Below are 72,089 nucleotides of genomic sequence, written 5' to 3' on the forward strand. Positions count from 1 at the left end.
AAGACATGGCACTAGGTGTAGTGTGGTTTTGCATCAACCTACTCTAGTAAAAACTAAACTTCCAAAGATTGGAGAAAGGGTTGTGCTAAGACCCTTGACAACCAATCCAAAAGTTTCAGTAGAACGTACTGTCACAAAAAAGTATTATATGTGCCTAGCTGGTGATGGTTTTTCATATAATCCTCACCTAGATTAACTGGTAAAACAGTGCAGGCTTAATGCTAACTGCTGCACATCAATTTAGGAGGCTGGCTTAGTATATGGTGCACACTTATTCAATGGGGGCACCTTGCACTAATCCAGACACCCCTTATGGTGATTTTAGGGGTCTTTGATAACCATAGAAAGCTCGCAACGTAGTAGCTGTGGAGAGCAGCCTTCAGGCTTATCTTGAAGGAATGTTAAGCAGTTTGTTTTACCAGTTTAATCAATAGTGTGAGTAGTGTTTATATAACAATACTTTTATTTATTACACAACACTCACTAGCACATTGGTATATCTCCTACCCGGAAACATCAACACAATACACAAGAATCCTTTATATGCATTCAGGTAAGTAGCATTAAATTCATTGTTCTCCAGCGGGAGACCAAACCATATACTAAAAAAGTGGAATGCAAACTTCAAGGGAGAATAGGACTTGAACTAGAAGACCCATAGGAGTCAGGGACACAAGAAACCATTGAAGGTAAGTACCCAGGAACCTCATGGAGCCTGTGTGCAGAGTTGGAACACAGTAATGTGCCCAATGGAAATTAATAGAGAAGTTGCGTTGCAGTTTTGGAGAAGAAGGACCCTTCCCAGCAGATCCTGAAGAATTCCCTTGGAGGACGAAATGTTAAAGAGCCACCCCACTCGTGGAATTGCCGGGAACCAGGTTACCTACACCAGGGAAGCCAAGTGCATAGGGGTGAAGAGACGTCAGAAACATCGGTAGACAACAATGGAAGACTTAGAAGAAAATGCCTCCGGAGAAGTTTAAGAAGGAATCCAGTGGTTTCTGAAAGTGAAGAACCTGCAAGCAGAGGGGACAGAGTCTATGCCACTCAAAAGTGACCAGGAGGCACGAAGACACCAGGTCCATCAATGTAGAGAGGTTCTGAAGAGTCGATGATGACCTTGCCACTGCAGCTGTGAGGACCAGGCAATGCTGAGGAAGACATGAAGCTGTGCACAAGCTGTCTAACATTGGATGTTTGTGACTAGATTGTCAGTGTCCTGCAGGTGCACCAACAAGCCTTAGTAGCAGTAAGTGGTGTCGAAAACTAAGAAGGAGCAATGTTCGGACCAGCAAGGTCCAAGGGTCTCACCAACAGCAGGAGAGTCGGAGCCAACACACTGAAGAAGTAGAAGACCTTTAGGAGGACCCACAGGCCACAGGCACAGGAGTCGCAAGAGGATCTCGAGCACTCACCAAGGATAATGGCCCACGGTGCAGAGGATGTGGTGACGATGCTGATCCTAGAGGGAAAAGATGCTGGAGTCTGGAGCTTGTTGTAGCCTGAAGATCGCTGAAGTGCAGATCCAACAGGCCTTGGCAACAGCAAGTTGACGCAGTGCATAGTGTTCAGTCCCAGTGGTACCGACGAGTTATCAATCAATCAAGTCAACTTTATTTCGGTTTGTTAATGAACCATAAAAGTACATAACAGTTAAAAAAAAAAGAATACATTTACAACTCATCCAATGCATTGTAGATCTCAATTGGTACCGACGAGTTATACTGGTCTCAAAATTGCAGAGAGGACAGGCCAGGCCTGTAGGGAGTTGTGGAATCACCACCTGTGTTGCTGAGCCTCGGGAAGTCCATAGGATGACAGGAGCAGCACCCCAGTCAGCTTTGTTGCGGTGCCTGCAGATGCAGAGGAGTGACTCCTTCACTCCAAGGGACATTTCTTCAGGTGTCCTTGATTTCCACAAGTCTGTTGAAGGACCTGGCAGAAGCCAAGACACAGACGACGAAGAAGACTTGAAGAATAGGGTGACCAGGAGCAGCAGAAGTCTTCCTTGATGCAGTCTCGAAGTTCAACAAAGTCCAAGATGACTCAGGATTGAGTCTTGTCCAACGACAAATCTAAGAACTCATTCACAGGTGAGCCCTTAAGTACGTTAGGGAAAGGGTTGGAACAACTCGTGCATCTCTCCATTAGAAGGGGCTATCCAGTTTTGCACCAGAACGGGAGCCAAGGGCTCCCTGAACCGGCTCAAAGTGGAGTACGCAAGGAGGGCACTAAATGTGCCTTCAAAGCAGTCTGGGGATGCTGGTAAGTGCCCCCACCTCAGCCCAGTACACTAAGTCCTCCATGGGAGGTGGTCACACCTCCCTGTAACAGGAAACCTACTGTTCTACCTTCCCCTGATTGAGCTAGGCTCACCAGCAAGAGGGCAGCATCATATCTGTGGTTGGCAGCAGCACTAGCTTGCTTGCAGACTCTGAAAGGCTGTTACCAGGAGTACAGGGGGTACCCCAAAGGGAGCCCCCAGTACATAGAATCATACTACTAACACTGGAATCGGTGTTGGGGTATGATTCCAACATGTTGGATACCAAACATGACTGGGTTCGGTGCAGCCACTATATAGTTAGATATCTCATAAGGACTGATGTCCACTATGTATATTAAAATGGCTGACTGCATTTACAAAGCCTGGAGAATCGACTCCTGGGTTTGTAGGGGTGTCCTGCTCATGCAGGGGCACCCTCACACCTATAACCAAGCACTCTTCCCTCAAAAGAGCCTGCCATAAGAGGGGCTTATAGGTTTTAATTGCAGTAACCTCAGATATAAGGAAACTCATATTTGTCATGAGAGGTGCAAGCACCCACTCACACGGCTGCAATTGCCTGTAGTCACAGTTTAATTGGACTTCCCTGGGTGGCACAATACATGACGCAGCCCATTGGAGACCCCTGGTGTACCTATGTCCTGGGTACCTTAGTACTATATTCTGGGGACTTACAAGGGTACAATGTGGAGGTACAAACGTACTTACCATGTCAATTTACGGGAGAAAGCACAGTGGCTGGGGTCCTGATTAGCAGGACCCCAGTCGGACTAGGTCAAAAACACACTGACACCAAGCAAAAAGGGGCAGTAACAATGAAAGCAGATCCTACTTTCCTACAGACTTGTAGAAAGTGGTAAATTCTTGTTGTATTGCCTCTAAACGAACTACTAAGTTGTTTCATCATTGCTGAGCTCTGCAATATACTTGCTAGCCTAGGGTTTGCAAAGGAGGTCGGCCAAGGTTCTACCCCCCGATAACCCTCTACATATCGATGAGCCCGTGCCTCTTTTCCAAGATAGTGAATCTTGCGCTGTGCAGTCTCCATAAATTCATTTATCTTGCTATGCACTCGGCCCAGCATGTTCTCTGAACTATCTGCAAGGACCAAAGCTCGTGGTCATGAATTTCTCCTTCTTGACGTTTTAGCTCTCCTTGTATCGAACGCAAAATTACAGCCTGTATGGCTAAACACTCCACCGTATTACGGTTTTAAAGGCTTCCCAGATCATTGAATATGAGTCTACTGTGCCCACATTGTGTGTGAAGTATTCCACTATAGCTTCACGTATACTATGCCCAAATACCTGATCCCATAAAGCTCCCTGGGGTAATTTCCACACGTGTGCTCGAGTAGGGACATATGGAAGAAGAAACCTAAGGAAAACAGGGTAATGCTCCAAAAAGGTGTGAGGCCTCAGTATTCCAAGGGTCCACATTTTGGGTGCAACCCAATAGCCAATGTACGACCACGATGAGGTGGCGGAGATCACACAAGTATCTTCCTCCCTATCCATATGTCTACCTCTCCAGACATCCATCAGATCCGTTCAGTTCATGAAGCTTTATTCAGTACATAAAAAAATGACCATAAAAGCACATAAAACACACATAGATGAACAACGATGCAGGAATAATCAGTATAGTACACATAGATTAAAAGATCATACTCTTCCTAACACTGATTGACTTATATAAAAAAGTTGCGGTAAAAAAGCAAACATCAGGGTTTGACATATTAAAAATTAACTTCATTACATCGTTAACACAACATACTCCATATTTGATAAACAGAGGCTTAAGGTATACAATGCGCAAATTCATATAGAGATTACAAATAAAGAGAAAGTGCAGTGTGCTTTGCTTGGATAGACCATCACATGGGCTAGGGCCTGCCGGTGCTAGTTAGGTTGTGGGAAGGCCACCAGATGGTGTACCATCCCAAGCCTGAGCCTTGTAAGAACAAATCTGTGTGAAGGTCTGGTCACATGAATTAGATATAATTGGAAACCCTCCTTATCTATATATTTGTTATAGAACAAACAGGTGGACAGTGAACCGTTGATGTACATCCTTTTCCTGGCTCTATAAGAGAAGAAGGTTAGCTTCAACTCATTTTTAGGGATGTTGGCAGCAGCGCAGGGATCGGCCAGGATATTTAAATCAAAGATTTCCTGAAAACTATGTACAAGGCATTTTAACCAAGGAATCCGGAGATGATTGTCCAGTGAGAGACAGTCCTCGGTTACAAGTCTGTTAAAGGCTGTCTCCTCATTTAGCCAAATAGATCGCCAGATCAAAGGGGCCTTAGGGATATCAGATCTGACAAATAGTTAATCCCTAATTCCCTGTGTATTAAATCTGTGGGGGCAGAGGTTGGCAAACAAAGTAATTTGTTGAGGAAGGTATTTTCCTCGGTTTGCAAACAGCTGCCAGAACTATAACCCCAAACCCCCGCCCCGTATAAGTGGATGGACACACATCTTGATTGATAAATCTGCATCATGTCACTGATGTGTCTGTCACTTAGCTTGGCCGCAAATCTAAAAACACCATGTGCGCTTTTGGCCATCTTAGCGCGAACGTTGGTCAGTTCTTGCGACCAAGATTTATCCCTGGCGAAGGTGATTCCTAAGTAGTAAAATGTATCAACTTGAGACACTCTCTCCCCATCTATAAAAAAAGTATGGGACCTCTTGCGTGCCTGCCCACAAATCATGGTGTGTTTTTTTTTCTTGTTGATAAGCAATTTCCTATCCTTGATAAAGGCAGAAAATCGGTCAATTAAACGTTGGAGGCCAATAGGGGTCCTAGATAGTAACACGGCATCGTCCGCATAGAGCAATACCGGTACCTCCAACCCCTTCACCAATTTTCATAAAGCCGGGCTAAGAAGAAGATTATACCTTCTGAGCCCCAAGCTCTAACAGCGTTGCCCTTAGGGTGGGATGGTCCACCAAATCGAAGGCGCTACTTACGTCTGCAAAGCATAGATATAAAGAGCCCTGTTTGGCCTGGATATATTTCCCAATTAGTAATTCTAGATTTATGCATTGATCAAGTGTTCCATGCCCCCTTCTAAAACCATATTGGGTGCTGGCCAGGATCCCATTTCCCTCCGCCCATTCCTCTAACCTTACTAACATTATCCTGCTCATGATTTTGACCGAAGAGTCTAATAGGGAGATGGGACTGTAATTTTTAGCATCCGATCTATCTCCCTTCTTGTGAATCGGGATAAAAGTGGATTCTCCCCAAGTCGGTGGGACTCTACTACTCACGGCTGCATTAAATACGATTGTTAGTAGAGGGCTCCACAATAACGGAAATGCTTTATAAACATCTATGGGGACCCAGTCAGGCCCCTGGGCCTTCCCTCCCTTCCTATCATTAATCCCTGGTTCTACTTCTGCTACGGTAATATCTAGGGGCACGATAGGCCAAGAACTAAGGTCGGCTGCGTAGGTATAATCGGTTTTAAATATGGCGGAGAAATGGGAAACCCAGGCCTCACTAGAAACATTGGATGTGAGCACAGGGTTCGATTCATCTTTAAGGAAGGGGGAATTCACCACAGCTCAAAAAAGGGCACAGTTAGACATTTCCGCGGCCTGTGTCAGTTTTTCCCAGGCCTCCTGTTGCATCTCTCCCTTCCTACGCTTAAGTGCTATTTTGTAACCTGATCTCAGCTGGGTTACCACTTTCTGATCCCTTGGTCTAGATGCTAATGCCTGCTTCAGCTCAATATGCATAGCAGTGCAGGTATGATCAAACCAGCCTTTGTTATAACTGGTTGACCCATTGCCAAATCTAGTAAAAATTCCATTAATAGATCTATTGATATCACTAAAATTTTCTAAAATACACTCTGGGTCACTCTCATTGTTAAGAATAACATTGATTTCCCGGAAGCTCTTTTTAACAATAGTTGATAGAACGGCTTGAGATTTTTCACCTCTCCATCTCAGTCTCGTCCCATTAGGTCTGTGTGGTTCAGTGTTTTCCAAAGTTCTCATAATGGGTAGAGGCCTACCCTCCCAGATGACTGTTTCTAAAATATTACAATTGTGATCATTCAGTGTGGTCTCTTCGATCCTTGGGGCCATACAATAAGGTAGAATGTTAGATGATACTGCAACATGGTCAATGATGGAGTTTGAATTCCTGGCCGTAAAAGTAGGGATAACATGACCGTGATCTTCATTTACATATTACAGGAGTTCAAGATCGTGGTCCGCCATAAGTTTATTAAGTGTCTCCCCGTACAGATTGTGAGGGAAGTGTAGGTCGTCCACTCCTAAGTTGCTTTGAACCCCACAAACCTTTTGGGTGGATATAACACAAGTTGAAATATTAAAATCTCCTACCCAAATTATATCAAACATAACATTAACCTCAGTAATCAAATCCTCTATTGCGACCTGAAGATCCTTCACCACCTGGTGCCGGGTGTTATCAAATATATTGTTATAGAAATTAATTAAAAGAACATTTCGGGCATGCCTCTCGTGCAACCAAAGAATCTGACTATGGGCCCCCACATTCAAATACCTCTCCACTGTTAAAGAATGGTTTATGGAAACCAGAGTCAGAAGACCCCCCATTGCTCTTCCTGATACAGAGCCCAACACTAATAGATTGTAGGACACAAAACTATCACAACTGACCAAATCCGTACACCAGGTTTCTTGGAAACAGATAATATCATGTGATTTAATAAAATCAATCCAGCCAAGTGTCTCTCCTTTAGAAGTCAGGCCAGCAATGTTCCAGCTAACAATGGATAGCCCTTTTTTAGGTCGAACAGACCTACCCTCAATGCGTGAGCATTGATGGTGTCTGCTTCAGACCTAATGTGGCCCGTATTTGGGAATGTGGACACGAGAGGGTGCACAAGCGCAGATTTGCTCAGATTTGACCTCGTGAGCGCGCACGTCACCGTGCCCCTCTCGTGCCTTACATTCCTGTGCTCACACAGCCAGCCCCCACACCCCTGCACACGTACACGCAGGCACACACACAGGTACAACACACGCAGGCACATACAAGCGCACCCCCTCCAACCCCCGCCCGCCCACCCGCCGCCCCCGCCTACATACACACACACACACACTCCCAACCCCGCTCACCGGGCACACGCATGGGTTCCATCATTGGGGGGGGGGCACCGTCAATGTGCTCCGAGGCCCCCCCTCACCGGGTCTGCTATACTCTTCCCCGTCCCACAGCCTCACAGCACTCCAAGACTGCAGGCGCCGCCACTGTCACGAGCCGCAGGGAACGCCGACGTGCACGCTCACGGCGTCACGCTCCTGCCCTCTCGCGTCTCTTCTGCGCACGTGCATTTAGTTTGGCCAGCTACTAACGCGGCCTCGCAGCAGTTTCTGTGGCGCTCTCTTTCTTATCAACCACCTTCTTCCAAAGACGTTACGCCCCCGTTCCGTACAAAATACGGTGACTCTTTCAAGCCTGAGTGTTTGGGACTCTGACCGACAGATCGGTGCCTTGCAGTGCTTTCCCAGCGCACGCTTTGAGATCGGTGAGTTTAACAAGCATGGCTGTCTCATGTGGACATTGTCACCATACCATGCGCCCCTGCTAGTTTTTTTTAACTCTCCCACTTTGCTCTCCTGAAATGTTGGCATGTATGGAAACCGGACACATCCGCTGAAATGCCACCCATCCCCTGCCAGGAACAGATAATCTGGGCCCGGCTTGGAAGGACGTAGCGCGACTGAGCGTCAGATCAGCCTTTAATCGAGAACCGCACCAGAGGCAGCTACGGCTGCAGGGGGCGTTTGATTGCTCGTGTTTTCAGTCTTCCCTTCACATTTCTCGCTGTGTAAGCAAAATGCTGTCACTGTGTTATACAACACCTCCTTTCATCCTCGGGCTGGGGCACAGCAGAAACCTGCCCTGCGCTTAAGCGTGATTTGCAGGTTCAGTCTTTCAGTGAATTTGTAGTGACTTAAGTAACGCGCACTTAACCACATTAGTTTATCCGCCTCGCCCCCAAAGCCTAGCAAATGGTATGTGTCATTTACGAGTTACTTCTGTTTCTCCGTGGTTGGTTCTCGGCTGTGTGCACATGGGCTCCGAGCTGGACGTGCATACGTTTGCGTGGACCCATTTTCCAGTCCTCCCTTTATATGTGTGTGCATGGAAGTATGGACCTGGTATTTGTATCACCAGACCTACCAAGAAGGCAGCGTGGCTCTGTACTCTACCCAGGCCAGAGATCTAGTCATCAAGAGATTGGATGGAAGCTGGGGTCCTGTGCAGAGCAGGTCTCAGCACTGCCTTTATATTGAAAGTCGGGTAGTTTTATGACACACCTGTGGCACAGGTCAGCTATGTGGGATTTCTAACCAGACCGTTACACAATCAAGGGTGTCTATTGTTCCTCCAACTCTTCCTTTGATCATTGGAACCCTTTTCAGCAGATATTCGGTTCCCAACAGATATCGGTACATTCAGGAAATAAACACACAGCTGCTGGGCAGGTAAAATCCTTCATGATGCCATATTGTTGACCCTTACTAACGTGCACACTTTGATGCCTGATATGATGACAGCGATCCACTCCTTTTCCCAGGTCTTTTGGTATAAAATCAATAAGTACAAATGTGACGCAGTACCCATGACCGGTGCCACTGAGATGGATAGTCTGTGCGGCTATCGTATGTGGTGAATTTCCAGGGCTCTGAAATCCTAGGGTGTCTCATTGAATAGAGGATTGGCGGTGTGGTTAAGAGAGGGCTCGAGTCGGGGTACCACGCGGGTGGACGGCGTCCCCCCACTTATTTTACCGGGGGGATGCCATCCTCCATGCCAAACAGCTGGACTTAACTCTTTGGCCTCTCTGGGACGAGGAGCTCGGTGTAGTAGCGCGCACTAGTGTACGCACGTCACGTAAGCCACTTGACGTGCCGCGCCCGCGCAGGGCTACGCGGCTGCGTAGTAGGTTGGCGCGGAAGACCGTTAGATCAGTTGAGGCGCGGCGCTCTTCAGAGATAGACGTGTTCAAATAAAGACTGTTAACTATACCTGATTGCAGCGTCATCATTGCTGGGTACAACACGACATTACAATGGCGACGAGGGTGGGATCAGCTATCCCTACCCCGCAGTGAACCGACGACAACCAAGCAACCACCCTGGAGAGCGCGGCAGGGCCGAACAACTACAACCTCCTCCAGAGCCCAGAACCGGGGAACGAGGAAGACACGTGCAGCAGCTAGCCACGAGGTATCGTCCATCAATCAAGGAACGAGCTGGATACCTTGGTAAAGATCGAGGGGGCTGACACAGGTGGTCCCCAGAACCACGCGTACAAAGCAGAATGTGATAGTGCCCCGGGAAGCCCCAAAGGACAAACAAGCCATCAGCCCACGATCAAGAGTGAAAGAATGAGCATCCAAACTGGATACGCGATGGCGCCGGTGCAATTCCTGCCCAGGCCAGGAGAGCCGCTAATGAAGTGGGACGACTGGAGGGAGTACATCGACAACTTCATTGGCGTGCTAGAGGACGAGAGCGAAGAGACGTTCAAACCAGCAAGGAAAAAACGTATCCTGCTGTTGAACCTAGGGCCGGAAGGATTGAGGGTGTACAAAAGTCTGGTGCCGAAGCAAAGGGACGACACGGATGACGATGTATACGCCCAGGCAATTGAGGACCTAAATGAACATTTCAAACCGGCGGTGTGTGTATCGGTGGACAGGTTCAACTTTCAGCAACGAAAACAGCGGCCAGGAGAGACGGTAGAGGAGTACGTGGCGGCGCTGAAACGGCTGGCAGCCGCATGCAAGTACAACAACTGGGAGGAGGAATTCATAAAGGACCAAGTGATTATGCACACCACGTGCGTTTCCGTGCAGGACAAGTTGTGGGCCAGCGGAGAAACCACCCTGAAGGATGTAATGGTCATTGTCAAAAGAGCGGAGCTGGCGAGGAGATGTGCGGATGCAACTAAGAAAGAGACGGCAACCAGTACTATGGTGAACAAGATTGACGAAGACACGACCCGTAAGGACCAATCGACAAAAAAGTCCACGGAAAGGAATGGCGCCAAATGGAACAGCAATGGCGGGCCTTCAGCAAGGCACGTGGGCGCCAACCGGAAACCATGCTACAGGTGCGGTAACTGGACGCACGAGGCGCATGATAGGAAATGTCCGGCGTTCCGGGCCAAGTGCATGTACTGTGGTATAATTGGACACTTCGAGAAGGTGTGCAGAAAGAAAGCCTCCAAGAACACGGTGAGACTCGTCGGCCAGGATAGTGACACGCAGGAAGACACACCGGAAGAGGAAGTAACCACGGTACTGGGCATATACGATCAGGTACTGGGAGCAGATGTGCAAATCATGAGTGTGGATGGGAAAAGGTCTATGAAGCCGGTGCTGGAGATGGCTATAGGAGGAGTCACGATCAGTGTAATAGCGGACACCGGTTCGCCGTATACCATCGTCCAGAGGGCTGTGTGGGAGGAGCAATTTGCCCCACGACTAGGCCCGGAACTGGAGAAGCTAGATATACGCCCGGTCACGTACAACGGGGACCGCATACCCATGGTGGGGTTCCGACCACTGAAGTTCGAATTCCGAGGCCGATCGGCCCACTGCAAGCTCTACATAGCGGAAAAGGGACCATCGGTGTTGGGATGTCTGGACCAGGGTGACCTGGGCATCAAGTTGGATCCAGGGGGAGTGGAACAGATCTTATTAACGGAACATGAAGAGTGGCCTGAACAAGACAGGTGGAGGAAGACATTCCCCAAAGTGTTCGGAGGCACAGTGGGGAAGCTGGAGAAGTTCGCACATAGGATCATCTTGAAGGACAGGGCAGTACCTGTGGCCCACCGAGTCAGAAACATCCCCATAGCAGTACGCGAGGCTGTGCGAGAGGAGCTCCAAGAGCTGGAGAGGAAGGGGATCATTCAACCCATCACATGTGCGGAATGGCTATCGCCATTGGTGGTGGTCAAGAAGCCCAACGGGAAGGTCCGGCTGTGCGTGGACCTCAGGGAGCTGAACAAGAATATAGTTGTGGAAAGATTCCCCCTGCCAAGGATAGAAGAGATGCTGGCCAACACCCGAGGCATCAAATGGTATTCCACCATCGACCTGACTTCCGCCTACCACCAAATAGCTCTGCATCCAGAAAGCCGCCGGCTCACGTCCTTTACCACCCCATTAGGGTGTTACCAGTTTCTCCGCATGCCATTCGGTCTGGCGCCTGCAGCGGCAGTGTTCCAAAAACTGATGCACCAGCTATTCCATAAGAGCACCGACGTCCAGTACTTTCAAGACGACATCTTGATAATGGGCCGAGACAAGCTGGATCATGATGCAAAACTAGGGAACGTGCTGCGGATTTTGGAAGGAAAGGGTCTCACTGCGGAATGGTCAAAGTGCCGCATCGGAATGTCGTCAGTGACATATCTGGGACATGAAATAGGCGTGGATGGAGTGACCCCCAAGACGGAAAATGTCAAGGCGATCCACGAAGCACCTTCTCCAATCAGCAAGGAGAAATAAGATCATTTCTCGGCATGGCCGAGTACTATGGAAAATTTGTGCAACATTTCGCCTCCAGAACCCATCACATGAGGCAACTCACGAAGGAAAACACTGAGTTCCGGTGGTCAGCAGAGACACAAAGGGAGTTCGATGACATCAAGAAAGCGATCACAGAAGCAGTTTCCCTTCAAGGGTATGACCCCCAAGGCAGAACGGTCCTAACTATGGATGCCAGTGATAAGGGCTTGGGAGCAGTCCTGATGCAGGACAGAGGGCAAGGACAGATGGAAACTATAAGCTTTGCCTCGCGCACGCTGTCGGACACAGAGAAACGATACAGCGTAATAGAGAAAGAGATGCTGGCAGTAGTGTGGGCCACCGCGAGGTTCCAGCAATTTCTGTGGGGCATACGGTTCCTATTGAGAACAGACCATAAACCTCTGCTCAAGGTGCTGACGTCAATTGGGCACGCTGAAGCCACACCAAGAATATCAAAAATGTCATTGAAACTACTAGAGTTCCGGTACGACGTGGAACATGTACCCGGGAACCGGAATCGTGTAGCAGACTACCTAAGCAGAGCTGCTGCGATGGAATCCAGTGATGGAGATACGGCAGGATTAGAGGAATGGGTGGCACTCACCGAGGACCAAGAAAATTCTATCGGCCTCACAGCATGGAGAAAGGCATACGACGAGGACGCGGTGCTGCGGGAAGTGAAGCAGTTTGTGACACAAGGCTGGCCTGAGAAGAGAGCGCTGGTGAGGGAACTCAGACCCTACTATGAAGTTAGGGAGGAACTATCGATAGGAGACAAAGGAACATTTGTGCACAAGGGGGAGAGAGTGATACCACCCGCCGACCTCATAGACCGGTTACTGGACACACTTCACGAGGGACACCTTGGGATCTGCAAATTGAGGCTGAGGACCAGGCAAAATTACTGGTGGCCGGGAATGGACTTGAAAGCAGAAAGGCATGTCAGGAACTGCACCAGGTGTCAAGGAGCAGATAAAACCTTGAAACTTCTCCGACCTGAGATGGGGAAGTTTGAAATACCAAAGAACCCTTGGGAAGAACTGAGCGTGGACATACTGGGCCCGGTGCTGGACATACAAGGAGTACAAAAGTACGTGTGTGTCATGGTGGACAGGTATTCGAAATGGCCTGAGATTATGATAAGAGAGACCATGGACACAGATGCAATTATCAAGTTCCTAGCAGACACGTTTGTGAGAGAAGGCATCCCCAAGGTGGTACTTAGTGACAATGGGCCCCAGTTTAAACCTGAGAAGTGGAACAGATTCATGGAAAGGAATGGCATAGGTGCCAGGCACACGGCTATTTACCACCCAGCCGGCAACGGTTTGGTGGAATGCTTTAACAGAGTGGTGATGGGGTCAATCCAAGCTGCCATAGCCGATGACAAAGACTGGGAGGCGAAGATTTGGCACATGATCTGGGCGTACAGGATAACACCTACCAGTACGGGATACTGCCCGTTCCAAATACTCCGAGTCAGAGAACCCTTCACACAGGACAATCGAGTGTGGAAAGAAAAGACAATCACCAGTGAATGGTCGCCCGCGGTGGTGCGAGCCAATCTTGAGAAAGCCCAAGCAACTTACACTGAACACTATGATCGCAGACGGAATGTACGAGACACTGGATTAGAGAAAGGAGAGTGGGTGCGAGTGAGGTTGGCTAATGTGCAGAGGAAGGGAGCGAGTAAATACAGCAAGCCTATGCAAGTGAGAGAAGTAAGAGGCAGAGCAGCCCTACTGAGTGATGGCAACGTCTGGTCACAAGACCGCATGGCAAGATGTAACAAGGTTTTGAACTGGAATCAGAGAACCACGGACTGGGAGGATGAAGGAACAGAGTTGGCAGAGCAGGAGGCTCCGGAAGGAGTGCTTGAGGAGGAAGGAGTAGACGCACAGGATCTAGAGACAAGAGAGCACGAGTTGGAGTGGATGGCCCGAGGAAGTAGCAGAGAGGGAGAAGCAGGCGCGGCCGCGCAAGAGTCAGAAGGAAGAAACGAATGTGAGAACACCAGCACCCCGGTAAGACTGACCCGAAGTGGAAGGGTGGTGGTTAAACCTGCAAGATACAAAGACTATGAGTTGAACAGTGGACAAAGAGGAACTATCTCCATGTTGGGAAAAAGGGGGAGATATGTATTAGCGCGCACTAGTGTACGCATGTCACGTAAGCCACGTGACGTGCCGCGCCCGCGCAGGGCTACGCGGCTGCATAGTAGGTTGGCGCGGAAGACCGTTAGATCAGTTGAGGCGCGGCGCTCTTCAGAGGTAGACGTGTTCAAATAAAGACTGTTAACTATACCTGATTGCAGCGTCATCAGTGCTGGGTACAACACGACATTACACTCGGCACCTTTCGTGACGTCACTTCCTGTCGTGACGTCACTTCCGGTGACAGTGTCCCCCCACTTCTTTTTTCAGGACTTGTGCCCTGGGTTAAGATGACCTCAACCCACTGATATCCTGTACGTGCCACGATTTCTCCTACTGGCCTCATCTTTGCTTTTCCTTATGGGTTCGGGTTCTAATGATTAAGATGCCAGGGTTGCCACTTTTCACTTATCTGTTGTTCGGGATGTTCCTCCTGCTCACTCACAAACAACTCGACGCAGATAGGCAACAGTATTAAATGATTTGTCTGAGGAGGCTCCGACCTGAGGTTAGGTCCGCCACACCACCTATGGATCACTGCAGCTGCCTCATATGTGCGGTTATTACCTGGCTAAGTATCCGCCGCAAGTGGTGTATTTTCTTCCAAGACCTGTCTCGGTGTCATTTTGCGGGGCACGCATACATAGGGACACTCCTCTTGTCTAACTCAATACCGAGAACCATTCCTATTCAGTGGAACTGTGCGCACAAGCTACTGGGAGTCAGCCTGCTAATATCATGTGGCACGACAGTATGGTGTAATGCAGACACATGCATAGGAGGAGGCTGTATAATCCTTTGAAAGTGCTGCGGCAAGAACGCTATTTTGTGTCTGGAACAACTGTTTTAGAATGTCGGACCTAAGGCCTTTCATGACCCTGCATGAAGTTCGGGTGGCTGCGCCTGAACAGATAGGCAACTAGCACCTTAGGCCCTGACTCAGTTTCGTTGCCTGGATCACCAATTAAAGAATGCTTCTTTAAACGGGGGTCCTTTGAAGGTGTGTTGCCAGGTATGTACAGCGTATTGATAGGTTACGTCCTCCAAACAGACAGAACAAGCCTTCAGATTCTCATTTTAAAGTTTTACCTAACTGGTCCACCTTGAAACTCCATAAAGGTGGGCTACTTCCCTGTTGTGGCTGCTGGCGGCGTACACAGCTGGACTGTGATGCATATACTCTGGCAGTGCCCCAACCCCCTTCAGTGAGTGACAATTAATGTAAGAGTGGTGGCCTGCTTAAGAACAGCAAACCACCATCCTTGCTTTTTCTCGCCCAATTAATGCTACTTTACCTGACCTTGCCCCGCTGCTCAGTACATGGAGATCCTATACTAGGGTCCCACACCCAGAGGACTCGCCTGAATTCTAGCACTCATGTCCAACATATGTCACTACATTTTACTGTATTTAGCACTGTTTGCCAGCCCCTATCTGGACTCTAGAATAGGTAATCTATATCTCACTTGGTGGTGACAGGACAAATAGAGAGCCCACACTGGCAATTACCGCAGTTGGAGGAAGGCCACGTCTCGTCTCAATGAGTCATTTATAAGGAGTAGCCTCGTGGCTAGACCTTTCTCGGTGATGTTTTCCAAATTCATCCCTGAACTGCAAATATAGCTGTAGTCGAGTGAAGGATACAGAAACCCGAGACAGTGCCCAGAAATATGGGGTCGCAGCCCGGAGTTACTTGTGATGTTCCTGATGGGGGTAAACATTTTTTTCCTTCGGGCACATTTCCCCATTAGATCAGGAAAAAAACAGTTTCTGGTCACAAAGTATGGTGTGGTATGGAGAATGATCATACTCAGGAGCCCTAATGCTACTCTTGGTTTGGCCTATGCAAGAGGTCAGTGAACACTGAAATTCACAACATTGTCAAAGCCAAGAGGTTTCACATATAGGAGATCTATTGGCTTTCTCATTATTTCCTTTTTTTATTTACACAACCAATCAACGCTTCTCCTAGGGACGATGAAGCTGAACCATACAGACTATGTGCGAGCTGTGCAAAACTCAAACCTACATAATGCTATACAAAAATAGTATTCATTAAAATATCACTGCATACCTCTCATAACATGAATAAGCATAGCATACACAATATAAAGAAAAGAAAAAATATTACAATTTTAGTTGAATTGAATACAATAAAATTAACGAGCATTAAAGCTAATTTCTTGCCACGTTTTGGTTTGAAATAACAGAGAAAAAGATATATTCAACACCATATGACGTGATTAAACAAGCCCGACATTTAGATGTACATTTTTAGGTCTCGCACCTGGCGACACAGTGCAAAAGCGCTGTCGCCAGCGAGACCTATAGCTGTCGACTCTGCTTTCAAGGGCCTTGAAAGGGAGACGGGAGATGGGCGTGTGTAGGCTGCAGGCCGGACTGGGGCATGCGAGCGTTCACCATGTACAGTTACGTGCTGTGCCCATCTCCTGTCTCCCTTGCAAACCTATGCACTTCTCGCATGCAGTAACTGCCAACACACACACACACAGCCACACCCCCCCTGCTTTCGCTTCACATTACACACGAGCGCACACACGAGCGCACACACACACACACAAGCGCACTCATACAGAGACACACGCGCGTGCGCGCACAGACACACAGACACACACACACACAAACACCCCCCCACACACACACACACACCCCCCCCCCTGCCGCCGCCACCGTCACCCCCAGTACCAACACATATTGCATTATAAATGCTATAGTTGTCACATTTACGAAAGAAAAAACTATTGGCATTGTAAATGACAAAGCTATTAATTTCGCTATTTTCAAAACCAACTCATAAATAAAAAAATTGTCATTTACAATACCAATAGCTCAAACTTTCCTAATGCGAGACCTATTGCATTGCAAATGCTTGTTACCATTAGTGACAGTGTTCGCACCTATACGATCTCCTATTGGAATATCCACCGCCCTTAACTCCAATGAGTCACCACCCCTAGGGTTAATATAGTTGCGTGGAGTGTCCACATTCGCGATCCCCCGATCACTTAGTTTTGCCCACCCTGTTTCATCAGTACCGACGGACACTGGCATTTCCATAGTTAAGCGGTCCAGTGTATGTCAATCTTTGGAATCTAGGGTACTCAAAACTTGAAATCGATTTAAAGTAGGTACCTCAAAAATTGGGCGTAAATCAGGGGGTCCAGCGGGGGAAAAAGGGCCTCTATTTACTCCTTTATGTGGGTGGCTCATTATATGGCTATAGAAAAAACCTAAAGGGCGTAATGAAATACCGTGTTCGGTTTGGGGTAACGATGTTGCTCTTATCAGGGAGGTGGTAGCAAAATGGGGGTTTTTTAAATTAATAATAATGCTGTCACCCTTGAAGCTTTTATTGGAATTTCTGATCCAATTGACCCTCCTAGTAGTAAGGATCTGATCGGAATAGATTACAGGAAACCCACATTGGCGGTTAAGCCAGGATATTGTTTTGTTTTTAAGAGATTCATGGGTCTCCATCTGATTAATATTTATGTTGAGGTTCAAAGGTGGGACATTCGTTAGAACTGCAACGTACGGAGCACAGGCGGGCGGTAAATTAATAGTGCTACTACGTGTTACTTCGGGGATTATCTTACCACTACTGGGTTCCACTATAATTAGATTTTTATGTCCACTGGTGGTTTGAGTATTAGCTGCCACTGTGGGTGTCTTCCCCCCCTATTGCATTGGTCCTCTGGTTTGGATGTTACTGCGATAGTGTTAGTAGGCCTACATTCTTCCGTGGCTATCATAGATTTTTTAGCTGATTCACTTTGGGCAGATATCTTTCCACCCAACCTTGTGACTTCTCTAGCCAGGGTATCTAATTTTTCTGCCACAGGTTTAATATAACTTTCAATTTTGGCAGCAAACAAGTTAAATAGTTGCTCCATCTGACCATCATTAGGAGCCACAGTACTAATTTTACCCGCTTGCTCATGGTAACTTGAAGGATGGGTAGGTAATACTTTGGCCCCCTTTTTAGTACTAGTTTGATCGCATTTGGGTTGTGTATTCCTGCAGCCCCTTTTACTTTGACGAACTGGTGACCTGTGGGTAGATGTATTAGGGGTGTCACCCGGCGTTGTTGGTGTTGGGGCCCATGCTATCGAAGGCCCCACGCCAGGGCTACTGGACTCCCCACAAGCAACAGGGTTTTCTGCCACAGGTATTAAGGGCATAGTTAAGGAACTACCTATATCCAGCGAAAGTCACCTTTCCATTCTAACAATTTCATTATTAATAACATTAACAGTTCTAACAAGATAATTGTCTAAAGTTACGCTAGCATGTTCCACAGGGGTTTTATTCCCCTTCCGCCTTGACATTATTAGTGTTTATGAAGCCGCAGTTGGATTAAAAACGAATAAAGCAATAGGCAAATACCACAGAACTGAATTGTTAAAAAGGAAATAATAATAAGGGCCACAAAATGTAAATGTTCTGGTTCACAGTGGATAGTTCAATTGGTCCTTACCCAAGAAAAACACTTGATAGTCTCTTTGGGGGGTATGCTGGAACCCAGGTCCAATCTACTTAATGAGTACAACCAAGAGCTGTGGCCCAGCCCAGCCTCTTCAGTCCCGGACGGGCCTGGCCCGGCTTGTCCCGCGACGCGGAGGGCTGCTGGTGGCTATATGCACCTCCTGGCGCTGCAGCCTGCGTCGTTGTAGCGCGCTGCGCCGCTAAGGCTGTCGGGAATTGTAGTCCCGGGGCGGCGGCGGCGCTGTTGTTGGCGTGCTGGGACTCGTGGCGGCAGCAAAGGTAAGCCCCCCGCGGTTTATCCGGTGCAAGGATGACTCTTGGCGGTGTCGGCAGGATGAAACAGGCTCCCTCCTGCTTTTTTGGCTCCCACCTACTCACTCCTTGCCACTCCCTTACTACTCCACGTAATAGTGAGGAAAATGCTCATAAAAAAATGCCTCTATCATTTATACAGTTTCTTCCAATGAAGCATGAAGCTCAAAAAGAAAAGAAAAGAAGAAAAAAAAAAGGGCCTCCACACACAGCTTTCTCCCAGGGTGCAGCGTGATGTTGAGCCCAGCATGAATCCGGTGAGTTACAGACGACGAAGTTTCCTATTGCTGGATAAACTGGCTTGCAGGATACAGAGGTGTTTATTACTGTTAACAGTCAGCAGGGGCTCATTGTTTTCCTCTTTTTTCCCACGCAGATAACTTAACTTGAAGCCGCCGTGTTGCAATTGAGAAGGTGTGGAGGGGGAGGCACCTTGCGAGGAAAAGGGACAAGAGCCAGAATCTATCCTGTGACCTGTTGCCGGTTATGGCAGGGCAAACTGGATGGAAAGGTAAGTTAGCCTAAGCTCAGACCTCGGCATTGCACAGCTGAAGTTAGAAGGAAAGCAGCACTCGAACATCCAAGCGGTCGCTGCTCTGGCCTCTCATGCCTCCCTCTCCTTACCTCCAGCAGGCCCCGTCCGCACCTGGCGGGGAAAGCATAACACTGATGTCAATCGACCACTTCTGACTGGCAGACCAGGGGCGGCCTTAGGCATGTGCAAGCTGTGCACCTGCACAGGGCCACCAAACCCCAGGGGCCACCACGCCAATATATATCTTTAATATAATAATCCTCTGAAGATGGATACATATTTGCGTGGCGGCCCCTGGCAGGGATTTGGCGGACTACGGCTCTGTACCACTTCCAAACACCCTGACCCCCCCTCTTCACTGGCCTCCGCGCCTGCGTTCCTCCTGGTTCCTGATTGGCTTCTTTTTTTTCCCTACCCACTGCTGGCTGGCTGATACCTTCCTGAGCTCCGGGGGGCTCCGCCCCGCCCGGACCCCCTCTTCTGGGGCCTCCTACCTACGATCCCTGCCCAGGGCCACCATGAGCCTAGAGCCACCCCTGCGCAGACGAGTCTCAGACGGGAAACAAATACCGCCACGTGACTAAATCATGCTCCGCTTTGCTTACTATTCGGACCCAGGCTCAGCCGCGAAACCGCAAACTTTTCAGCAGGGTCAAAGGAGCGAGGAAGCCAGCCTCCCGTTCACACACCAGGCACAATCCACCATTGCTGGGGGCGGGGCTCAGTTCTCTCACTTCTGTCTTTGCCGGTTCTCATTAGATCATTATCCATTATTATTGTCTGCAACTGTGCAGCCACCCGAGGGTGGAGGCAGCGCGACTCACCAGATCTGTCCCGCAGTGGGTCAAGGAACCAAATTCAAAATTTGATGTACTGTCTTTAAGGCTCTCTACGGCCTGGGCCCTAACTACCTATCTGAAAAACTTGTTAGGTACTTACCTCCTAGGTTCATATGGTCAGATTCCAAATCACTTCCCTGCATCCCATAGGTAAAAAAATCTTGCATGGGTGGTAAAGCCTTTTCTCACCTGGCCCCTCTCTTTTGGAATCAACATCCCATGTCCTTACGTCAATGTTCAGAATACTTACAATTCAGAAAGCTGCTAAAGACCTATCTATTCTGAGATGTGCTTGTCTGGCTGTAGCTCGCATTCCTAGCGTGGATATACCCCTGACGGGGTGATTTGGGCGTTATATAAATTATCAAATATCAAATATCAAATAAACCCCTCCAGAAATGTGTAAATGTAACCAAGTGTAGAGCACTATCACCTACCAGATCTAGGCATTTCCATGATGATCAGTGCCCACCCCTGGAAAAACCTGCTGTAATTGTGCTGAGAACGAAGCTAAAAACATACCAGACAACTTGCATATACCGAAGTGAAGGTGAGTGGGCTGTTTGACAGACTGCTTGTTCTGAAAGGCTGAACTTGGCCTACTGGTGAATCGCTACACTATCTGAATTGCCCTGGTGTGGTGGCAGGAGCGCATACTGCACTTTCGGGCAAGAGATATGAACCTCAGGCAGCTTCTTCATCTACCTGCTGAATGTTGTGTGTTACAGAAAGTGAGCATAGTCTAGCTATATAACCAGCACTTTGGGTGAATTTCCATAGAGTGTTAATTGAGACTCCCTGAGGAAAAGTGGCCTTTTCTTTTTTTTTATGTTTCTTTTTATTAAACAAAATGTCAGCAACCATCACAGTACAGAGATAATGTCTTAATACCGATATCACATCAGGGGGTAAAAGAAAAATACATAAACACAGGATTAAGGATATCATGGGGAAGACGGCAACTCGAACTCAACAGTGCTGGGTGGCACACATATATCTCCTCTGTGACGATTCCACCCCGTACCAATGACCATTTCCGAGGGCGTCCCCTCGCTAGGTAGACAGTTTTTTCCCTAAACATACACCAGTCTAAGTTGTTTACCCATACTTCCAAGGTGGGAGGCTGTGTGCCTCCCCACAGCTGGGCAATGTTCCTTTTTGCGATCATGTAGCCCAGTGTAGCCCACTGCGTTTGTGCAGAGTTTAGGTCTGTTGGCTCCCATATATTCAGGAGGCACCTCCTTGCCTCCGGCATCAACGAGACCCCCAACACCCTACGCATGGTGTCATGAATTTTGCGCCAATATTCGGCGATGTGCGTACATTCCCAAATGATGTGGAGAAAGGAACCAGTCAGACCACACTGACCCCTACACAGAACTGAATCCAACAGACCCATATGCACCAGCCGGGGCCCCGTAACATAGACCCTATGCAGTGCCTTTAGTTGAACCAGCCTCAGCCACGCCGGAACACCTACCTCTTTTGGGGAGGACACTGCCATCTGCCGATCCTCATCGTCTAATTCTATCCCGTCTTGGACCCACTTAGCCCTCAGCACTCTAAGGGGATCAGCTTTATGAATAATTAGCGTCTTATATATTAGGGAAATCGTTTTTTCAGGGAGGTGGCCATCGAGGATCCTATCTTCAAGCGGTGAAGCCTCCGGGGGCTCAACGTCTCTGGGCAAAGCAGCCTGATGCGAATGCCGGACTTGTGCATAACGAAAATATTCAGAATTTGTCAATTTATATTCCACCTGCATTTCTACGAACGATTTGATCTTCCCTTTACCCCAGACATCCCAAATGGTAGAGATCCCTATTAGATCCCATTTGTCGAATCCTTTTGTCCTCCAAAGCTTGCCCAGCTTCGCCGAGTCAAAGAGTGGGGTGGCCAAAGTCAGTTTATCTCTCCACCCTAAGGAACTGGTGGCATCATGCCAGATCCGAACAGCATGCTTGGTTGGCTCCGTCAAGTCCAGCTTCATCGTCTTCGAGTACAGCGCCCTGCTATACCCCCCCAGGGAGAAGCCATTTATCCATGGCATAGGCCGGATCCCCCACTGGACCGTAAGTGCAGTGGTTAATGGCTGCCAGCTGGGAAGCCCAATAGTACCTTCTGATATCCGGGAGGGCAATGCCTCCATCATACCAGGGAAGAGTAAACCTAGTTAACGCTATATGAGGTCTGCCCTCCCATAGTAGACTACGCTGTAGCCCCTCGACCGTGCGAAAATAGCTAGCCGGCACGACATCAACGGTGTTCTGAAGGGCATAGAGGAAGCGAGGCAGAGCCATCATTTTGAAGGGGCCGCCCGACCCAAAAGGGAGAGAGGGAGTCTCTTCCAGTTAGCAATATTGCTCCTAAGCCTCTGCAAAGGGGGAAGAAGGTTTCGGGCATACCTTGCCGCGGGGTCAAGAGAGATGACATTTCCCAAATATTTGAACCCATACGTGTTAATTTGTATGGGACAGTTCCGAGGGGGGACCGGAGGGTCACCCTTCAACACAAACAGTAGGGACTTCCCCCAAATAATGGAGAGTCCCGAATTCCTGCCAAAAGATGCCAAGACATCAAAAACAACAATAAGGGACTTCCGGGGCGAGGCCAGATAAAGCAGAATATCATCTGCGTATAAGGATATTCGATCCTCCCATTTCGAGGACCATCTCAAACCCCGAATAGATGGTTCCCAACACAGCCAGGCCGCTAAAGGTTCCAGGGCCAGCGTAAAAAGGAGGGGGGACAGGGGGCATCCCTGCCGCGTGCCCTGACCGCATAAAAATGGCGCCGAAATCCTGTTGTTTACAACAATTTGGGCCATCGGCTTAAAATACACCAGACGCACCCAGCTAAAAAATTCGGGGCCGAACCCAAACTTAGTCAGAACCGCCAAAAATAGGACCATTCAATGGTATCGAAGGCCATGGTTGCATCAAGTGAAGCAATTACGGCAGGCTCACTCAATGTATGGGCTCTAGCGATTACCCCGTGTAGCCTCCGCAAATTTAGGGCCATATTTCTGTGGGGCATAAAGCCCAACTAATCAGAGTGAATCAAGCCGCTCACCACTTTCACCGGTCTGTTCGACAAAAGCTTGGCCAAATCTTCGGTTTGGCATTGAGTAAGGAAATAGGCCTGTATGAGGAACAATTATTCTTGACCTTACCCTCTTTATAAATAACCACCACCGACGCCATCCTTTGGTCCCCAGGCAAGAACCCTCTATGCCGTGATTCAACATACATGTCTTTCAAGTAGGGAGCTAGCTAATCTGGCCTGAGCTTGTAGAGTTCAATTGGGAGCCCGTTTGGGCCCTGCGCCTTCCCAGAATGTAGGGAACGAATTGCTTGTACGATCTCGTCTGTGGTAAGAGCACTATCCATGAGATCCGGATCTACCGAGGAGAGACACGGGAGCTGAATATCCCAGAGTAACAGATGAGAATCATCCTCCGACTGAGCAGAGACCGCAGAATAAACTGTCTGAAAATGGGCTGCGAACCTGTCAACTATAGCCTGTGGGTCTTTAAGCAAAGTTCCCTCTTCCGTGAGGAGTTCAGGGACAAGGTGGCTGGCCCAGTCCTTTTCGTCTAACCACGCGATGAGTTGCCCCGCTTTATCACCCAGGTCATAAAGCCTGCCCCGCTGTTCCCTGCTTAGAGTCTTGGCCCTATCCGTTTTCAGCGATTTGTAGTTGTGCTGCTTAAGGCTCAGGAGGTGCAGTTTGGCCTGCGTCACTCCTAGTCCCAAATCCCCTTCAAGCAAACTGATCTCAGTCTCCAGATCTACCAACTCTCTGTTCCTTTCTTTCTTTGAGCCTGCTAGGAGTGAGAGGGCCTGACCCTTGATAACTGTCTTGAAGGCCTCCCACAGGGAAACCAAGGAGGAGACCGACCCCTCCTTTATGTGGAAATAGTCGTCCAATGCTTTAATGAGGTCCTTACGAATTTTGGGGTTGCGCAAGTACCAAGGATTAATGGGGGCTACTTTGCCGGCCGTTCCCGAGTAATAGTCATGTTGCCCCACAGCGGAGAGTGATCCGAAATGCCCCTGGCTAGGTGTGTGACCTCAGTTATGTAAGATGCTTGTGAGGCGGGGACTAGACAATAATCAAGTCTGGAAAGGCTATTGTGTGCCCCCGAGTGAAATGTGTATTGCTTTTGATCAGGGTGAAGTAGTCTCCAGCTATCGACCAGTCCCAATGCCTCCACAAAATCCGGCAACCACCGCATAGCCCCCCCCCCATGTCCCGCGGGGGATGTCTATCAAGCACTCCAGAGAAGACTACATTAAAATCGCCCCCCAGTATCAAGTGGCCCTCCGGGAGATTAAGCAAAAGCCTCCCCAAGTCTGCAAATGTGGTGCCCTGCAGCCCCGCTGGAACATAGACTGACTGGAGGGTACTGTTATAATCTTCCCATGTGCCCGTGACACCAACATATCTGCCCCTGTCATCCTCCCACACGGAATCGATCACCAATGGGAACGCCCTGCGCATCAATATGCCCACTCCTCTGGAGCCTGACGTGAAACCTGAATGTGCCACTAGCTTATACCCCATTCTATGTAGGGTTTTGCATGAGTTCCCAACAAGATGCGTTTCCCGGAGCAGAGCCACGTCTGGCGGTGCCTCTTGAGGTATTGAAGGACCACCCCACGCTTAATCTTGTCCCCCAACCCATTCACGTTCTAACTCAGAAGCTTAATTTTCCTACCCCCATCATTTACATAGAAAATTCGACAATACTATGTACACTGCATAACAATCAAGCACAATGCGCTGACAAGGCTAACAAACCACCCTACAGGTAATGTGTTGATGCCATTAACAAACCACCCAACATGTGAAACTAACTGTCTTCCCCAACTCCCCCCAACCCCGCTGCCCTGCCCACTAGGCTTAGAACTGCCATTTGAAAACTGCAGAGTGCCTGTCGCCCTAAACATTCAAAAGAAAGAACAAAATGTACTTAGGGGGATAGAGTCCAGGAGCCCCGGCCAGCACCCAAACGTACATAGTGTTTAGTCCGAAGAAACAACAATTATGCAGTTACCAAATCCCCCACAACCCACCAGTCATACTCCCTTCTCCCCACACACCTACCCCCACCTCCCCTTGCATTATCAACATCTTAACTGGCCGCTTATTCAGGAAGCATGAGCGTCCGCACCACCATCCTCTCCCCTGTCCGCCGGGGCCTGAGAACCCCGATTTTCAAGCCAATCCATCACCGCCTCTGGCCGATCAAAAAACTATGCTCGGCCCTCCGCCTCAACTCTAAGATGGGCAGGGAACAGCATCGAGTACTTCATGCCTCTCTCCCGTAGGTCTCGCTTTACTGAAATAAATGATTTCCTCTGCTTTTGTACTCTTTGCGTGAAGTCAGGGAAGAAAGAGATGGCCGCGTTCTCGTACCTGAGGGGGGCACTGGCCCTCGAGCTCTGAAGTATAGCATCTCTGTCAGGATAATTAAGGACTCGGGCCAACATGGGCGCGGGGTAGCGCCCCGTCTGGGACGGCCACCCGGGACCCTATGCGCCCGTTCAATGACAAAAACTTACTAAGGCCCTTCGGTTTCAGATGCTTGAGGATAAGATCCTCCACAAAGAGGTCGGGGGCTTGACCCTCTGTCTTCTCAGGCACACCCAAAATGCGTAGATTTTTGCGGCAAACGCGGCCCTCATAATCATCCAGTTTGAGGTCGAAGGCCACAAAGGAGTCACGCAGCTCCCTAACTTCCGCTTGCAACTGAGAGACATCTTCCACCAAACTGGAAGCTGTGAGCTCAACCTGCTTCACCTTTTCATTTAGTTTACCCATGTCTGCACGGATCAAGTTTATGTCTATGGCCATGGAGTCCATCTTGTGTTCCAGCGAGGTTTTAACTCTGGTGATAGCATCCAAAACATCTTTCAGAGAGAGCTCAGGTTCCTCCCCAGGCAGCACCCCTTTCGTAGAGTCTTCAGAAAGCCTTCCCTTTTGTGTGTCCCTAGTGACTGTGAATCTATCCAATTTATTGGCTTGGACTGATTTCGGACCCCTGGCCACGGTGCCTTTCACACGCTCCATTTCACAAACAGCAATAGTTTGTTGGGGACCAGCAGCAAGTGACAACTGATAAAGACGTGGAACACCTAAATTCGAATCACAGGCCCCCTGCACCCTACTGCACCAAGGGCAAACACCTCAGTCCGTCAAAGATTCAGTCCTCCAAAAGGCACAATCCAGGCAACCCACATCAGGGATCTAGCAGCCCGCCGCAATTCTCCCCTTCGGGGGTCAACACATATGTAGCCCCAACCGCCACCAGAGACTGCACTTCTGCATCTGCGCACCCTCTCCCTGCTCCCATGCCTGGACCCACCAGCTCCCGCAGCCAGAGAAGCACCAGCGCACTCCAGTTGAACGTAACACCTGCTCGCTGTGCCTGCCTCCAGGACTGGAGAATGGAACGTTGTAAGGCTGGAGGACCCCCCTCCCGGCCTCTGCAAAGAAACACGCAAAGTGGTATAGTCTTAGGGTCTCCAATGGACCAACCCTCGAGTGTGCCATTCACTTCAACCCGAGGAGGCCTCCCCCACACTGTGCAGGCAACAGCACTCACCTCCACCTTCCACAGACGACCTGTACTTTAGCTGGCAAGACTCACTCTCAAAGTCTATATGAATCGCCGAGGGCCCAGCTGGGAGGGGCGAAAACACCACCAATACCGCTGGCAGAGGCTCTCTGGGCCAGTGTTATACCTTGTGTCCCCATGGCAGACAAGACATTACTCGCAACACAGAGCGGGACCTGCACTGTGGGGTCCGCAGGCACTCCTGACTGGAGGGAACAGCTGAGGCTCTGCAAAGTCACCAGGTAGAGTCCCCAGGGGACAGGCTGTCCACCCTGCGCTCACACGGACGGGCGAGCCTCCGCCTCTGAATCTCTATACGCCCACAAACGCTAAGCAGCTCTCTCCTGGGGCCTGTTGGGGGGGACAGGGGGGAAGGTAGGACACAGTTTGTCCCTGGGGGTACCTGACGCCCTCCGGGCCCGGCAGCTGTTCAATCGCGCTGTGTCCGCTGCAGCTGCAACCGCCGCAGCAACACCGCAGCCCCTTTCACAGCCGGGACCCTTGTCACCTCGGAGCAATGCACCCCGCAGCAGATCGGCTCCATCCGCGGTCGCGGCTCCTCCCTCCAGCTGACCGGAAGTCGCTGGTCGCTGGCCGACACGGACACTGTGGGCCGCGGCTTCTAGGCCTAGGTGCGGCCCTCCTCACGCCGCGGCCAGACCTCCGTGATGTCTTCCCCAAAGACTCTGGGGCCCGCGGTGCAGGCTCCGCAGCTCCAAAGATTTTTTTAGTGATTTTGACTGCACTTTGTTCCTGCTAACCAGGTCCCCAGTGCCAGATCTCTTTCACAAAACTATGCAAGTGCACCCCAATTGGCAAATATCTTTAGCACTCCCTGTAAGTCCTTAGTAAGTGGCTTCCCTGATACCTAGGTCAAGGAAGCTAAAGAGGGTCCTTAAGGGCTGCAGCACGAATTGTGCTACCCTAAAGACCACTCACAGATCACATACACACTGGCACAACAAGCTGTGTGTGTTGGTGCAGACAAAATCAAAAACACAACATAGCCCAATGTGCCATGGCCACAGACACTGCACGCAGTCTAGGTAAGTCACCCCTGCGCAGACCTTACAGCCCTAAAGCAGGGTGCACTATACTATATGAGAGGACCTATCTGCATGAGCAGATATGCCTCTGTGCTGATTAGCTCTACTGAAAAGGGAAGCCAGCTTGAGTACATGTGCTGGACACTGGTGAAAACAAGGCCCCTAGCTACATGATGGCTTCACTGATAATAGGGATGTTTGGCATCAAACATCTCATATTAATAAACCCTCACTGATGCTTGATGATGATTTATTGATACCGGCACACAAATGGCATGTTAGAGGTGCCCCTTCGAAAACCTACAAGTTACTGGTGTGCTGACTAACTGGTTTTCACAAGCCTTCCACCAGAGGCAAGTTTCTGACCCCCAAGAGGGAGGGTGTCAGGGTCATAACTTGCAACTACTTAAACAGCACAGGAGCAGAATGACGCTAAATCCCAATGCCCTCCTCAGAACACTTCCTGTTAGGTCTCAATGTTCCGTCACAGGTAAGTTCTAAGGGGGGAAAGGGGTTGGGACAGAGAAGAGACTGCTCCAAAATCTGCCTGTTCTGATTCGTCTAATTCTTCTCCATCTTCTTATAGGACTGCCAACAGTTACATTATCATTAGAATTAACTGTAACTTATAACTTACTGTTCTTTCTTCAATTTAAATATAGATTGCGTATCTTACCAGAATGTCTTTGGAAGCTTGCTTCTCTTCTTACTTCTCATATTTGATCAGCAATGTAGATATGAAAAGCCTTCACTCTACTCTCTTTTTTTACTTTAGGTTCGCTCTGCACTGGATTTTTCCTGAATTCTTTACACAAGCGAAGATAAGGTAAGTGTGTGTGTGTCTTTATTCCTTCTATTGGTGTTGTCTGGCTTCCTTTCCTCACTATAAATTACTGTGAAGAGATGAGAGTGAGATATTATACCGGGGGTTCTGGCTCTGCCTAGATACTAGCCTTTGTCTCCTTATTTAATTTGATGAACGTAGAGAACTATGGGAAGTTTCTAATTAATGCCTTTTCGAAGTTTCTGCCCCTAATTGTCTGTAACCTCTCTTCTTTTGGAAGCGGAAATGTTTTTCCACGTTAGAAGTTTTTGAAATAATATGATTAGGGACCTTGAATGCCTTTTAGACGCGGCATGTAAAAAGGTCCAGTTGCATGTAATTGACTCTGAGGCTACTGGCTTTATCGTGTTGCTTTATTTAAATGCGTGGCCTCTGGAGAACATTGCCCGCGTCAAACCTTTTATCATTTTAGTCAAGTGGAATGCTTTTAAAAGACGCAACGAGAGAAAAGGTCACGGCCACATATAATGAATTTTGAAGCCGCTGACAAATATTAAGTTGCTCGTTATAACGTGCGGCAATGTAGGAATAATTCCTGCATTAGACTCGTTTCATTTACTCGTGAAAGTTTCAGAGAAGTATTTATATTGTTTGAGGCAGACGCAACGCTTGAGTTAATGCAATATGTGCATGTTGGCAGCCATCTTGGAGTTCCATCGGTGCCAACATGCACTCCAGTTTAAGGGATTAACTAACTTTTGAAAATTTTGTAGGGAGGAGATGGTAGCTAGCGTTGCGTTAAAAGGAGGAAACCTCCCGTGAGTCCTGACGGACGGCCTCTGTTTTCATGAGGCCAGAAATCAAGCTTGTTAGGGCCAAGGATGCTTACACCACTGCCCACAGGATGGCCTATAGATTAGCATTTCGAGGCATGGGAGCTTCAGAGAGCCCACCACCTTTGGTATGCGAATCTGGCTTCTCTCACAGGAGAAGAAACCAACCCCCTTTGTCCAGGGCTCTTTGGCACATGGACAGATGGGAAAATTAGCCAGTCAGATAGACGTGTCCGCCCTCAGGCCCGTACCACCCCGAAGGTGGGCTACCTGAAGTGGAGGCAACTTTTCGGAGTTACCCATTTTGATGATGGCAAACTTAGGATCTCTGGGACAGGGTTATGCCCACTTCCCACAGGAAGTGGTCATATATAATGGACATAGTGACCCCAGGGGTAAGTAGCCCATTGGTTACTACCCCACACTCCCCTAAGACCCCTAAATTCGATATTCAGGGGAGCCCCTGGCACCAGGAATTCAAATCATGATGACCTACGAAGAAGAAGGACACTGAAGAGCAGTAAAAGCAGAAGACTGAAGAAAAGCAACTGACTTAGCATCAGCCCTGCCCGCCTGTCTGCTGTACCTTATTGGACCTGCACCAAAGACATTTCACCCTGCAGCTGTAGTGCCTCAATGGCCTGGGGGGGGCGACCTGCCTTTAATAAAAACTCAACAACTCTTGTGGAGCAGTGGAACTGCTCCCCTGCATCCTGCAGGCACTCCAATAAGAACCGCTAAACCCGACGCTGGCAGGCACCACTGAACCCGAGCCCCCCAGCCTGTGTCGAAGTGGTCCAACCATGTCAGCGTGGTCCCCAAACCCTCAAGAGACAGAGTTTACTTTGGATTCACTCCTAGTGAACTCCCAGACGTTGCGTACAGTCTCTGCTTGCAGGCCCCCTCAACAGCGAGTGCTCCCAGGCGAAGAAACCCAACATCTCAAAGACCCTCTGCACCTGGCCGCCCCTGCCTGAAGAGAAGAGGCTCACTGGTGTCCCCACGTCCCCTAGCATCACAGGACTTGAACCCTCCTGTTGGTGCAGCCTGCCTGCCAAACTAATCACAACCTGCAGCTTATTCCACACGGACCGATCCCCATTGACTAATATTGGGCACCCAACACTGTATTGCATTCAGACGCCCTAGAGCCACTGGAGGTGAGCTGCTGGTGCTGCTTGGATCTTGCCCAAAAGTCTACTTAAGTCCCAGAGAGTGGTCTCATAAGTCACTGTATTCTACCTGAATGCTGTATTTGTTTTCCCTCACATAGGGTAACATTGCAGCTTCTGTAAAATACAATGTGTGGACCTTTTAAACGTAAAAGTATTTCTCAGGAAAAACATACTTACCTAATCGTATTGATTTTGGAGCTTAAACATATATAAAGATATGCGTTATTTTTAGAAGTTGGTGTGGATCTCCTTATGGAGTTGTGTGCATTATTTATTGCCTATTGTGTGTATTAACGGATGTGCAACACTCCTTTCTGATAAGCCCAAGGCTGCTCAATCAACTGCCCCGTAGAAGAGCACCTTGGGATTGCCAGAGCAAGTCCCTGTTCATTCATAAGGGAACCCCTGGACTCTTTGCACGACATTCCTTATTCTGGTATATCATATATAAAAGCCAGCTTCTTACATCTCAATCCAAGATGAATCAGATTGCTTTTCTGTGATGTCAGTTCCTATTAATACCATATAAAGGGGGGCATTTCTAAGTGCTGGATCCATCGTAATAAGTAGTTCCTTTATTGTTTATTGTGTTCTCTGCATCTTTCTACTATTTATGTCCCTGATTTTGTTTGTAGCTGTTTGACCTTCTTCGGCCCTGCTCACAATAAAACATACAACACATGCAGCAGTAGTGCAAACTGCCTGTGCAGACTGAACTAGACAGCAAGCATCAATTTGAGTGTAACTGTGTACATATTTGTTTATGTGTGAGGGTGTGATGGTGCGTGTAATAATGTACTAGTGTGTACAATCCTGAGAGGGTGTGATGGCGAGTGTGTGTCAGAGTATGTCTGTCCATGTAATAGATGTTGGTGTGGTGCTGCGTGCGATGCTGTGTGAAAATGTAAGTATGTGTGTGTTTTGGTTTGAAGTTATGTAAGCATATGATGGGCATATGCAGCTATGTGGACCATTCGTTGGTAGCTAATGCATCAAAAAGTTTTGTTCTCTGATGTCCCTAGTAGTAGGTTTATACTTCTAATTACCCTCAAGTGATTAGCTAAAAATTGTGACTACTGAATATGTATGAAAGACATCCATTGTCGTTTACAAAGCCATTTTCAAAGCGTACATGAAAATGTCATTCTCCACTTTTGCTTTGAAGGTAGGTGCATAGAGGAACCTTCACAGCTTATGATTGTGATTTGGTAGCAGTTTGATGCTGCAGGAGAGGCCTGTGTAAAACTGACAGTGCCAATGGGAACATTTCTTTTCATCTTAGCTGTCGTAATGAAGAAAGAGGAACAGTGATTACACTTAAAACTTATCTTACATCACTCGATGAAGCCAGAGCTTTTTCTTTTAAATACAAACTCGCACATCACCTGAGCGTGGTTATTCCAAAGTTTAACGAGCAAAAACTCAGTCAAGATCAAACAAAACAATGGCTTTTATTAACCCTGACAAAAACGTCTGCACGCTCGGGGCTGCTTCAAAAAGGTCCAAGACAATCACAGATGGGAACCAATGTATGTAGCATTGATGCTGACTCTCGCTGTTCCTGAAAGAAGGTCAACGTTGTATTGCAGAAGGACTTAACATTCGTGGCTGTAATAAGACGTTTCAGCAGCCTTGGTCTCTGGCTGTAAATTGCCTATACTGGTAAAACATGAGTCTTGATCTCTGGCTGCATATTGCCTATGCATATATTTTCTATTTTGAGTATCACCTTTTTTTATTTAAACATGCTCATTTATTTAGTTATATGTTTAGATATAAATAAAGTTATAAGTGTTGAGGCGTTCAACTCTTTGTAACGGAATCATTTAGCTTGCTTGAATATATTCCGGTTCTATTTCACACGGTTTGAAATGCTTTTCAAGTTCTTTTTTGAATAATCTGTAAGAAATGGGTCTCTTGATTTCACAGTTACTGTTTTTAAACAGTAAGCAATGTTTCACAGAATATAAGAAGGTGATTTTGTATATTTTTTCAATATGTTAAACAATACTCATAGTATTAGAGTATGTCTGTCCATGTAATAGATGTTGGTGTGGTGCTGTGTGAAAATGTAAGTATGCGTGTGTTTTGATTTGAAGTTATGTAAGCATGTGATGGGTATATGCAGCTATGTGGACCATTCGTTGGTAGCTAATGCATCAAAAAGTTTTGTTCTCTGATGTCCCTAGTGGTAGGTTTATACTTCTAATTACCCTCAAGTGATTAGCTAAAAATTGTGACTACTGAATATGTATGAAAGGCATCCATTGTCGTTTACACAGTCATATTCAAAGCGTACATGAAAATGTCATTCTCCATTTTTGCTGTGAAGGTAGGTGCAAAGAGGAACCAAGCATTATTAGACAGAAAGGAACTTTGAGCCAGAGCTTTTAGGCTGCATTTTCTTGCTGGAGGCTCCAGAAAAGGCACATTGAGTCCTCCAACAAACGTTGAACACTGCTTCTGCTGGTCAGAAAAACTGTGCAGGTGTTCAGCCTTTATGAGACTTGAATAGGCCCATGTTGGTGTTAAATCAGCTTAGTTAAGCAAGGGAAGGACTGGGCGGGGCTATTAATGTAATGAAACCCTAAAATAACATCATAATGTTACAATATTTTCTGCTATTCTGCCTTTTGACAAATATCGTTGCCACTATCTTGTTCATATTAGATGCTATTCATATCGTGAGCACTAGGATAGAATGTTAATTTTATTAAAGCTTTGCAATATATTCCTAGCCTCCTAGTGTTCTTGAGAACGTCTATTAATGATCAAAATGGGTTCCGTTTCCTCTAACTAGTCCTGTGAATCCTACAGGACTGATTGTTACTTTATACGCAACTTACTCAAGTAATACTCTCTGTGTTACAAGAGGTTGCAACCCACAGAAATTTCTGTCTGGCATTGGTACACTGAATACATCCTTAGTACCAGGGGGTCTATAAAACCTGTGCCAGAGGTGTGTTCTGGAGAAGAGGTCAATGTATCAATACATTTGTCTACCATACTAATTAAGATAATAAAATACACTTCAAAGAGGAGGTACTGGTATTAGTAGTACTGGGACTTTATCTAGAAAGAGAAGCAAGAGAGAGACCCAGAATCATTTTTCACCACAACACAAATTTCTCTGCAGAGCAAATGTAATTATAAAACACACCGGGCTAAGCGACCATTGGGAAAATGAGCAGGAGTTGCTTGCAAGTTCACTGTGTTCAAGTCCTGCAAGTGAGCAAAAAAACCAAAATGTGCACATCTGGCTGAAAGGTTGTGTACAGTGAATAATATCCACCATATTTCAATTTACGCTGTAAAGTCTTTTAGTGTGGACATGGAACACTTGACTCTTACTGAACATCAGATTGATTTGCAATTTTGAAATGTCCACTGAGAGAGTCTTAGTCAAGACAACCTAAGAGCAGTAGAAAACACTGTGATGGAATGACTCAAAACATCAGAAAAATGCCTGCTGAAATGAAAATAAAAGAACATTATTATTTTATGTATCCAGAGAACGTATAAAAAAGAACTGAATTTATGATGGAGGAGGAGGTGGAATAATACACCAAACAGCCAATAGCATGCGTCGAGAAAGAGATAATCCACGGGGGAGGAGCCAAACCCCACTCTATGTATATACTAAAGAATTAGTAACAACAGGTCACTGAAACAGTTGTGCTGTCAAGTCAGATCTAAAAATGTATAAAATAGGTGCAAAAGCACATTTTCAGTAAGGAGGGACCCATAGCAATGGGGAAGCAATTGATAAGTAGGAGGTCGGAGAGCCACATCCTGAGCGCAAGGGTGTGGCTAAGAAGAGGGATTCAGCTCACAGTAGAGAGGAGGATATGTCAAGAAAACACACAAACTCCCATTGAAAACTAAACGTGTTTTAAAAAAGTATTTCCCTGAATGTAAGCAGTGGAAGGATACAAGTCATCCAACCAAATGGATGGGATAGAAGCTATGCGTTATGAGAGGACGAACACAATAAGAGGAAAGAAAGCCATCCATTAAGAAACAAGCAAAAGAGATTGACAAGAAAGCCAACTAATAGTAACAATGGGCTGACTGAGAGTCTGCAAAGTTTTGGTACAGTCCACAATAGGTGTTTTCAATATCAGTCAGCTACAAGCTGCCTGTAGGCGAGACTTAAAAAGTGGTATGTCCAGAGGATGCAGCTGAAGCCGCGGAACATTAACCATAAGCGTTACTGAACTGGTGCCTATTACAGTCTGGGCTCAGAGGACCAGGACAGCAGTGAAAAGGAAGGAGCCTTGTGGTAGCAGATTGACAGTCGGGTGGATAGCCGCGGTCTGCGCAGGTAACAGCGGTGCGGCGGCGGGGCCATGTAAGGGGGTATTTCGAGGGACGATGCAGAGGGAAAATTAATTATTTATTTAATTTTACCTCAGCATAGTCCCTCGAAATCCCCCTTAAGAGGCCCCACCGCTGTTACCTGCATGGACCGCAGCTGCGGGTGGAAGGATTTATTGCCATATATTCTCCAGAGATACGGAGGATTCTTACTCAACAGCACTTCAAACTACTTCAGAAAAAGAAAAAAAGACTCAAAGTATGATGACAACATAGAAGAACCTTAAGTACTGAGCAATAAAGTACGCTCAGCGGTGGAGGTGACCCACTGAGGTGAATGGCATTTAGTAAGGAGGAATAATGCCTTTTCAGATTCCCAGAAGCAAAGAGTTGGTGAGGGTCCCCCATATCGTGGAAATAAAACAACAAGAGGTATAGTGGCCCCAACAAGTGAATCCTCTTATGTCAACAGGGGATAAATAACCAAGTTGTTGTCCTTTATTCAGCAGGGGGCAAATAAAATAAAAGTTAAGGGAAAGTTATAGAGGAGAATGTGTTTCACCCAGAGAACCTGGTACGAATCACTCATAACTTGCGGTTCGTGAAAGAAAAGGGTTGCCTAAATCTAGAAATATGAATGAGATAAAGAACCATCATTGAGGCCACTGGTTTTACCAGAATACCCAGCACCTAAGTACGATGCCGCGGTCAGAGGAAGGATGTCTTTTAAAAGAGAAATTCTATAGAGGTTAAGTGAAGGAAATGACTTTCTGTAACTTTGAGCAACACAAAGAGGAATGAAAAATTAGAAACATGGAAGAAGAGTCAGAAACAGGGATGAAGAAATGTCCAGAAGAAAATCCAGGGCGCTGCTGTGTACTGAAGTGAGATCCGGACTCGAAAATTTAGAAGGTATAACGGAGGACAGGACATGGTAGCGACGACCTGAAGAGGTTTGTTAAAAACTGTGGCTAGAATATTGTGTTTCTTCTTGATTTGATAGAGAGACAGTTTACAGCATTGTGATGAAGCACATCTTCGTACTGTCTTTTGTCCATCTCCCGTCAATTTCTGCCACGTGAGAAAAAAGCACTGAGACAAAAGCGTAGAAAAATAGTTAAAATAAATTTAAAAAATCAGGTATTAAATCCCAGATCATTTTTGAGTGGGGAGACAGAGGAATACTTACCTGCTTGACGCTGCCACGCCGCCACCGCCAGGAATCATTTTGGGGCACACAGGCTCCTGGTAGTAAGCCGCCACCGCCGAGAGTCATCTTCCATCAGGACTACACGCGCCGCCGCTCCGGGACTTCAATTCCCGGCAGCCTACGCGGCGGCGCGCTTCCCAACGACGCGAGGGCACCAGGAGGCGCACAAAAGCGCCTCAGATACCGGCGGAGCGGGGGAGACAGAGGAATACTTACCTGCTTGACGCTGCCACGCCGCCACCGCCAGGAATCATTTTGGGGCACACAGGCTCCTGGTAGTAAGCCGCCACCGCCGAGAGTCATCTTCCATCAGGTCTACACGCGCCGCCGCTCCGGGACTTCAATTCCCGGCAGCCTACGCGGCGGCGCGCTTCCCAACGACGCGAGGGCGCCAGGAGGCGCACAAAAGCGCCTCAGAAACCGGCGGAGCGGGGGAGACAGAGGAATACTTACCTGCTTGACGCTGCCACGCCGCCACCGCCAGGAATCATTTTGGGGCACACAGGCTCCTGGTAGTAAGCCGCCACCGCCGAGAGTCATCTTCCATCAGGACTACACGCGCCGCCGCTCCGGGACTTCAATTCCCGGCAGCCTACGCGGCGGCGCGCTTCCCAACGACGCGAGGGCGCCAGGAGGTGCACAAAAGCGCCTCAGATACCCGCTTCGCGGGACGCCCGGGGCGAAGCCCGGGCAAAGGGGGGGCCCTCTACGGCCCTCATCGGCACGAAGAGACAGGGACAGGGCCGGAAACCCTGCACGAAGCTCGTGAGGCATCATACTATCCAAGTAAGACTGTGTTGTGTATGATTCATATCTCTCTGTGTGACTGAGGAGTTTTTTGATCTTCGTTATTATTATCAGGATGTCTAAAAAAGGGTTTGCACCACCTGCAAACACAATGGAAAATTATATGGTGCAAACAGTGAAAAAAATTAACCTACAGAGGAGAGAATCCCTGGGACTAAGTCAATCACCTGACCTACGCTGTTTGCCCTCTACTCTATCCCCCTCACCTGATGACCTAGATCCCCTGCAGACTCTTCCTGAAGCCTGTTCTAATTGCCCCATCACGCAGGATTCAGGCACCCTAAATGATATTACGCTGTCCGGACCTGAGGTTCTCATTGTGGATCATGTAAATAACTTAGATGGTGATGTGGACCATGAAAATCGTGTTGATCCCTCAGAAGAAGACATGTCCATCTCTGAACAAACATCCCGGACAGACATTGTAAAAGCCAAAACCCAGCCGAAACGGGGAGGACTAAGATCGGGGACAAGGAGGAAAAGGGTAAACACCCCAAAGGTTAACTTGAAGGAAGATGGAGAGGGAAGAGTTAAGCCTAATGTTATCATTGATGATGATTTGCTGGATAGAATTGCCGATTTAATAGAAAGTAAAATCAAAACCATTGTGAAACCTCTACTTACCAAAATAGACAAATTACAATCTGAGGTTAAAAAGTTAGGTGGGCAGCTGAATAAAATTACAGAGGGTGTTGATAACGTTACGATGTTGGTAACAAACTTGGACAATAACATTGGGGAACTTGATGATCAGGAGGGGGAGAACACAGATGAAGTATTACATAATAATCCTTCAACTCAGATACCAGTCTTAAAAGCTAATGGAACAACCAATAATAGTAGAGGGGACGGTTCTTTAACAGTTGAGATACCCCCTGCACAAGCTCAGCTAACTGACCCGCTACAATTTATAGTCGAAGCCTCACCTGTTGTTCTAGTATTGGCTAATGTGCCGCCCTTAGAAGCTGGTATTGAAGAATCCCCTTCCTCTCTGTCTAATAAGGCACTGCAGTGGCTTACAAATAATATGAGGCTAGCCCCAGGGGGGGGGGGGGGCAACAGCTGGCCCAAGAGATTAAGACTGCTAAAAGGGTTTCATGGTTAGGAAATTGCCCTAAAAAATTTAAGGGGGATTGTGTGGCAGTAAGTTTTTCACACTCTGGTGTGTTGCCAAACATCCTCATTAATTTACTCCCACCCCAACGTAGGCAGGGTTCTGTTGTACCATTAACATTGAAGTTCTTTTATGGAGAACAGCAGAACGTCACCTACCCTAAGACACCAGCCTTTGGTTGGGACAATAACTGGGATGTAAATAATAGATGGGGCCGTGAACAACACCGGAATATTGTAAGCCATCCCACTCCTTTAGCATACCAGAATCCATTTGCTCAACCCCTTCTATTGTCCAACCGATTTGCCCCTCTATCCTTTTTGGATCAGAATGACTGACTTTTGTCAGAACATTCTAATCAAGCAGAGAATATTGTGCCAGTACTCAGTATGCTTACTTGGAACATAGCGGGTATTAGGGCTAAAGTAGGTAACGCAAAATGGACAGATTTTACAACTCAGTATGACATTATTGCATTGCAGGAAACCTGGGATACAAATAACAGTTTCACTCTAGATGGCTACAGTCATTTTTGTATTCCCGCTGTGGCTAGCGCAGCGGGAAGAGCTAAGGGAGGATTGCTAAGCCTCTTTTAATTAGACATTAAAGGTAGCCTAAAGAAATGTGACTCAGGATCAGAGCAATGTCTCATTGTTGAACTGTCGCATGTGGAATCTCCCAATATTTTGTTTATTAATTTTTACAATTCCAACGCATTAGACTGTACTTCATATAGTCTAGGTAGATTGGATTATTTCTTGTCAGTCTATAGTGAAGATGTTAATGCCTTTGAAATCATTTTTTTGGGTGACTTTAACATACACCCTTGTTCACTTATGTGTGTTGGCGATGACTCAGAATCCCCTCCTAATTGTGCGCTTGTCCATCTTGAACATAACAAACAGGGGGATTGTTTAGAGAACTTTCTAGCAAGATGGAACTTATACGAATCCAGTTGTGGGGAGGGGGGGGGATAGGGCCCCTACTTTTAAGGGAACAGACAATGGCTCTATTATTGATTACATTTTTATTTCTGCATGTTTTTTACCTAAGGTTTTAATGTATAGAACTGTGGTCTCCGCCTTCAGTGATCATAACCCAGTCTCCCTTGACCTAGTAGCTTCTGAGCTCATAGGGCGTAATTATGGCCCTTGTTATGATAAACGAGCGCTCAAAGTCAAGGACCAGGGTCGTAGACTGAAATGGGATAGTATAATCCCAGAACCCTTCATACAAGAGGTACTTTTTGAGGCTGAGGAGGAGGTCGGAGTGTGTTTATCCAGTGTGTCCAATGATAGGGAGGTGATTCTTGCATTTACTAGCATATGTAGTAAGATAAACTGTAGGCTTTCTGTGACTAGCAAACCTAAGCTGAAGCCCATCAAGAGATGGTTTGATCACAGTTGCTCAAAAGCACATTCTGCATTGCTCAATGCTTTAAAAACCGTACCGAAAAACCGTGATCTTATCACTACTAGTAGAGCCCTATATAAAAAGGCTATCGCAGAAAGAAAAAAACAGCTTAAAGACGAAGCCTGGACACAACTCACTGATCCAGCAATATTAAAAAATAGTGGAGAATTCTGGAGGATTGTCAACCAACCCTTACTTACTGGGGAGGATAATTCCCCCCTCGAAACTAACATCCCTGATGAGGGTTGGATCAAACATTTTAGTGACATCTATTCAGATCACAGTAAAGGTGGATCTAGGGAGCAGGAGGTGAATATTATCTCCACCGGGAACCATTTGCACTTTGAAGTTAAAGAAGTATTATCTGCTATAGACTGTACCCTGAAAAAAAGGCACCGGGACCAGATGGTGTTCCTGCAGATGCCTTTAAATGCTTCCCTAACTTTTGGTCAAGACTACTTTGCAGGGTCTTCAATGCCTTAAACCATGATAACATTCCTAAGTCATGGAAAACATCTATAATTATTCCTGTTTTCAAAAAAGGAAATAGGCAGGATCCTGCATGTTATAGACCAATCTCACTGATAGATTCTTCAGTTAAGATTTTAGGGAGAGTCATATTAGCCAAACTGAACGAATGGGCTACAGAGAATAGTATCTTGACTAATGTGCAATATGGGTATAGACCTAAAAGAAGCACCCTGGATCAATGCCTTAATCTCCACTTGCTGATCGAGAAATATACCAGGGCCAAGGAGGGGTCCATGTACCTAGGTTTCATGGACCTCTCCTCTGCGTTTGATATGGTCAACAGAACAAAGCTCTGGATAAAATTACTTGACATGGGCCTGGATAGGACCATAGTTAATTTATTGGCCGACCTGCACTCTGACCTTACTGCAAAGATTAGAGTTTCCTCGAGTGGAAGGTGTACAGATGTTTTTGCCTCTGAAAAAGGAGTCAGACAGGGATGCATACTGGCACCACTGTTGTTCACGTTATATGTGAACGCTTTGGAGCCTGCTCTTAGGGGCGTGACTAGCGACATCCCGCGTGCAGGGGATCAGGGGATCCCTGTTCTCCTTTACGCTGATGACGCGGTTCTTCTTGCACGCACAGGGGTGGGGCTTCAACGACTCCTGGACGCCTTTGAATCCTTCATGGGCTCACTTGACCTGAAAATAAACGCTAAAAAATCTCAGGTTATGCTTATGGGCAGGGCTTCTAGGAGACCTTTTCACAAAATTTTTTTGGGTGGGCAGGAAAAGCTTGCTCGTGTGTCCTCCTTTCCCTACTTGGGGATCACCTTTGATGAGAAAGGTAGCTGGGGTCCCCATGTTAATAGTAGAGCAATCATGTTGGCTAGGACATCTGCAGCCCTTCATGGGTTCTCTAAAAAACTTGGGGGTAGGCCAATTGCAGCTGTTAGTAAAATCTATAAGGCCAAATGTATCTCAGTTGCTTCATATGGTGGCTCATTGTGGGGATATAGGGGAGTGGAACCCATACAGATAGTGGAAAACAAATTCTTTAGATCTGTTCTTGGCGTCCCCCAGTCAACACCGTCCTATACCGTCCATATGGAATTAGGGGAAGGCTACATCTCAGACCTGATAAAAATAGCAACTTTAGTTGCCTGGCTGAGGATGTGGCTTAACACAGAAATTCCTCTAAACCACATAATAATGAGAGACTGTTTGTCCCTAGACAAAGTGCATAACATCAGGTGGTTGACGTATATTAAGGAAACCTTTTTGAGGTTGGGGAGGCCTGAGCTCTATACTGTTATTGACTCTATAACATCTAAAGATATTGTTTACACTAAACATGCAATGAAGGAGCTCCTATCCCTGGAGAGGGAAGAAATCGAGCTGAAAAACCTAGTGTCAGGGTCAGTTTATTATTGTCTATACCTAACGGTCCTGATAGCTATCTTAACGTGGTGACTCATCCCTACAACAGGTTTATTTTAACTCGTTTTCGTCTTAATTTGATACATTTTAATTTGGGCTTTTACCCTGTATGGAGCACCCCATAAAAGGCGCCACCCTGTTCCTGCGACCATTTCTCTGAGCAAAATACCATGCACTTTACAATGTTTTGTAGTCACTACATTGAAGCTCGGAGACTGTTCCTTGTACCTATACTTAAGGAAGCTGGATTCATTTTAGTTAAACCTGCTCTTATTTATTTACAACTGTTACAAACTCCCAGGATTATGTTTCACGTGGCTAGTTTCCTGGTGAGAGCTATTAGAAGCAGGAATATTAGATTAAAAAATGTGTCTACCTCCCTCTGTAGCACAGACTCTGCACTTTAGTTAGTCTGTTTGTAACCTTCCGGGGACAGTAATTATAGAAAGCATTGTAACAGGGTCATCAGATGCTAGTAATGAATATTTCGCTGGGGACCTCCTTAGTAGTTTTAAGTCTTTTTAAAGTCTCTTTGCACATTAGCACTTTGTATATTAGCACTTTGCACTTTATATTTCTCTTGTTGATATAAATTGTAACATGATGTACGATGATTTTTAACTTGTTATATTCTAATTATTTTTAATTGTTCTTAAATTTATGTATTGCTTGTATTGTTATTAATGTAACATATATTTGCCATTGTCTTTGTATGATGTTAAGTTATCGCAATAAAGTATTTTGACTGACTGACTGACTGAGTGCCTAGTAAGGAAATCTTTTCTGTTAAATTTTTTTATGTGCAATCTTAGAATTTTTGCTACCAACCATTTTAATGATCATCCAAGGAAACCCCAAAGGTTGTCAACCCAACTCCACACACAGAGAAATTTGGGCCATTCTGATTGTGGCAAGTCTTATTTATAGTATCAGAATTTCAACATATTTTTTGCATTGGGCAGGCTGAACCCACATGTCTTGAATGTAGAACGGGGTACAGAAATGGTTTTGCCGCAACCTGGAACGTAAATATTACACAGCACTTAGTTTCAACATGGGCATGGAAAAGGACAATGCTCAGCACAGAATTTAGACATTCTCTTCAAGCACATATCACCCACAGGAGGACAGTCAGAATGGAGTTTTGTACTGGTCTACTCCTTATAAAAGACTGCTGTTGATCTTAAGAATATGAGCTCTGGTGAAAAGGATTGGAGTATTTGACATCTGTAAAAGGGGCAGCTACTTGTCACTGTGGCCACAAAATGTGGGCACGTTTATCCTCGAAATATGCAATATATGCATTTATTATTATACTACATATGAAACGATCACAATAAGGTAATTTATGATGGAGAAAATTCAAAAACAAAATACTTTAAGAAGAAGAGTTAATCTATAACTTATTTTTGGAAAGATTGCAAATAAACACGAAAAATGTCTGGCAAGGTGGCCGACAGGACTGACTCACACCTTCTGCTCAGGGAACCCAAGAGCTTGCTCTATGTCCATTACTTATTCTGGCGTTAGTCAAGACCTTAGAATATGTATCCAAGTATAGGGTCTTCTATCCACCTCTCGTCATCCATTGGCCTCACGTTTTGTCATTCAAGTTTTGCTCTCCCCCAATACAGCATATAGCAAGCCTACTTATGCCACTGGCTAACTTTAATCTGAGTGACTGCATTTTGCTCTCTCACAAGGAGCACAACCACACACAAGGTCAGATGTTTTGTTTTTACTTTATAATTACTTTAGTGTTGCCTTTCTGTTTAGAGACTGATGGGATCGCATGATGCTTCTGAATGCACATTCCATCTTTATCAGATCAAATTTTCTGCCACTGCGGTTGTAAATTCCATTTTTTCTGCCAATGCCAGACCTATTGGCGTTGTCAATCCTTGTTTTTTTTAGAATGGAACAGAATGTTTGCAGTCTCTGGCTCCATACTGCAGAAAAAAATAATCATAAGAACTTCAACATCATTCCTTCGGGTACAGGGGCCAGGTGCAGCTCCTAGATGTTCAAGAGAGGGATTCATTAAATGCAGCTAACAGGCTACACAGCACTTTGCAGTTCATTACACAAGCCTGTACAGGTCAATCAGTGATCTTATAAAGCACAACTACTCAATCATGAGAGGGTCTCAAGGCTCCGAGTGGGGGGGGTAGGCGTCTGCGGTTCAGTCGAAGAGCTAGGTTTCGAGGTCCTTCCTGAATTGTGGCAGCAATGGTGATTGCCTGAGGTAAAGAGGCAGGAAGTTCCAGGTCTTTGCAGTGAGGTAGGGGAAGGGATCTTCCTCAAGCCATGGTCTTACGGATCCGTGAGATGGTGGCCAGGGCTAGTAGGTTGGAGCAGAGCTGTCTGGTGGGAGTGCACCAGTAGAGGTGGTGGTTGGGGTATGCAGGTCCGGCATTGTGTAGGGCTTTGTAGGTGATGGAGCGGACTTTCAGATTTATTTCTAAAAAGTTTGTGGCAAATGAAACTCTCGTGATTTTTATTTTTACTAATGTGTGTTGCACGATATGTATGTTACTTATTCAACCTAGATTAAAACGCACCATCATGAACATATGGGTATAACCATTTGTGCTCTAGTTATGTTTATCGTGTTGCTCTTATTAATACATTCACTTTGTCTTTTGTTTGTCATTTATTAACTGCAGCCGTTTTTGAAATAATAGCATGTGCATTCTTTAAATGTGCTTTTGTTTATGTATTGTCGTTTCACGTGTATGTGTTTATTTGTTTGTAACGCAAATTTAGGTAACCTAGCTAATGGGTTAAATTTAGTGGGAAAAGGGTGGGTAACAGAATAATTATCATTTCTTAAATTAATTATTGTTTTGTGTTTCTTTGCATACTAGACACCCTCATTGCATTGCATTCCTTGTGAAAAGGCTTGAGGCCTACTTCTAAAAAGGACATCTGAAGCCTGACCAGAGTGAGCCTTGCACAGCTACGCAGAAAATGAAAAATATATTTCTACATTTATTCTTGGAGAGTGGTTTGCAAACAAAGGCTGTGTGGAAGCTAAGACATTTGGTTCAATTTGTTCCTTGGTCAAGGCCGTTCTTGTCGTTCGGCAGCGGAAAGGCAGAGAACTATGAGCGGACGAAGGAAGCGTATGCTCTTGCTAAATGTTGCTTTCATCGGAAGCTGCCGGTGTCATACTTTCGAACAATAGTACTCTTGAAAAGTGACTCTGGCTATGTGAGCCACGGATGATGACCGCATCGTATGACACTCGGTAGCCAATGAGATTCTGTGCTGCTCGAATATTTGTATTCTTTTAGTTAGTTTTAGATAGGAAAATACTATAAAAATTGCCCCCTTGCTAAGAGCACTGTTCGATCGATCCTGTGCTCCAGAGACGCTGCCAGTTTTCCCTTTCACGTAAGAAACCTTTATGTTGTTTACTTACAGGTCTCTTCCTTAGCTAAGTTAGGGTAATAGGCTATGAAGAAATAAATAACTGTTTGAGTTTTCCTCATGCTGATGTTGGTTTATTGAGAATATATGACCTTTTGTGCCTAATAATTAATGTTTGAAAAATAAGATTGCTAATAAAAGTTTGAGCTTTTGTTATGAAATATAATTTAATAAAATAGATTTTGAAATGACAAGCTGGTCTTGATCGTTTCTTTGTGTTACCATCAGTTAATCCATTGTCTTATATGTGAACTAATTAATGAATGCGTATGATTAAAATAATTAGGTCATATGATTCAGTAGGTCAAATACAGTTATCCGCTAAATTTGGGCCTAGTGATAGTTTTGTAAAATAATGGTGAGTATCTTGGTGTAGAAATCATATATGACTCTGAATTTCGTTAGACCCGCTGGATCATAGGCATGCGTAAGAAGCTTGAAGGTGAATATTTTGTTGCCAGATAGCCAGTGAAAGTCTCTGAAGTGGCCAGTGATGTGGTACGGTGTGGGATGTTCAGGATGAGTCTGGATGGTGTGCAGTTTTTTGGGGAGTTTCTGGGTAGTGCCGGCGTAGTGTGTTGCCGTAGTCAAATTTACTGCTGACGAGCGCATGGGTGACTGTTTTCCTTTACACTCTGGGGATTCACTTGAAGATCTTATGAAAGAGGCGGAGTGTGCGGAAGCAGGTGGATAAAACAGCATCGATTTGGCGGCTCATTGAGAGAGAGGAGACCAGGATAATGCTGAGGTTTTGTGTATGGTCCGTGGGTGTGGCGGGATCCTGAGCTCCGCGGGCTACTAAGAGTCGTCCCAGGCAGAGGATGAGGAGTCTAGGGTAAGGACTTCAGTCTTGTCTGAGTCAAGCTTGAGGCAGCTGTCCTTCATCCAGGGATCGACTGCCTTTGTGCACTCGTGGAAGTTGAACTTGGCGACTGTGGGTTAGTCTATAAGAGAGAGAATCAGCTAGGTGTCATCAGTAGGGGACGATGTTTAGTTTGTGGCTTCTGACGATGAATGTAAGCGAGGCCATTTAGATGTTGAAGTGGGTGGGGAGCAGGGAGGGTCCCTGAGGTACTCCGCGTCTTATCTCCGTGGGATTTCAGCTGAACAGTGAAAGTCTCACTATACGTTTGGCTGGTGAGGACAGAGCAGTTCCATTCTAGGGCTTTGCCATGGATGGTGGCATTGGGGAGTCTTGCACAGAGGGTGTGGTGAGAGATGGCATCCAGGAGGATGAGGGAAGCAGTCTCGCCAAGCTTGAGGAGGGTGCAAATGTCATCTGTAGCAGCGCGGAGAGCTTTCTTGGCGCTGTGGTTGCTTCTAAAACCCGATTGGAAGCGGTCCAGGATGTTGTTCATTTCAATGAACTTAGAAAATTGGGCATTGATTGCTTTCTCGATTACTTTGGCTGGAAAGATGAGCAGAGAGATAGGTATGTAGTTCTTGAGGTCCGTTGGGTCGGTAGAAGATTTCTATAGCAGGGGGTTGATCTTTGCATCCTTCCAATCTTCTGGAAGGTTGCAGACTCGATGGAGCAGTTGATGGTGCAGCAAAGTTCGGGTGCTATGGAGGTGTTGAAAATGTGTTGAAGGCAGAGATCCGAGAGGGCCCCGGAGTGGATGCTCTTCATGATCCTGAGGGTGTCATCAGAGGTGAGGGTAGTTCAGTTGGGCAAGGTCTGCTGGAGGCTAGAGCCATTGGGTGCAATGGTTGCAGGCGGAGTGGTTGAGTCTTGGGTTGCGAAGCTGTCGTAGATCTCATTGATCTTGCGGTGGAAGAATGTTGCGAAATTGTCACTGAGGTCTTGAGACAGGGGATGTCTGCTGACTCTGTGCTGGGTTTAGCAAATTCCTTGACCACAGCAAAGAGTTCTTTGTTGTTGTATGCTTTAGCGTTGATACGTTCCTTGATGGCTGCTTTCTTTGTTGCGATGAGGGGGTGGTGTGCGGGAATGTGGATTTGAAGACTGCGTAGTCCGCCATGATCTTGCTGCTCCTATGTTAGAAATGGGGGTCTCTAGTTGGCAGTGGCTGGCCACAGTCCAAGTAGGGACCCTTCTTCCTAAGCCAGAGTAAGGGGGCTACACCCTTTGATAATCCCTGCTCAACCCTTTGGTAACGTAGCACGAGCAGCTAGGCTTATCTCAGAGGCAGTGTGTAAAGTATTTTTGATCATACACAGTAACACAGTGAAGGACACTACAAAGGGATGCCACACAAGTAGTTATACAAAATAAGTATCTTTATATATAGACTTAACACAAGAGCAATAACGGTAAAAAGCCACAATACTGAAAAGTGGGGGTACTCTTGAAAAGCTGGAAAAAGAGTTCAAAGTGTTCAAATAGGGGTTCAGTTCAAAGCAGGGGTCTCTGCGACCCTTTTACTTACAAAGTACCTGGATTTTGTAGCAAAATGACGCTAACGAGCTATAGCGTTGATTTTCCCCATGCTAGGCCAACGATGCGTTGAATCCTTGCCGCAAGGGAAGATGATGCGCTGGTCTGCGGGTGCGTGCGGGACGAAGCAACAGACTTCTTCATGCTTGGCCAGTGATGCTTTGAATCCTTGCCGCAAGGGTGTATGATGCCCTGATCCTGTTGCGTGTGTGATCTTGTTGCGATGAAAATGTTGCCGCGCGAGGGAGCGATGATCCGGGTGCAATGCGAGGAAAGTGGCGGATGCATGGCGCCCTCTTTGCGATGATCTCGATAAGATGATCCGGGGTTAGCGAGCCTTCGACAAGCCCGCAAATGTGCGATGCAATAATCTCTGGTTAGCGAGCACTTTGGAGCCCGCAAGCGTGCGATGTGATGATCTTCGGTTTGCGAGCGCTCGGCGGCAGCAGCGCGATGATTTTTCTTATGCTCTTCAGCTGCGGCGGCTCGCAAACGGCGTTACCGTTGATTTTCAGCACTCTCTTCTCTATAGTAGAACTAGGGGCCCTGGAACTCATAGGGGCCTCACCTGCAGATAGAAATCCCCGCTGGGAGGAATCAGGAAGCTGGTGGGGGAGTCAGATGTGCCTGTGACTCCTGCAGGAGGCTAGCTCTCTTCTAGCCCTTGGTTGATCACTTAGCAAAAATAAAAGTCTCTCAAAAGTCCTTTTCCCTCTTCCAAGTCCAAAGGGAATTACTGCAGGCCACTCCAAGAACAGCACACAAGCACAAGGACAGTCCTCTCCTGGAGATTCCTTCAGTAACACGGACACAGGTTCCTCTTGACACCCAGGAGCAATACCAAAATCAGGGGTTTGGGCACAGATATTTATACCCCAAAAGTCTTTGTTCTCAACAGTTTCTGGTCACAGAACTCAGCCAAAACCAGTTCTGCTCAGGCCTGGAGCACTTTGTTTACCAGGCTGCATCCTTCCTTTCAGAAAGAGGGGGTCTGCCATCAGACGCACAGTAGGAGATGGAGCCAGCATTCACCTTGCCAGGCACAGCCCTATTCAGGCCAAGGAGTTACCCCTCCCCAGTACTTAATGCAGATCTCTCTATTCAACCCAGGTCTGACTCAGTCTGCCTTTCCCCTCTAAACCCAGACAGCCAATACACATAACAGCAGAGCCCACTGGAGTCTTAGGCAAGAAAATACCTACTTTCTAACAGTGGCATTTTCAAACACAGAATGTTAAAACCAACTTCACTAAAATATGTATTTTATCATTCTGAGTTCAGGCATACTAAACTCGAATTTCTACCATGTTCCCTGAGTCAGATAGGACTATAAGATGTAATAGCCAGTCTGCCCATTCTAGGCTATGGAGAACAGGTAGCCAGTGGCGTGACGATAATTGAGGGGGCCCCCCTGCCAGGTACGTGGAGGGGCCCCCTCTGGACTCTTTTAGGAGCTCTCGGGCCGAAGTACAGTGCTGAGGGGGCCCCCTTGAGCTTGAGGGCCCCCCACACTGTGGGGGATGCATGGGCCTGTGTTAAGCCCCTGCAGGTAGCCTTGCAGCAGTGAAATCAAAATGCAGGGTGATTCACTACCAGGACATGCTACACATATCAAGCCATGTCCTACCTTACATACACAATGCATCTACCATAAGGGTGACTGACATGATGCTAAGGTAAGGTTCAGGAGCGGGGAAGTGTGGGCACTTCACAGCCAAGATGGCAATACAGGACTGCACGCAGACACTGCCGTGGCAGGTCTGAGGAACACTTTACAAGCTGCTTCTATGGGTGGCGCAAACCAGTGCTGCAGGCCCACCAGCAGCATTTGGGTTACCAGACCTGAGCACACACAGGCCACACTATTAGGGACTAACAGGTAAACCAAATAAGCCAATCAGGGATATACCAATTCACAGTCATATTTACACAGGGAGCGTTTGCGCTGTGGAAATGAATGGCAGTGGCACAGCGCCCAGAGCATCTAATACCTGTAAAAACAGAGGAGACAACAGCGAAAAATGGAAGGGTGACCCACGCCAATGGTGCCAGGTCTAACACATGTCCCCCCAGCTGAAATTTGGGGAGAACTACCCATCTCCTTAAGGGTTCTCTTCACTAAGGCAGAAAAATCTGGACACACCATCAGCATTGTCGTGTTCTGTACCAGGGCGGTGTTCCACAGTGAAATCAATACCTCGTAGGGAAATGGACCACCTTAACAACTTGGGATTCTCACCCCTCATCTGTATCAGCCATCTGAGGGGCCAGTGGTCTGTCTGAACCTGGAAGCGCGTCCCAAACAGGTATGGTCTAAGCTTCTTCAGTGCCCAGACCACAGCAAATGCCTCACGCTCAATTGTAACCGGGGAAGTAACCTCCTACTGATCAAGGCTACAGGTTGTCTAGTCCCTCCTCATTGATCTGTGACAGAACAGCCCCCACCCCATGCTCTGAAGCGTCTGTCTGGACAAGAAATTCCTTAGCAAAATCGGGCGTCTGGAGGACAGGTGCTGTACACATGGAAGTCTTGAGGGCATCAAAAGCTTTCTGACAGGTCAGTCCAATCCACAATCTTTTGCTGCTTCTTGGAAGTCAGTTTCGTCTAGGGGTCAACAATGTTGCCATCCCCCTTGACAAACCTCCTGTAATAACCTGTGAGACCTAGGAAGGCTCTCACCTGGGTCTGGGTCCTGGGGGGCTCCCACGCCAGGATGGTTTCAATCTTAGGCTGCAGGGGTGCCACCTGGCCACTCTCAACCTGGTGTCCCAAATACACCACAGTACCCTGCCCAATCTGGTACTTAGTGGCCTTGATTGTGAGGCCTGCTCTGCGCAGAGCCATCAACACTTCCCAGAGGTGGCGCAAGTGGTCCTCCCAGGAGGAACTAAACACTGCAATGTCATCCAGGTAGGCGGCACTGAAATCCTACAGCCCAGCCAACACCTGGTTGACCAACCTCTGAAAGGTGGCAGGGGCATTCTTCATTCCAAAGGGCATCATACGGATCTGGTAATGCCCATCTGGTGTGGAGAATGCTGACCTCTGCTTGGCCCCATCAGTTAAGGCGATCTGCCAATACCCAGACGTTAGATCAAACGTGCTGAGGTACCAGGCAGCCCCCAACCGATCTATGAGCTCATCAGCTCTGTGGATGGGGTGCGCGTCTGTCTTCGTGACCGAATTGAGCCCTCTGTAGTCCACACAGAATCTGAATTAAGGGGTCGCACCAGGCGCATCAGCTTTTGGTACCAAGACCACGGGGCTGGACCATGGGCTGCTAGAGGACTCAATCACCCCTAGGGCAAACATTTTGGAGACCTCTTCCGTAATGTAGGCCCTGACCAGGTCAGTCACTCGGTAATCCTTTTGCTTGACAGGAGGACTGTCTCCTGTGTCCACATCATGGATGCACTACTCAGTGACACCAGGCACAACAAATCAGAAAATTGCCCCAACAGCTGGTGACAATCGCTCTGCTGCTCAGTGGTCAGTGTGGTGGAGAGGACCACACCCTCCACTGACCCATCCATCTCTCTTGCACACAGGAGGTCAGGAAAAGACTAACTCTCCTCCTCCATCCCAGCATCTGTGGCAAGAAGCATGACGACTTCGGACCTCGCAAAGTGGGGCTATAGGCGAGTCACATAGAGGACCCGCAAGGGGTTCCTTGGAGACTGAAAGTCCACCGAGTAGGTAACTGGACTTTTGCGCTCCACCATCTCAAAGGGACCTATCCACTTATCTTGGAGCGCACCAGGCTCCACTGGGGCTAGTACCCAAACCTTCTGACCAGGTTGAAACTCGACCAGAGTGGTGTTCTGGTCGTGCCAGCATTTCATTTCCTCCTGGCTGGCTTCCAGATTTGCCTCAGCAATTTTTCTGAAATGCCGAGTCTGGTTCCTGAAGGCCAAGATGTAGTTGAATACATCTTGGGTAGGTTTCCTGGGAGATTGCTCCCAGGCCTCCTTGACCAGACTCAGAGCCCTCTTACCGGATGGCCATAGAGCAGTTCAAAGGGACTGAACCCTAAGGATTTCTGTGGCACCTCACAGTAGGCAAATAACAAGCATGGCAAGAGGACGTCCCACTTACGCCTCAGGGGCTCCTCTAGACCCTTCAAGGTCCAGTTGAACCTTTCAACCAGACCATTTCCTTGGGGGTGGTAAGGAGTGATGAACTTATAAGTTATCCCACACTCCTTCCACAGAGACTTCATGTACTGGGAGTGGAAATTGGTCCCCCTGTCAGACACCACCTCTCTGGGGAACCTCACGTGGGAGAAAATCCCCATCAGTGCACGTCTCGCCACGGGGGCTGTCGCCGTCCTGAGTGGGGTGGCTTCAGGGTACTAGGTGGCATAGTCCACCAGGATAAACCTGTTGCCCATGGCTGTCCTGGGATCCAGAGGCCCTACAATGTCTATGCCCACTCGCTCGAATGGGGTACTAACAACTGGAAAGGGCTGCAGTTGGGCCTTGATCTTCCCCCCCACTCTTCCTACTTGCCTGGCAAGTCTCACATGTCATGCAATGTAAGTCTGAACTCTTGCACATCTGGGGCCAATAAAAGTGGTTGACCAGCCTTTTAAAGGTCTTGGTCTGCCCCAGATGTCCTATCAATGGAATGTCATGAGCCAACCCCAGTAGGATGGCTCTGAAGCATGCGGGCACCACCTGCACACGGGCTGACCCCAGCTCAGCATCCTTAGGCTCGCTATACAGGAGACCGTTCTCCCAATATATCAGATGTGAACCAGACTGGTCACCTTCTGCCTGGGCTGAAGCCTGTTGCGGCATACCCTCAAGAGAAGGGTAAACTCTTTGTTGCTCACAAAACTCCCCCCCGGTGGGTCCTCCTTCCTGTTGCCAATGGGTCAGCTCAGGCAGGTCCCCCAGGTTGGCACTCTGCTCCCCGGTAGGCTCCAGGGCATTCCCCTCGGGCTCAGCTCCTTCCTGGGCCGTGGGGACCAAGGGGGCCGCCTTTTCACGCCCCCTGCCCCTTCTCTCTAAGGCAGGGATCTAGGACATACTCTCAGGTCCCAGATCCTTCTCAACGCCCTCCTTGGCTGCCATGGACCTAGTGGTAGCACACGCCCACTCAGGCAGACCCAACATTTGCAAGTGAGCTCTCCTCTCCACTGCAGCCCACGGGGAGTTCTTTAAATAATTGCCCAACAGACAGTTTACAGGCATGGCGGGCCTCACAGCTACCTGAAGAGTTCCTGAGACCCCCCCAATCAAAGGGAACCTGAGCCACCTCACATTGGCTCTCTGAGTTGTCTGCAGACACTACAGGGTAGAATGCATGATGGACAACCTGCTCTTAGAACACCAACCGGGAGCTGACAGCAGTTACACTGGCTCCTGTGTCCCTCAGAGCCTCCCCTCTATGGCCATTGATGGTCACCCACCGCTTGTACTTCTTAGTGTTTTCAGGCAGTGCAGGTTTAGGGACCATCTCAAAGTCTCCTAATGAAACAAGGGTCAATTCTACAGGGTCCCACCCCTCTGGGGGACCCATCTCTTCCTCCCCCACGGCTACACTAGCAAGCTGGCAGGGTGGGGCACGGGTTGGTGCAGGGTGATCCCTCAGGGGACACTGGGGATCAAAATACCGGTGGCCCGCTTGGCCACACTTATAGCAAGTAAGGGGCCCCCTCTGATCAGGCCAACCTGTCGGGGGCATTGACCTCTGTTCTTGGGGAGGCTGGGACACCACTGCTTGGTTCCCTTGGGAATTACTTTGGGACCCTCTTGGAAACTCCCTTAGTTGACCTTTGTCCCCCCCACTTCTCTGCTGGGGACCCTGCCCACCCTTGGCAAAGTCTCCCATCGGACCCTTGCGAACCCGGGTGCGAACCCGGGTACTCGCCCAGCGGTCTTCCTCCTCAGCAAGCTTCCTAGGGTTAGTTAGCTTGCAATCAATCAAGTGCTGGCGTAGCTCAGGAAAACAGTTACTATATAAATGCTCCCATTCAATCAAATCCAACAGTTACTCAAAAGTTTCTACTTTGCTATCTTTTACCTAGCTCTCCTTTGCTCTGCAAAAAAAAGACACATATTCAACCTACTTGGTACCCTCTAACCTCTTGCAGGTCCTAAACTTCTGCCTATACATCTCGGGGCTTAAACCATAGTGGGTCATCAAAGCTTCCTTGATGTGGGCATAAACCATTCTACTTTCCTGGGGCAGGTCCAACAAGGTATCCCTCCTCTCACTAACAAAACGCCCCCACAACCCAGCTCCCCAATCCTTCTCAGGGACCCGTGGGATACCATGGCTAATTCATATGTTGCAAACCACTGTCCAATATCTTCACTTTTGTGGAAATCCTTAATAACTTCTTTGGGTATTTACACTCTACTCTCAGTATGCACTACAGGTATGCTGCCACCAGAGGGGGAGATTTCTACTCTCTTTGCCTTAATCTCCAACTCCCGCAATACTCTCTCATGTTCAAATTTCATCTTCATTATCTCAACCTCTAACTTCTTGTTCTCTAGGTCCCTCTGACCCTCCATCTTGAGCTTAGCCATCTCCATGTTATGCCGCCTATCTCTCTTCCTGTCCTCTATCTCTCCTGGAGACAGGCCCTTTGAAAACACACTAGTGCCCGGGCTAGAAAGCGCTTTACTACCTACCAAATCTACTACTTCCACCTGCTGCTCTCCTGTATTCTCTCCCCCCTCTCCAGGCTCGCCCACATTCTTAGGGTCGTCCCTGGCTTCTAGCCAGGCCTTCAGGGCTTTGTCAAACTCCTCCCTCCTAGTGAGGGCTGTGTTAGGGACTGTGAATCTTTTGCAAAAATACTTGAGCTGCTTGGCATTGTAGGTATCTAGTCTCTCTTCTTCCCAGGAGAGATCCTCCGAGGCATTGGATCTCGGCTTGCCCATTGTAGCAATAACTAGCGATATCAATCAAAAATAGAATAAAAAAATCTCAAAAATATATGTGGTTGTGTTATGGTCTGCACTCACTGGTAGTGTACACTATAACTACTGTATGCGATCACAAATTCAGGATCCTCACCGCTGACCACCAATGTTAGAAATGGGAGTCTCTAGTTGGCAGTGGCTGGCCACAGTTCAAGTAGGGTCACTTCTTCCTAAGTCAGAGTAAGGGGGCTACACCCTTTGATAACCCCTGCTCAACCCTGTGGTAACGTAGCACGAGCAACTAGGCTTATCTCAGAGGCAGTGTGTAAAGCATTTATGATCATACACAGTAACACAGTGAAGGACACTACAAAGGGACACCACACAAGTAGGTATAACAAATAAGTAACTTTATATATAGACTTAACACAAGACCAATAACGGTAAAAAGCCACAATACTGAAAAGTGGGGGTACTCTTACAAAGCTGGAAAAAGAGCTCAAAGTGTTCAAATAGAGGTTCAGTTCAAATCAGGGGTATCTGCGACCCCTTTACTTACAAAGGACCTGGATTTCATAGTAAAACAAGCAAAATGTCGCAAACGAGCTGTAGCGATGATTTTCCCCACGTTAGACTGGTGATGCGTTGAATCCTTGCCGCAAGGGAGGATGATGCGCCGGTCTGCGGGTGCATGCGGGACGAAGCGACAGACTTCTTCATGCTAGGCCAGCGATGCGTTGAATCCTTGCCGCAAGGGAGGAGAATGCGCTGATCCTGTTGCATTTGCGATCTTGTTGAGACAAAAGAAAATGGCGCCCCGCAAACGAGCGACGATCCAGGTGCGATGCGAGGAAAATGGCGGACGCACTGCGCCCGCTCCGGGATGATCTCAATGCGATGATCCGGGGTTAGCGAGCCTTCAACAAGCCTGCAAACGTGCAATGCGATAATCTCTGGGGTTAGTGAGCACTTTGGGGTCTGCAAGCGTGCGATGCGAGGATCTTCGGTTTGCGAGCGCTCTGCGGCAGCAGCACGATGATTTTTCTTATGCTCTTCAGCTGCGGCGGCTCGCAAACGGCGTTAGCGACGATTTTCAGCACTCTCTTCTCTGTAGTAGAACTAGGGGCCCTGGAACTCACAGGGGCCTCACCTGCAGATGTAAATCCCCTCTGGGAGGAATCAGGAGGCTGGTGGGGGAGTCAGATGTGCCTGTGACACCAGCAGGAGGCTAGCTCTCTTCTAGCCCTTGGGGGATTGCTTAGCAAAAATAAAAGTCTCTCAAAAGTCCTTTTCCCTCTTCCGAATCCAAGGGAAATTACTGCTGGCCAATCCAAGAACAGCACACAAGCACAAGGACAGTCCTCTCCTGCACGTTCCTTCAGTAACACGGACACAGGTTCCTCTTGACACCCAGGAGCAATACCAAAATCAGGGGTTTGGGCACAGATATTTATACCCCAAAAGTCTTTGTTCTTAACAGTCTCTAGTCACTGAACCCAGCCACAACCTCTGCTCGGGCCTGGAGCACTTTTTTTTACCAGGTTGCATCCTTCCTTTCAGCAAGAGGGGGTCTGCCATCAGACGCACAGTAGGAGGTGGAGCCAGCATTCACCTTGCCAGGCACAGCCCTATTCAAGTCAAGGAGCTACCCCTCCCCAGTACTCAATGCAGATCTCTCTATTCAACCCAGGTCTGACTCAGCCTGCCTTGCCCCTCTAAACCCAGACAGCCAATACACATAACAGCAGAGCACACTGGAGGCTTAGGCAAAAAAATACCTACTTTCTAAAAGTGGTATTTTCAAACACAGAATGTTAAAACCAACTTCACTAAAATATGTATTTTATCATTCTGAGTTCAGGCATACTAAATTCGAATTTCTACCATGTTCCCTGAGTCAGATAGGACTATAAGATGTAATAGCCAGTCTGCCCATTCTAAGCTATGGAGAACAGGTAGCCTTGCAGCAGTGAAAACAAAATGGAGGGTGATTCACTACCAGAACATGCTACACATATCAAGACATGTCCTACCTTACACACACAATGCATCTACCATAGGGGTGACTGACATGATGCTAAGAGAAGGTTCAGGGGCGGGGAAGTGTGGGCACTTCACAGCCAAGATGGCAATACAGGACTGCACGCAGACACTGCCGTGGCAGGTCTGAGGAACACTTTACAAGCTGCTTCTATGGGTGGCGCAAACCAGTGCTGCAGGCCCACCAGCAGCATTTGGGTTACCAGACCTGAGCACACACAGGCCACACTATTAGGGACTAACAGGTAAACCAAATAAGCCAATCAGGGATATACCAATTCACAGTCATATTTACACAGGGAGCATTTGCGCTGTGGAAATGAATGGCAGTGGCACAGCGCCCAGAGCATCTAATACCTGCAAAAACAGAGGAGACAACAGCGAAAAATGGAAGGGAGACCCACGCCAATGGTGCCAGGTCTAACATCCTCCTTCTTTTCTCAAGCTGTCTGTAAGTGCGCCTGTGCCCTTGGAGGTGGGGGGAAGAACCTGCTGGCTTTCTTGGAGGGCTGCTTGCCTGAGGGTATCCTGAAGGGGGCCAGTGTTTTGGCGCAGTTGGAAATCTAGCAGTGAAGGTTGCATGCTGAGGTGTTGGCGTCCATGGATATCTGTGGTGGTATCTTGCTGAGGGAGGTGGTGAGCTGGTCTTTTGTGACCTTGTTCCCGCTTCTGCAAGGATTGAAGTGGGCATGAGGGTATACAATGGGATTGGTGAAGGAGAAGTGGATGTAGTGGTGGTCGGTCCAGTGTGGCTAGGAGGTGTGGCTGATAGAGATGTTGTTGCTAGCAGAGAAGTTGGGGTTGAGTGTGTGTCCTGCTGAGTGGGTTGGCATTGCAACCAGTTGTTTGAGTCTGATGTTGGCAAAGTTCTCCATTAGGGATGAGGTGTTGTGGTTTTCAAAGTTGTCCAGGTGAAAATTGAGGTCACAGATGAGGATGTAGTCCGTTGAGGCAAGAGGTGGTGAGCGATGAAGTTGGTTATGGCTTCGTTGAAGGGGGTGTGTGGCCCGGGATGTCTGTAGACAAGGGTGCCATGGAGGGTGGCATTCAGGTTGGTCTGGATCCGGAAGTGGAGGTGCTCCATGCTGGGTGAGTGGTCGTCAAAGCTGGTTGTGAGTTTAAAGGTGTCTTACTGTACGATGGCAATGCCTTCTCCCGCTCGGTTGACGGGGTCCTTGTGGATGATTTTGTATCCATCAGGGATGCCAGTTGTGATGTCTGGGGCTGAGCTGGAGTTCATTAAGGTTTTTGTGAAGAACGACATTTGGGGAGATTGAGTCGAGCAGGTCCCAGATCTCTACAGTGTGTCTGTTGAGGGCGTGGGTGTCAAGTAGGATGTGTCTAAGGTGGTTGGGTCCAGTTCTTAAATGTCTTGCAGTCGGTGGGTCTGGTGTGCGGAGGTCGGTGAAGGTGCAGTTGCAAGTAGAATGGGCCTTGTGTGTTTTTTAGTGACGTGTGGTGGCAGGCGGAGTGGCTTACGATGTTACAGGCGTGGAGAGTCCTGGCATCGTAGTGGTTTTATGGGCAGAGGACCAGGGTCCTTGGCATTGGGCGCGGACAGGTTCAGGTGGGCTTTCTTTTGGCGCACCTTTGGTGCGGCTGTGCAACAGCCGTTAAGTAGTATGGGCAGAGATGGACAGCTGGGAGGCGGGAAAGCGGGAAGCAGGAAAGTGGAGCTAGAGAGGGGCAGAAATGAGCATTGGCAGAGACACAGAGAGGAAAAAGGTGCAAAAAATGAAAAAGTGCCAAAAGTGAAAGAAAATGACAAAAAACAGAAAAGATGAAAAGAAGGTAAATGATAGATCAGAGGAGAAAAATGCAGAAAGCAGAGAAACAGAGGGCAGAGCAGAGATACTCCCCACTGGACCACCAGGGATGAGGTGCAGGCGGTTGCCTCTGGGTGGAGGAGGGCCAGGAACTCACAGACCTGCAAGGGTCAGAGGCAGCAGCTACCAGGCGGGGCTGTGAGGGAAGGGAAGCAGTTCACCGACATGTGTCTGTCTACAAACATGATGCCCTGGCAACTTCGCCACATCAATATGCTTTGAACACAGTTAAAATAAACACACATCTCTTTTGATCTTAATGCTTATTTTGCAGTTACATTGTGATTATTTCTTAATTGACGATGTTATGTCAATTTTTTGTTTAGCTTTAAAAGTATATTAAAAACTGTCACTTCTAAATGGCTGTTTAAGTCTGCCTATTACCGAAAGAACTTCTCGACCTCTCTGAATATAAAGTATGTTGCCAACAAATCCTAGACTTTCGTATTGCAAAATGGACAAATCATAGTTTCAAAATGTTAATGTCCTTCATTTAGCTAGTCTTCAACTAAAGAGTTTTCTTTTGTCATCGCTTCTTCTGCCATGGTAGAAAAAGTCGTTCAAAAATTAGTCATCATTTTCCTGCTCCCCATAGATGTTTAGAAACTAGCACCCCACCAACGACTCTGGAGTTACACCATTCTGCAGCATGAGTCCATCACAAGGTCTTTTTTCAGGACCGTCTGAAACAAGCTGTCATCAACCCAGAGTAGAGAAATGTGCCCTCTATCCCAAAGACTGTGCCAAGCCCTTCTGGCAGATACAGTGCTTCATTGGTTAAGGAATACGTGCTGGACCAGGGCTTCTTGTGTAAAGAAAAAAAAGAAGTGCCAGGACCCAAAAGTGTGCTTAGAAGTTCACATCTGAAGTTACTGAATGTCAGAGTGCACATACCAAGGCTGTCTAGTCTTCATGCCTCTTTTACAGCGGCGGCTGGCACCGATCGGGGGTGGTGAGTCATCGGATGGGATAAGTTGAGGGGTGGGGTTAGATAGAAAAAACAATTTAATTTACTTGCTTGCGCATCTTCCTTGCCACTCTCCTCCTCCTGCCCACAGGAATAGGAAGCAGCCTGGAAGCACCCAGACTCCCCATAGCCAATCACAGCGCTGCAATGCAGCATTGTGATTGGTCTGCGCACTGTGGCTTGGCGCTCATACGGGGCATGGGGGCCTGGGCCTGTTCCCCACCCAGGCTGAAATGCCGTCAGGGTGGAGAAGAGGGAAAGTGTGCAGGACTGTTATGGTCGGCCCGAGAGTGCAGGACAAACAGTCATGTGCACTTAGGAGTGGGGGTAAACCAGCCCTTGGCTGCTCTGTCAGCCCCGCCCACCTCGCAAAGCTGCCGTGCATGTAAAAGGAAAAAATAAAATGATAATAACTGAGCTATTATCATTTTTTCTTCTTATACTGCTGAAAAAAACAATGGGTAACGCACCTCCAAATTGGCGGAGGAGCGGCCCCTGCTCTTTTTTCTGCTACCTGACTCTCCCTGCTACTTTATCCCACTCTTGCTGGTTCCTTCTCATCCCAGATGCCTCTCATTGTCACTGTTTTCCGTGTTTTTCTTCCTCCTTCTTCCCCTTTTTTTGCTTTTCTCTGTCTTACTCTGGGTCAAAGTCTGATGAGGACCCGACTCAAATTAAGCACTGGTAAGTTTATTGAGGGATCTTTATGGTAAAAACTGGAACGACAATGAGGGCAGTGGCGTCTCAAAAAGTGAGGTACACATTGGGCCACAGAATAAACTGAGGGGACCACCTATAGAGATGCACTGAATGCTTCCAACAGGCAGAAAACAGATCTGGAACTCTAAAGACATAGGGGATTAGGGATTAAAGGTGCAGACATAGTCTGGTAGGGCAGTGCATTTAACCCTCCACCGACCCCCGAAATAAAACAAAAACAAAAAAACCAGAGGACAAAGGTTAGGTGCACCTACAGTCAAAACCTCGTGATTTTATCAGGTGGACTTATCGCCCAGTAAAATCAGGTCCAGTGTTTCAAAACCCAGGAAAACCAGGTGCAGGAGCACAGCTCCACTCATAACAGTAGCGTCGAATTCCATACGGTAATTCCGTTTCACCGACTCATAATCAGGGTACAGGTACATTTTAAAGCATGGTTAACAATTTGTACTACAACGGCTGTGCTGTCAAGCCTTAGCCAGACCTAAAAAGGTCCACACACAAAGCTGCTGATGCATGTGAGGCACATGCACAGGAAAACAAACTAATTGATGTAACACGCACCATCTAAACAACTAGAAGAAAAGTGAGAAAAATAGAAGAATTCATTGAGCGATGTAAAGTCAGAAAATAACATTCAAAAATAATTAATACGCACTGCGGCCTGCGGCGAAGGAAATACATTGCTTTTTTATGAATAAAATATTAGTATACTATTTCGCATGCCAACTCCTAATCTTATGTACTGACATCCATAACTCAGGCCATTAATTTTGTGTGTCCTCAGGTCTAGTTTCTAAGTGTTTGAGCACAGAGCAGTACGTCATCACACGTAGCACCGCCCCCGCGCGAGCGGCCTGTCGTGATGTTGAAGCCTCAACGGTGATCGTGCTAACGATTCTCCCATTGGGACCCTAGCCGAGGCTTGCCGTTGTGTACAGCCCAGGGTAATACTTCTCTCGTGTGAGCTTCCCCTCCGTGTACTCATCGTCCACCGTCAGAAACTGGAGGATGTCGGACCCAGTCCAATCTAACACCAAGACCAGACAAACACACACAGCCTGCTGCACGTGCCCTGGGCCACTTCCAGACAGTAACTCTGTCTGTGTAATTATTCGCTCCGCATGAGGGCCTAGGGCCCTAACTATTACACTACTCTACAAACACAAGATGAAGCGTCAAGTGGGGAGTAGGGTATCCGCAAGGTCGAAGGTTGGGGGTGTTATGACTGTTAGTGAGATGATAGTATTTTGAAAAGTTTTGTCCTGGGAAACACATGCGCCGAGACACCTCCGCGTATTTGCGCGCAATACAAATCACAAAAAGATAGTATTTTGAAAAGCACAATTTGTGAATGTGATTAAATACTTCTGAACATTGAAGTTTGTGCAACATATATAAGAAAAACATGAGAAAATCTATCATTAAATATTTTTCTATTACAATAACATTGCTGATTTGAGCACATTTAATGCCCCAATCTCAGTGAAACAGCTCGGGGGTTGGGTGTTGCACAGCATGACCTGCAGATCACAGTCAGATAGCTTGGTGGGTTAAAGCGCCAACTGCATAAGTGTGTCCTCTGCATCCTAAAGGTTATTTATATTTTATATTATATGTCTGACACAGTTTGGGTTGTGCCCCAAAAAGGTGCCTCACAGTCGATATGTATTAGAGGGAAGGAGTATGCAAACGTGAAGGTTTCTGCCTAGAATAGCGGTGTGTGATGGCTTCAGCTGAAATCATGTTGCATAGGATATAATGGGATTTATATTTCGGCAGACGGGATATCCGTCACCGTTGTGACGGAGTAACCCATCCGCCAAGATCTAATAAAGGCCCTCAGTCCAAGTAGAGGAAGCACGTATCATTACAGAAAGGCAAGCCGTCAAGGATTGGGCGTTGCAGGACTCCCTGGCTTAGCTGCGCGAAGAGGAGGCTGCCCTGATGAAGCAACAGTGTTACGTAGACTATTTGGCTTACACAACTTGAACACACTCTGAAGAAGATAAGTCTCCCCATCTCCTAGCATGCATAGTTAACAGAGAATCAAGGAAGCCTTCGGTCAGGTGGTGACCCTACGCAGTGCAGATGGGGAGCTACTCAACTCCGAGCAGGTCATTTGTGAGACTTTTTTTTAAGCTCTCTTTATTCCATTTTAGTACAACCAACAAACCCACATACAAATGATCGCTCCCTCTCCTTCTCCCACTCGGTGGCAGATCAACCGACAATCAGACAGACCCCTGAAGGCACATCCCAAGGTTCGGCCACAATGTGCTATAAGCAGGTGCATAGTACCAGTCTCGACTCTTGTGTCCTCTCCTCAATCCTTCGATCTCTCTTCTTGCTTATCTTCTGACTTAACTTCTTCCATCCCCTTCCCCAACCCCTATACTTCAATACATTTGTTGGGGCATCCCGGTGCGATTTATGTCTGTTCTTTTCGCCCTCGTACACCAATTCATGTTAGACTCCCATTGCTGCCTAGTCGGACCTCACCTGCTTACCCTTTTTTGTATCAGAGAGACACTCTATAAATACTATCAAACACTGTACAGATCTCCACCTCGAGCTGCTCCAGATACAGTACTGACTTCTCAATAGCATAACTTTTCCTCAGACTGTAAAAGGATGACCAAATGGCAATAGATGCTCCTGTTACAGCCCCAGATATCAAACGAGCGATAAGCTAACTTGCAGTGGGAAAAACCCATGCACCAATGGCCTTTTGGTCAAATTCTATAAACCCATAGAAAGTTCCTCAGTGACCAAACTGGTCAATGTATGTGAAGCAGCCATAGAAACTGAGCATCTATGTGCAACCCTACACAAGGCACAATGGTCTCAGCATTGAAGCCAGGACTCAATTCCCCATGGTGAATCCCTCAACCAGACATTACCTACGTAACCAAACTGTATGCAGATGAAGTGCTGTTCTACCTCAAAGACTTGATTGTGGACCACTTCAGTATTTCCAAACTCCTAGACAAGTTTGGAGCTGCGTCGGGCCTCTAGGTTAGTTGTAAAAAATCATGCCTATTACTGTTATATCCGACTGCCGCCTCAATGCTGTATCCAATGGGAGGGCCCAGTACATTGGGGGTAAACCTCCTTTTGATATATGGGTATCTTTATCTTTGATTCCAAACAGAATTCATTAGAAGGAAACCTAATCTCGGTGGTGCAGCCTTACAGGCACAGGTCGCTTTTTGGCAGGCGCTCCCATTGTCAGTTATGGGGCACATTGCAGTTTTAAAACGATCTTGCTATTCCGTCTTCTATATCGTTTTGCTAACCTTTCTGTGTTCCTTCCTTTGAATAAGAGTCTGGGAGAACTCATCTGGCACAATTTCCGCCGTAGGAGGGCTGTCCCTACCTAAGCAGTGACTTGCAGATAATTGGGGGGGGGTGGCAGTCCTAACTTTGAATATTTATTGGCATCCCAGCTTCAATGGCAGACTTGCTGGATAGCGGCAAAGTGACATCCGCTACTAGGTCTCCTCTAGGGCAAGCAGACAGTTTAGCGTTACTGAATCCAGGAGTTAGACCCCATAAAGACTGCCCTTAACAGTGGCAATGCACAATCTGGCCAGAAACATACATATAACTAGAGGCCTGCCCCTCTATGCCCTGGAGATGACTCTTCTTATTTTCCCCAATCAACTGGGACACATAGAAGGATAAAACAGGGCCCAAGCTCCGGTCCGGTCCGGTCCTCGGATGCTTGATTCCGTTCTGGGAAGGACATGGCTTTTGTAGTTCGGACTGGACTGTTCCCATGGGGCACAGGGTCAGAGCTGATTTGCATATCGCCATTGTCTAACCCAGGGTGGTGTGGAGTGCAAAAAAACGATGGATTTGGGCCCAGATCTTTGGACTGGGGTGAGTGTGTGACATTGATCCACATTCGGTCCATCACCTGTTGTGTTTGCATATTCCGCCCTAAGTGCGCTGGGGATGCCCAGACGTGGGTCCCAGGCACTCCACACCACTGGAGTCAAGCTAGCCAGGCTGATGAGAGGTGTTACCTCGAAATCGGTCCGGTCCTCGGATGCTTGATTCCGTTCTGGGAAGGACATGGCTTTTGTAGTTCGGACTGGACTGTTCCCATGGGGCACAGGGTCAGAGCTGATTTGCATATCGCCATTGTCTAACCAAGGGTGGTGTGGAGTGCAAAAAAACGATGGATTTGGGCCCAGATCTTTGGACTGGGGTGAGTGTGTGACATTGATCCACATTCGGTCCATCACCTGTTGTGTTTGCATATTCCGCCCTAAGTGCGCTGGGGATGCCCAGACGTGGGTCCCAGGCACTCCACACCACTGGAGTCAAGCTAGCCGGGCTGATGAGAGGTGTTACCTCGAAACCGGTCCGGTCCTCGGATGCTTGATTCCGTTCTGGGAAGGACATGGCTTTTGTAGTTCGGACTGGACTGTTCCCATGGGGCACAGGGTCAGAGCTGATTTGCATATCGCCATTGTCTAACCCAGGGTGGTGTGGAGTGCAAAAAAACGATGGATTTGGGCCCAGATCTTTGGACTGGGGTGAGTGTGTGACATTGATCCACATTCGGTCCATCACCTGTTGTGTTTGCATATTCCGCCCTAAGCGCGCTGGGGATGCCCAGACGTGGGTCCCAGGCACTCCACACCACTGGAGTCAAGCTAGCCGGGCTGATGAGAGGTGTTACCTCGAAACCGGTCCGGTCCTCGGATGCTTGATTCCGTTCTGGGAAGGAAATGGCTTTTGTAGTTCGGACTGGACTGTTCCCACGGGGCACCGGGTCAGAGCTGATTTGCATATCGCCATTGTCTAACCCGGGGTGGCGTGGAGTGCAAAAAAACGATGGATTTTGGCCCAGATCTTCGGACTGGGTTGAGTGTGTGACATTGATCCACATTCGGTCCATCACCTGTTGTTTTTGCAAATTCCGCCCTAAGTGCGCTGGGGATGCCCAGACGTGGGTCCCAGGCACTCCAAACCACTGGAGTCAAGCTAGCCGAGCTGATGAGAGGTGTTACCTCGAAACCGGTCCGGTCCTCGGATGCTTGATTCCGTTCTGGGAAGGACATGGCTTTTGTAGTTCGGACTGGACTGTTCCCATGGGGCACAGGGTCAGAGCTGATTTGCATATCGCCATTGTCTAACCCGGGGTGGTGTGGAGTGCAAAAAAACGATGGATTTTGGCCCAGATCTTCGGACTGGGTTGAGTGTGTGACATTGATCCACATTCGGTCCATCACCTGTTGTTTTTGCAAATTCCGCCCATTCAGGTCACAACACAATCTTACATCCTCCCCCTGTGACTCGGTATTAGGAAGGGACGCCATTGGCACGCTCCTTCCAATACTCCTTCCTAATTGCGAGTCGATAATAGGTTACTCAAAATAGGGTTGGTACATTCTAAAAGGCGTTTTAGCGGTCGCAAACGGTCAAAATCCCCATTTGCGACCATTAAAAACATTTGTACATTTGACCCACAGTTACTTAAGGTTAATTTATGGGGGTAGTCCACCCATATTTGCCTAACACTGCAGCAGCTGACATATTTTGTACCGCTTTGTTCGCCATAAGTTGGCAGGGTATGCTCAGACGTGAGTCCCTTGCTCACTTTGCCACTAGATTCAAGCAAGCTGGGCTGAAGACGGCTGCAATGCCAGAAACCGGTCCTCAGAAGCTTGTTTCCGGTCCAGGGAAGGCATGCTTGGCAGTTCGGGCTGGACTGTTCCCATGAGGCACAGGGTCAGACTGATTTGCATATGGCCATGTCTGAACTGGGGTGGCAGAGTGGGCTAAAGAACGGTGATGGATTAAACCCAGATCTGTTGACTGGGTATGAGTGTTTGATTGGTTCAGATTCTCTGTCCATCACCACCCCCTTTTGTACCACTTTGTTTGCCATAAGTTGGCAGGGTATGCTCAGACGTGAGTCCCTTCCTCACTTTGCCACTGGATTCAAGCAAGCCGGGCTGAAGATGGCTGCATTGCCAGAAACTGGTCCTCGGAAGCTTGTTTCCGGTCCAGGGAAGGCATGGCTTGGCAGTTCGGGCTGGACTGTTCCCATGAGGCACAGGGTCAGACTGATTTGCATATGGCCATGTCTGTACTGGGGTGGCAGAGTGGGCTAAAGAACGGTGATGGATTTAACCCAGATCTGTTGACTGGGTGTGAGTGTTTGATTGGTTCAGATGCTCCGTCCATCACCACCCCCCTTTTGTACGACATATTTTAAGGGACAAAAGGTTCTAGAGACTCACTGTGTGTCCAATCTCAAATTGAATGCAAAATTGCAGAGAAGGCTGAACGTAAATTGTGATATGATAAGGTACTCCCGAAATTGATTATGTTTAGGCAACTGCACTATGACCCTATTTGCTGGGCATAAAGAAAGTGCATGTGCAATTAGTTAAAAGCAACAGATAATTCAGAAAAGGGAACCTCCCACCTTAGTTGCCTGACACAGGGGTCGCAAGCACATGTTGAGAGTCACGTTAAAAAACCGAGGTATCACTGTTTGACAGGAATCCAAATGAATGCAGAAAGGTTTGTGGATAAAAACGTTACAATAGATTGAGCTGACATTGTAACAAAAGTGCCTGTGCAGAGGTGCTGGGGTTATTGCCGGAAATAGAGTGAGCAAATCATCAGTGCAGTCTTTTCATTGCAATATGATAAATATGTCTGCTTGAATATATTAATGTTTTTCATATGGACTGAAATTTCTTTTACAGTGATTGTTTTTACATGATGAACACGGTTTCACAGAATTGATATCTTCACTTCTCATTTATTGTTTTGGCCAATAGGCAAAGTTTTACAGAAAGCAAATGAAAGGCAGCCCGGCCTTCCTTACTAATTGTTTATTCTTAACAATTTTTAATATTCAACAATGTTCAGATGTAATATATCAACTAATAACAGAGTGAAATGAGACAGAGGGAAATTTAATACCAGGGACTAGAGACTAAGGGTCACACAGAATTGTAATGGCCTTCCTTTGTTGAAGGCTACTGGGAAGGCAAATACAGCCTTCACTTGGCAGGCTTATCTGATTGTCTGCAGACATATATGATAATAGAAGATGCTGTTGCTTTGCTGAACATTAGTTGTATTGTTCAGAAGAGGTATGAGTGTGTGATTCATCTCTAAAACCTGAAGTAGACTGTTTTGGTATTATGTTTAGCTTAATTAGACAAGAGGATGTGTGTGGGGTTGGAGATACTGCTATATAGAGGTTTTATAATATAATCATAATGTTACAAAAGAATGTAATATTAATCACACTCCTGATAACTATCATTGCCAATATTTTGCTTACTGTTATAATAGTTACTATTCATACTGTAGGCACTATGTACGAAGCTGGGTTTTTATGTAGTATACCAAAACGAGGTATACTATGTAAAAAGTCCAGAAGACCCTAATTGGCTTACAGGGCTTACATTAAAAATCCCGAATGCTCTCTTTCGTGGTAGTGTGGGAGAGCAGTTTAGGCTTATCAGAAGTTAGTGTTAATGCTTTTGTCGAACAAACACAGGGTCAATAAATGAGACACACTCAAAAAGAAACTTGGGACCAATTTACAATGCAATAGGTATTGCATTAGAAAAGTTTGATGTTTTGGCATTGTAAATTATATTTATTTTTATTTATGTTTTTTAATATTGAAAATATAGGAATTAATAGTTTTGTATTTTACAATGCCAATAGTTTTGATTTTTTAAATGTGACACCTTTTGCAATTGTAATACGATATGTGTTTTTTGTATGTGACTTATATGTATTGATATTACAAATAATGTCTTCTAATGAAATGTATGAATTCATTTTTAAATAAAAGTTATTGTAATGTATAATGGTAATTGGTAAAACTTTTGCAAATAACTTGGTGGACTTTTATTTGGAGGGTGGAGTTTGATTGTGGTTTTGTTTTTTGAGTCTGCTGTTTGAGGGTGGATTTGGAGGGTGAAGGGTGTAGTTGGTGTTGGAGGGTGGATTTGGAGGGTGGATTTGGAGGGTGGAGTTGTAGGGTGGAGTGCTGAGTGTTGCTGTGGTGGTGCTGAGTAGTTTTATGGTGGTTCTGAGTTGTGCTGTGGTGGTGCTGACTGATGCTGTGTGGTGCTTAGTGGTGATGTGGTGGTGCTAGTGATACTGTGGTGGTTCTGACTGATAATGTGGTGGTGGTGAGTGGTGCTGTGGTGGTGCTGGGTGGCATTGATTGAATTTGTGGTGGTTGTGCGTGGTGCTGTGGTGGTCCTGAGTGATGCTGTGGTGGTGCTGAGCGGTGCTGTGGTGGTTTTGAGTGAAGCTGTGGTGATTTTGAGTGGTTCTGTGGTGGACCTGAGTGATGCTGTGGTGGTGCTGAGTGGTGCTGTGGTGGTTTAGAGTGATGCAGTGGTGGTGCTGTGGTGGTGCTGAGTGGTGCTGAGTGGTGCTGTGGTGGTACAGAGTGGTGCTGTGGTGGTACAGAGTGGTGCTGGTACAGAGTGGTAGTGTGGTGGTACAGAGTGGTGCTGTGGTGGTACAGAGTGGTGCTGTGGTGGTACAGAGTGGTGCTGTGGTGGTGCTGAGTGGTGCTGTGGTGGTGATGAATGATAATGTGGTGGTACTGATTGATAATGTGGTGGTGCTGAGTGATGCTTGGGTAGCGCTGAGTGATGATGTGGTGGTGCTGAGTGGTGCTGTGGTGGTGCTGAGTTTTAATGTGGTGGTGATTGATAATGTGGTGGTGCTGATTGATGCTGGGGTTGCGCCGAGTGATGCAGGGGTTGCACCGAGTGATGCAGGGGTTGCGCCGAGTGATGCAGGGGTTGCACTGAGTGATGCAGGGGTTGCGCTGAGTGATGCAAGGGCTGCGCTGAGTGATGCAGGGGTTGCGCTGAGTGATGCTGGGGTTGCCCTGAGTGATGCAGGGGTTGCGCTGAGTGATGCAGGGGTTGCGCTGAGTGATGCAGGGGTTGCGCTGAGTGATGATGGGGTTGCGCTGAGTGATGCAGGGTTTGCGCTGAGTGATGCAGGGGTTGCGCTGAGTGATGCAGGGGTTGCGCTGAGTGATGCAGGGGTTGCGCTGAGTGATGCTGGGGTTGCGCTGAGTGATGCTGGGGTTGCAAGGGGAAAAAAACGAGCCTAACAGGGGCAGAAAGGCAGAAAAACAAGGGAAAAACAAGTCTAACGGGGCAGATGGGCACAAAAAAGCGAGTCTAACAGAGGGCAGAAGGGCAGAAAAACGGGAAAAAACAAGTCTAATAGGGGCAAAAAGGAACAAAAAACGAGCCTAACAGGGGCAGAAGGGCACAAAAAAGCGAGTCTAACAGAGGGCAGAAGGGCAGAAAAACGGGAAAAAACAAGTCAAATAGGGGCAAAAAGGCACAAAAAACGAGCCTAACAGGGGCAGAAGGGCACAAAAAAGCGAGTCTAACAGAGGGCAAAAGGGCAGAAAAACTGGAAAAAACGAGTCTAATAGAGGTAGAAAGGCACAAAAAACGAGCCTAACAGGGGCAGAAGGGCACAAAAAACGGGTCTAACGGGCAGAAATGCACAAAAAAGCTTGTCTAACAGAGGGCAGAAGGGCAGAAAAACAGGAAAAAACAAGTCTAATAGGGGCCGAAAGGCACAAAAAATGAGTCTAACAGGGTCAGAAGGGCACAAAAAACGGGTCTAAGAGAGGGCAGAAGGACACAACAAGCGTATTGCTTTAAAAAAAAAAAAAAAAAGAAAAGAGGAGAGGGGAAAAAAAAGAAAAAAAAGAGGAAGACAAGGTGCCAGGGAGAGGTTAGCGTTTAGCATCCGTGAGGTGACAAAATAAACAGTCAGCATGCCTGACAGGGCATGCACATCGTCAAAGTGCCTTTATTTTGTGGAAACTATCTTGCGTGAATTGACAGTGCTGAAAGAAGCTGGAATGCGTCCACGGCCCCGCTCACAGAAGGCCGAATCCAAATCCAAACAGCATGGCTCGCCTACTCCACCTGTCCATCAGCACAGCTTTTATAGACATGCAACGTCTTACTCCATCCTATGGGAACCTTCTGTGGAATGAAGGGAATTAAGCGCTGAAAAAATTCACGTCAGGCCTCATTACCTCCTCATTACCTTTGCAAAAGTGGAGGGAGAGAAATTTTTATCTCGGGAGAAGCTTGGAAATCTCATCGAGAGGCTCTGTCTGGTTATTGCACAGCCAAGCATGCAGCGCCGCCTCTGCGGGATTGAAGCTTTCCTTCCATTTCACTACAGAATTGATCTACTCATTAAGGTTTTTAGGGTAAATTACAATTGCTTATCATTATGCCAGTAGCTAAGAAGCACAACAAAAAAAAAGTCAGTTACAAGATTTTCCCTTTTCGCTTATCTTGACAGTGTGGCAGACCTGTGTTGCCATTTTGATGTTTTATCAATGCGTGTAATAAAATTCCAATTTGAAAAGAGGTAAACGAATTTGAGAAAAACAACTACATTTTTATGCCCGCTGCTCTCTTCAACAACACATTTGTAATCAGGAGTGACTCCCAGCTGGGGCGGAATCTGGATGCCTTCATGTAGCAGGGCTCAGAGGTGTTGCTGGTCACACAATCCACTGGGATTGGCCCCCTGGCTGAAGAGATCTGCCACTCAAAACAGATGGGCATAGGAGACAGATGTGGAGCCAGGATAAAGAAAGGAAATGAGAAGCAGAAACAGACAGGGAGAAAATAGAAGAAAGATACAGAGGTCAAGATAAAAAGAAAGAAAAACAAAGAGGTGGGGGTTCAGAGTGCAGCAAAGAAGGATGAGAAAACATGAGAAGGAGAGCGAAGGAGAGAAAAGTTGTCGCCGAAAGAAGCTTTTAGGGGCGGGACTGGGGATCCCTTTAAAGCACGGCCTTGCGGCCGTGAACAGGGATGTAATTAGGGGAGAGGAGGGGGAGGAGAAGTGAGGCCGAGCAGCAGATGACTTTGAAGGGGACATGCTCGAGGCAGGGGATGGAAAGCGCATGCAGCAGGGGGCGGAGCGGATCCTTTTGAAGTGACGGAGTTGCATCAGGAATGCTAAACCAGCAGGCTGATGCGCATTCACGATCACATGCACTTGTGAAAATCCGCCGGCTGGTTTAGCTTTCCTGATGCAACCCTATAATTCTCGCTATTCATTCCTTGCGGAATGGAATAGCGAGACCTAAAAAATAAGTATTTTATATTTATTTTAAACACTGAGAACTTCGTAAAAGTAGGTACTTTTCAGTTCTTCAGTTTTGCAGGTAAATAATCAAATGTTCACTCAAATGCGTTTTACGTGGCAATGCTGTCTTGTTGAGAAAAAGGCATAAACTGCATATGGGTCTTTGCAAATGATTCTCAGGGGACGCATTAAGGACTTAAGGTGCTAGGCGGCTCAGGTCAATAGTACCACTAGCAGTTCATGTTTACCTGCCCTGGAATGTCCGAGTGAAGAGGTGCTAGTTGGGGTGGTAGCCTTGCACGCTACACTGTAAGCAAAGAGAGGGGGGGTACCTCGAAACAGACTGCGGAGGGGGCCAAGTCTGGGAGCTGCCAATGGGTGGGTTGATTCATGGGTCCTGGGAGCAGGGGAGCACCGTTGGTTGTCATGGATCCGGGCTGGGGCGCTCGTGTGCAGACGGTTTTGGTTGGCTGGTGTTCGCGCATTAATGGCACCCATGGGTCTCGTAAAACATGCAAAGGGGTGATAAAACAGGACACCGGGCCACGCTCGGTGCTGGCCTCTGCGGTGCTGATGTCCCTCATTGGCTGCTCGGTCTCTGTTATGTTGGAGTCTGGACAAGATTCAAACAAGCTTTGCTTGCTGCAAGAGGTCAGGTACACGCCTCTTGACTAACTAACTTTCCTGCCTTCTCTGGTGCAAAATAGGTCCTAGGGGGTGGAATCTCCCAGGTCTGGGGGAAGCCAAGGTTGCATATCTATGGCTGCCGATGCTTTGAAGCCTTTGGCCTTGGTATGCCAATTCACTAGCCAACCTGCTGGAGGAGGTGTGAACACCTTCTGCCGGAGCAGGCATTTTCCTGTCCTCTGACAGTGCTGGCTCAATAGAGGTCGAAACGCGTTGACAAAATCCTTGGGAAGAAGTTTGAGACCCTTCTTTCCATTCAAAACAATGTACATTACCTGTGGATAATGAATAGTGCCAGTAGTGACGTAAAAAGAAATGATAGGTCAGCCAAAAAGATCGAGGGAATCACAAAGATTTGTCTTCATCCCCAGAGGGGGAATACATTAGGTGTTTGTGAGTTGAAAATAACCTGGACCCTGAATACCGTCATGATCTGGCATTTGTTTCATAAATAGTTCCCAAAAAATTATTTTCTTTTTCTTGTTTTTCTGATATGTAAATGTGTCTATGTAATACAGTTCATTGTTTTTCATTAATTGAATTACATGTTGTATA

This window comes from Lissotriton vulgaris, chromosome 7 (genome assembly GCF_964263255.1).
Source record: "Lissotriton vulgaris chromosome 7, aLisVul1.2, whole genome shotgun sequence".
Lineage (NCBI taxonomy): Eukaryota > Metazoa > Chordata > Amphibia > Caudata > Salamandridae > Lissotriton > Lissotriton vulgaris.